Raw genomic sequence first — 72,089 nt, 5'->3', positions numbered from 1 at the left:
AATGTTATAAACCCTTAGAATGAAACCTCAATTAACTCTTACAGGAGGAATGAAGTATGTCATAGCGTTCATGACTATAAATGAGTGACCGTAGGTAATCTCACCTTGCAGCCTCTCACTTAAACAAGAACATTCCTAAGACCTTTAGCTTGGGCACCACTCCAACTGTTTAACCTGCAAAAAACAGAATCGGTAAAACTGTACTTCTACATCACATCTCTGGCCCCTGGATAAGTCACCCACCACTGGTTCTTAAGCTGGCTGATTGTTCCTAGAGTCTCGGCAAATCTACATAACTTGCCACTATGCATTGCTAAGATGGGCATAATAAGTGGGCAATGGAGATGAGCTAATGATTGACTAAAACTTAATCAGGGGTGATAGTTTTGTGTGCCTGTGAATAGTGATAAGCAAATCTGCAGAAATTTGTATTCAGCGGCTAAATCAAATTTGGCAAAGAATTTGGATTCACAACAAATTTATTCAATTTGATGCAAATCAAATTCTCTTTATGCTTTAGCTTTATTTAGACCTGAGAGCATAAAAAGCAAAGTATATAAGAAAATTAATTCTCACCTCGCCGCTCATCTGTCCCACTGTCCAGTCCTCCACTCCATCTGGCTCCTCTGGACAGGGCGCTTTAGCCTGTGTGAGTGCGAAACGCGCGTCGGGGGTCGCCGTCTGGACCTGCTCTTCTGTGCCCCCTTCGGTAAGCTGCCCGCTTTCACCCTATGTACTTTTACTATTGTGTTAGGGATTATTTTAATGGGAGCTGCCTACTGCTACTATTAATAGCGCCTCATAGCACTGAGGTAGGTTTTTTCCTTCATGCATTGGTTACATGCCTTTTTGTTATATTATTCACTTGTATTTGGAGGTATCCTGCTTTGTATACTCACTGCATGATGTGTGCTTTTATGATCGTGGGGCACATCTTGTCATTTTTCTTCCCTGTCCTGGTCAGTCCTGTCTGCGTCTAATGATTTTCTCTGTAACTTTTGCTTTTTGATTTATTATGTGTTTGTGCATGTGTTAATTAATAAATTTTGTATTTTTATATCTACTTTTTGTATCTATTACTCCTTTTTTCTCCCATTTTTTGCATTATGTATGGAGTGGAATTTGTGATTTAATGGCGGTTTATATACTATGGTTACTGCCTTGCTGCTCTCTTAGAGTATTGGACTTCCTTTTTTGTTATAACTTGCCACTATGGCTGACCATATACTTTGGCCATCCTGATTAATTCAACCCACACAGGTACAGTTGGGCAAATGTGTTTGAGGAGAATTAAATTCATGTGAATTTAGTAAAATGGAGGCCATCATTTTGCTGATTTTTAAGGGTTAAAAAAAATTGATCCTCACTTCTCCTGGCCTCTTATTTCATTGATGTATTCCATGATCATCTTCATTCTGTGTCGAGGCTTTCTGGCACAGAGTAGGCCTAGGCCTCTGACATTACAACAGTCACCGCAACATCAAAATAAACACTGCCTGATGCACTGACTAGGCTCAGATGATATACAACATGATGCCGTGACGCACGTCGTGACATCACGACATATGTCATGGCATCAGAGGTCTATTCGTTAGCCCAAGCCCTTGAGGAGCCAGATGGAGTGGAGGACTGGACAGTGGGACAGATGAGCGGCGAGGTGAGAATTAATTTTCTTATATGCTTTGCTTTTTATGTTCTCAAGTCTAATTAAAGCTAAAGCATAAAGAACATTTGATTTGCATCAAATTGATTACATTTGTTGTGAATCCAAATTCTTTGCCAAATTTGATTTAGCTGCTGAATACAAATTTCTGCAGATTTGCTTATCACTATTCACAGGCACACCTCTTATCACACAAAACTATCAGCCCTGGATCAGTTTTAGTCAATCATTAGCTCATCTCCATTGCCCACTTATTATGCCCAACTTAGCAATGCAGCCAAATTACCTTCCATTCCAAGATCCACTCATATGTCACAATTCTATTTATTTTACTCACAGACCTTTCTGTCATGTCTCCCATACTGGTCCACTCCCTCTACAAAAGTAATCTTCCATTTGTCCTCTGCCTTACTATAGAGGGACAAATCTTATTGCCTCTGTCTATATGGGAGAATCTAAAAGACCTAATTTTTTTCTACAGCACCTCCACAGGAGAAATTAAGTATTGCATGAAGCTCATTGAAATCATTGAGCCAGGTCCTCCATCGACAGGAACATTTTATAGTCACTCTCCACTCCTGCTAATTGATAGCACACCCCCTTTGTTAATTCAGAATGCAATTATATTGAACAGTCTTGAAAATGAGCTTCATAGACCAGTCAGTCCTATGTCAAATCCATAGCTGTACTGCAGTTTTTTTAGTATATTTAGTGTGCTTACTGCCACCTTGTGTTTCACCTAGCTTTCTTGATATTGCTCACTGCTATCTTACACCTACACGCTCTTTTTATGTTCAATTATTTTTCTGTTTGCTTTTCTCTATAATTGCAAGAAAAAAAAATGTTTGATTAATTTAATTAAATGTAAAAGATATATTTTTGGGGAGTTTCACTTATTATGGAAAAAATAACTTGATTTAGGTTTTCAACGTAAGAAATTGATAAAACATTCACTGTATCTATTACATACTGTAATAACCCTAGTATAGGAATATTAGATCACACCATCGATCACATATTCTTCTAAATACAGTACGTGATGAAATAAGCTCTTGAACCCAAATCCTATGACCCCCTAAAACTAATTCAGGCTGGAGTGATTAATTTCTGCTTTAAAGAAAACAACCTTATATCTGTCACTGGCAAAACCATAAAAAGCTGAAGAATTATCATTGTCCTTCACCTGCTCAGTTGTCAGCGGTGCGGCGTGCACAACACGGCAGTCAGCATAGCAGGAATGGATTTGGACTCAAATGCTGAATTATGATAGCATCTTTCCATTAAAGGATTTTGAAAACCATAAATAAAGATTAGGTGAGACAAACATATATTTCGCCGTCAAATCCACTGATTACTTTTTTTGTTGGGAGTAATTATATTGTCAGGGGAGCCTCAGGATATTAAAGGCCTAAAGACAAGCTCTGGGACAAGATAATGATAGCAAAGTGTCCATTTGTTTGTAATTCCCAGATCTTTCAAAATTGTTTGACTACAGCTAAATATGGAAGACTGCGGCAGTGGTAAACATTGCTGAAGATTGCAGGAACGGCATGCATTGCTGAATAAAGTCTCAATTTTAGGCACATTCATTGTGAAAATGAAGATTTCTTCTTGTAATGACCAGGCCGAACGTTCCCTGCTATCCACCCCCACATGGTGTCCGCAGCCGAAGGAATTATGACACACACCAGTCTCCGGGATAACAGTGGCTTTTACTTCAGCAGGAACGGGAATTATAACTTGGAACAAATAAGGAACAGTCTCTCATGGGTCATCCACAGCAATTATAGTTCACACTTAGATGCTGAGATGTGATTGGGGTCTGGAGCTTTAAGAGCACTGGACAGTGTCTTTTGGTATTTTACAGAGGGAGGTAGATGCAGCAATTAGAGGTTACAGACCTGTACTTGGGGTTATCTCCACAGTGTGTTACGGCACGTGCACAAGTACTTATAGGTGAATGTAGAAACTGTGGTGAATAATGTCAGAAGTACTTTAGATGTGGTGAATCTTTTCAGCAATTCTTTACATGTGGTGAATCCTGTCAGCAATACTTTAGATGTAGTGAATCCTGTCAGCAATAGAATGATTTCTGTACAGGTTAGAGGGAACTCGGGCTTTTATGCCTGCAGGAGATCTTAAGGTAAAAACCTCCTCCACATGTGTTCTTCTCTCCCTGAAGGCATCCCTCAGACTACCGAACATTCTAGACTTGCCTGGAAAAACAACTCCTCCTATTAACCATGTGACTAGGAGCTGGCCAATAGGAGACCAAATTCACATCTCAGATCCTTACAAATAATAAATCAGTCATTATACACTTTCACCATTAAATGGCGACAGAACACAGCAAAAGAGAAATGCATTGCATCTAAAATGAAGGTGACTAGAAATGGAGAATTACAGCTCACAAATAATACAGAGAGCCAGTTAGAGAGTGAGCAGTAGTGTACAGAAGCTACTCACAATTCAGTATTACTTAAAGGGACAGACACACTCTGGACTGGGTCACTACATTCTAACCATGAAAGATTCCCTTGGAAAATGGTCAAGTTGGGGTAATTGGAGGGGTAAGACGAAAAGCGTAACAGTTGTGGTTGTATCAAGGGGAAAACAGGGTACCCGGAAACTATTGTAATTAAGGCAGGAGTCAGGTGTAAGATTATATACCTGAGAGGACCATGTGTCACGGTTGCAGTAGAACCCCATAAAGGCCCTGTACCGGAAAAGGGAGGGAGTGGCTAGTTTTGGGATAGTCTTTCTCCTGTCCGTGAAGCTGGCACTTGGGATCTCCCAGGCTGCATAATTTGTATTGTGTGATTTGTGGCTGTTGCAGCCCATATCTTATTGAGAAGTAAAATCCTGTTATCTGATTCACAAGTTATAAAAAGTTGTTTTAGTATCATATCGTGGTCAGAGTCGTTCATAGCAGCGCCGTATCCCATTCTCAAATAATGACCGGCGTGCTGTTCGTTATTGTAGCAACTGCGACTGGGACCGTTGATGTAGACGGGTCACCAAATACAGTGCCATTTTCAGTTTTATGAGCGCTCATGAACACACATTCAGTTAAAATGTCCTACCAGATCTCTACATAGCAATAGCTATTTAAGCCACCGGCAGCTCACAATGTCGTGCCTGTCACACACAGCACATCGGTGCCATGCGTTGCCCTGCCTCCTTGTGCCGACTATGGCGGAAGAAGAGGACGCAACTCATTGTGTAGAGGGGGACAAGTAAGAATAATCTTTTATTTTTTTATTTATTTATTAAACTGGTTTAGAGAAAAGCACCAGGACTGGGGACAATTAAAGAAAGAGGTCAGGATGGGGGACATTATTAAAAAAATGCATACTAGGATGAGGTACAATATTAAAGGATTGGGGTCAGATGCTAGACTTTATCAAAGAATTAGGGACAAGAAGGATGATATTATTATAGAATGGGGAACATTATTATAAAATGGAGAACATAATTACAGTGTGGGAACCAGGATTATCAATTTATGGAGCCACTATGGGATGTTCCAAATATTTTGAGGCATAATAGGTGGATGTTACTACTGTATAGGGATATAGGGAGACATCACTACTGGAATACATATTTTTTGTGGATACTGTTACTATGAGGGAAATAGAAAGGTAGGTACTGATGCTATTTAGGGCACCAAGGCAGTTCTATTGCACTATTCTTCTTCATCTGTCACAGTGTAGAAGTGTGGGAAAAAATGTGGAGGGTGCTGTAGAAGTGATCAGTCTTGGATGCTTGTGTGTTTTTTTTCTAGAGACAAGTCCTAGCTGAAAGTAGTCATAGTGGTCTGTGCTGGATGAAGAAGAAAAGTATAAATGAATGAGTTCATTTGGATGCATTATTGGTAAATCACTGGATTTATCTGTCCTATATACACTTATGCGACCACAAAAATCCTGTGTGTAAAAATTATAATTTGCGTTATTATTCTGACTACTATGTGAGGGTAATATGTGTTCCGGTAATGGCGTGCTGGTATTTATCCCTTGTTGGTATATGGTCTTGACAAAGTGGAGTTTGCTCAGTTACCTGATGGTGGTCATACTCGTACATTTTTTGGTGGTAATTGTTTGGCGGTATTTTTTGCAGACCTATTTTCATTGTGAAATTTGACACCCGTACACACCAAGCACTACAGCTGCTTGTTGCCACATTTTGCTTTTCAGATGTCTAATTAGAATTTTCTGATCAGTGCTTTTTGGACAGGAGGGAATAGTTGTGTTAAAAAGCAGCTAAACAGCTTTTTAAAATATTTTTTACATTTTTTTTTTGCACATCTGTTTAGCAGTTAAATTTAGTGGGAAAGGAGGATCATCACCGCGCTGCCGCAAAAGATAAATTCCAGGAATACAAAGGATTCAACGTGGTTTATTCACCGCGTTTCAGGGTTCAGGTGACAACTTCGTCAGGACATACCACATACAACGTACAGAAATCATAGACATACAGGGTTTAAATACATGCTTACGTTTAGAAATGGCGACAATTGATCAGATGACACGCAGTGTCATAGTTCAGGGTCATCAGAGAGTTCACATGTCTAAATCAATATAGTCATAAAAAATACATGTGAATGACTTCTATAATTATTAACTCATTTTAATTCACAGGTTAACGGATAGAAAAGAAAAAAATTATCCACAGAAAAAAAGAAAAAAGCGGATCCCGACCTCCCTTAAAAAGGAAGACGTGGACACGAACCCACAGAGAGAAAGGAATTCAAGTTCAAGGGCGACGACATTAAGTTCAAACCACCATGTGAACTGATAGATCTCCTCAGAGACGTGAATTCTCAACGTTGAACCATCAATTATGATAATAAAAACTATTTTCATTAATAGAAAATATTTGAAACTAAAAATGAATTATGTCTATTTCAGAGGTCCCCAACTCCAGTCCTCAAGGCCCACCAACAGGTCATGTTTTCAGGATTTCCCTTGTATTGTACAGGTAATGCAATTATCACCTGAGCAATACTATGGAAATCCTGAAAACATGATCTGTTGGTGGGCCTTGAGGACTGGAGTTGGGGAACCCTGGTCTAATTAATCAAAAATTGTCATGTGAACACAAATTAAGACCAAGCAGAGATCATAAATGAAATGAATCATAAGTAAAAAAAATATATATATACTATTTGCAGTCGGGACTCCAGAGAGCGAGAGTCTGTCCGAGATGAAAACAGAGATCACAAGTGAAGAAAAAAAATATAATATATCATAAGTGACAAAATAATAACTGTTTACAGTCAGGATTCCAGAGTAGCAAGGACCCACAGAGACAACATGAACACACAGAACAGGACTGACGCCAGATCGTGAATCTGTCCCGGTTGAAAGCACTCCATCATTTTTGGCATGAATGCTGGAGTAGATTTGATCAAAGAAAGCCTTATTAGCAGCATATCTAAATTAATGAATACATTTCAGATATAGCTAATCAAAAATCTTAAAGAGGGGAAAGGGCATATAAAAATGATTTTCCATCACTGATAGTTTTTAGGATTGAACATAATTAAAAATCTGAAATATAGATATGCATATGAAAAAGGTAAATCAACCATTTATACAGGCACTTATTGATTGTAAAAGGAGAGTCAGTTCTTAGAAATAAAGACCGATAGCCACAAAACTTGCCAGGCTGTAGAAAGCCCAGGGGAGCAACACTCTCCCAAACTGTCCAGTTACCATGGAGGAAACCCCGAACCAATTCAAGTTCAAGCCATGAAGGAAATATCAAAAAGGAATTAATAAAAGGAGCCATCAAAGAGATTAAAAAATGAAGCAGAATAATTTTGCTAGCAAACCAACCAAATGAGAGATTTCAATATACCAACTGGCAATGCACAGAATTTTACTCATCAATTAAATAGAGATATGAAAATATAAATATTCTTTAAAGTTTTGTGGCTATTAGTCTTTATTTCTATGAACTGACTCTCCTTTTTATGCGGCAGTAGGCAGAGCGTGGGCGGAGCTTCACGGAGGAAGAAACGAGGAAGTAGGCAGCCATCCGCAGCCATCCGCAGCCCTCCTCAACACAAGTGTGAAACTAACCTCAAACAGGGTATTTTTCACAAAACTCGCTGAAACAAGCCTAAAAACCTTATATCGGTGGCCAAGATTAGTGGCTACGAACCCAGATTACATTAGACATTTGCCACCTTCCTGAATATAGCACAACCAGAAAAATAATCAGATTTCAGCAGTTTAATCCCTGGTCAGTGGGGACTGTGACATCTAATTTGGCTGGGGGGAAGAATCTTCTGTCAATTCATTGATACCCCTGCAACACGACCAAGTGCAAAAATTCTCTGGGTATACTATCTTTGCATGTCTTTTAACCCCTTAAGGACCAGGGGTATTTTGTCTTTCACATTTCCATTTTTTTTCTCCCCTTCTTCCCAGAGCCATAACTTTTTTATTTTTCCTTCAACATGGCCATATGAGGGTTTTTTTTTTTGCATAACAAGTTGTTTGAATGGCAACATTGATTTTACCATATTGTGTACTGGAAAATGGGAAATAAGGCTAGTTTCACACTTGCTTTTTTTTGCAGCGCGTTTTTCCCGCAAAAAAACGCATTGAAAAAACACATACAAAAGCATACAACTGCTGCGTTTTTTTCAAGCATTTTTATGAGCATGCATGAAAAAAACGCAGCGTTTTTATGCGTTTGTATGCGTTTTTAGTGCGTTTTTACCGCGTTTGCGTTTTTTTCCAACATTAGGTGGCCCCTCACACTAACCCAAACCATGACTTTACTAACCCTAACCCTGACCCTAACCCTAACCCTAACCCTGACCCTAACCCTGACCCTAACCCTTAACCAAATCATACTTAACCCTAACCCAAACCCTAAACCCTAACTAACCCTAACCCTAACCCTGACCCTAACCCTAACCCTAACCCTGACCCTAACCCTAACCCTAACCCTGACCCTAACCCTAACCCTAACCCTGACCCTAACCCTTAACCAAATCATACTTAACCCTAACCCAAACCCTAAACCCTAACAAACCCTAACCCTAACCCTAACCCTAACCCTGACCCTAATCCTAACCCTAACCCTGACCCTAACCCTAACCCTGACCCTAACCCTAACCCTAACCCTGACCCTAACCCTTAACAAAACCATACTTAACCCTAACCCTGACCCTAACCCTAACCCTGACCCTAACCCTAACCCTAACCCTGACCCTAACCCTAACCCTAACCCTAACCCTGACCCTAACCCTTAACCAAACCATACTTAACCCTAACCCTGACCCTAACCCTGACCCTAACCCTTAACCAAACCATACTTAACCCTAACCCTGACCCTAACCCTGACCCTAACCCTTAACCAAACCATTCTTAACCCTAACCCTGACCCTAACCCTAACCCTAACCCTGACCCTAACCCTTAACCAAACCATACTTAACCCTAACCCTGACCCAAACCCCAACCCTAACCCTGACCCTGACCCTAACCCTAACCCTAAACCCCCTTAACTAACCCTAACTCTAACCCAAACCCCTAAATTCCATGGTTAACAAAAAAAAACGCATGTGCAAAAAAACGCATACATGAGCATGCCAGTGCGCACATATGTGCATCCATAGGCTATAATGGCCATTTTTAGCGCAAAACGTGCGCATATGTGCGCATGCGCTTTTTTGCAGGGCCAAAAAATGCAACATGCTGCGTCTGGAAAATACAAACGCACACCCCAAAAAAACGCAGTGCATGAAAATCGCATACATGCGCTTACAAGCGCGCAGGTATGCGCACCCATGTTAAATATAGGGGAAAAAACGCATGCGCACATATGCGTTTTTTTCCAGCGCTAAAAAACGCAAATGTGAAACCAGCCAAAGTCCGGTGAAATTGCATAAAAAAGTGCAGTTCCACAATTGTTTTTTGGATTTTTTTTTCACCATGTTTACTAAATTGTAAAACTGCCTGCCATTATGATTCTCCAGGTCATTACAAGTTCACAGACACCAAACATGTATGGGTTCTTTTTTATTTAAGTGGCAAAAAAATAATCCAAAGTTTGTAAAAAAAAAAAAAAAAAGTCACCATTTTCTGAGACCTGTAGTGTCTCCATTTTTCATGATCTGGGGCTGAGTAAGGGCTTATTTTTTGCTTGACGAACTGACGTTTAAAATAATACCATTTTGGTGCACATACGACCTTTTGATCACCTGTCATTACATTTTAATGAAATGTTGCAGCAACCAAAAAAACCTAATTCTGACTTGATTTTTTTTCTTGCTATGCCATTTAGCAATCGGATTAATTATTTTTACATAGTGATATATCATGCAATTCTGAATGCAATGATACCAAATATGTGTATATTTGATTATTTTTATTGCTTTATTTTGAATGGGGTGAATGGGGGGTGATTTAAAATTTTATATTTTTTTATTTTTTTAATATTTTTACATTTTTTTTTACTTTTCACTTGCTTCAATAGTCCTCATGGGAGACTAAAAGCTGTGATCATCCGATCGCTTGTGCTACATAGAGCAGGGCTGCTACCCTGCTCTAGTAGCAGAAATACTCACAATGAGCACTGACCACTGGGTGGTGCTCATAGCTAGAGATGAGCGACTTTGCCTTTTTTTAGGGTCTTGTCGGGTTTCACGAAACCTGACTTTCGCAAAAGTCGGGTCGAACTAAATCGGCCGACTATAGGGAAAAGTCGGAGGCCAACTGAAACACGAAACCCAATGCAAGTCAATGGGGAAGCAAGATCGGCAGGGAGTGGAGGACAGTAAACACACCTACAGTGCCCATTTCAATGCCAAAAACATCAATTCTTATAACTGAAGCCTGTCAACCTTAATTTACTTCATAATAATAGTTACGCATTGAAAACAGGGGGTTATTTGCCTAAAGTTGTGGGGGGGTAGGGCTGGCTCCACGTTTTCATGTTCCCTGGGCCAAAGAGTGTCAGTGCGCCCCTTTAACACATACCACAACTCATGATGCTCCGATACGGCACAGAAATATAGGTATAGTACAATGACACATACTTCACTGCTTACATGACATGACTGATCTATTTTAAATTGTACAATAGCTCAAAAAAAGGACAGTATATTACTCCATGCAGTGTTATGGCCACCACATTGTGCGCCATACAGAATAATGAGCCCCATATATTTCTCCATACAGAATAATTGGTCACATATAATGTTCCATACAGCATATGATGAGCTCCACATAATTCTACAGAATATGATGGTCCTCATGGACGATGCTCCAGTGTGTTATGGGCCCAAATAATGCTCCATATATAATGGGCCCCATTTCTAATGCTCCAGTGTATAATGTGCCCCATAGATGCTGCTCCAGTGTCTGATCTGCCCCATTTAGAATGCTCCAGTATATGATGGGCCTCATGGATGATGCTCCAGTGTCTTATGGGCCCAAATAATGCTCCATATATAATGGGCTCCATGTCTAATGTTCCAGTGTATAATGGGCCCCGTAAATGCTGCTCCAGTGTCTGATGCCCCCCATTTGGAATGCTCCAGTATATAATGGGCCTCATGGATGATGCTCCAGTGTATAATGGGCCCTAATAATGCTCCATATATAATGGGCTCCATTTCTAATGCTCCAGTGTATAATGGGCCCCGTAAATGCTGCTCCAGTGTCTGATGTCCCCTATTTGGAATGTTCCAGTACATGATGGGCCTCATGGATGATGATCCAGTGTATGATGGGCCCTAATAATGCTCCATATATAATGGGCTTCATTTCTAATTCTCCAGTGTATAATGGGCCCCGTAAATGCTGCTCCAGTGTCTGATGTCCCCCATTTGGAATGCTCCAGTATATGATGGGCCTCATGGATGATGCTCCAGTGTATGCTGGGCCCTAAAAATGCTCCATATATAATGGGCTCAATTTCTAATGCTCCAGTGTATTATGGGCTCCATAAATACTGCTCCAGTGTCTGATGTCCCCCATTTGGAATGCTCCAGTATATGATTGGCCTCATGGATGATGCTCCAGTGTATGATGGGCCCTAATAATGCTCCATATATAATGGGCTCAATTTCTAATGCTCCAGTGTATAATGGGCCCCGTAAATGCTGCTCCAGTGTCTGATGTCCCCCATTTGGAATGCTCCAGTTTATGATGGGCCTCATTTTTAATGAACTCAGGCATGGTATGTGAAAAGAGCTCCATGGAGTAATCTGAAGTGTGTGCTGCCGCATCCTTCACTTTTGATGTGGGTGAAGGACACAAGGAATGATGTTGCTCCTGACCAGAAGCCTGCACTGACGACTGAGTGCTTGCATTTTTTGAAACTTCAGAAGAGGAGGTCATAGAGCTGGAGGCTGTTTCAGCAATGTAAGCCAAAAACAGTTCCTGATGCTCCGGCTTTAAAAGCAGTCTACCTACTCCCAGAAAAGGGAGCCTTACAGGCCTTCCGGAGCTACACCATGACGCAGGCTCAACACCTCCTACCTTAGCTGCTATTGTGTTTTTGGCACTACCAGCAGATGCACCACCACCACCACCATCAGTACCAGGTGGCCCCCCACTCCCATGTCCGCATCCTCTTCCACCATACTTCCTCATGTTTTGGAAAATGGACCCAAAATACCAGCAGATATATGGTACTGTATCAGAAGCGTACAGCTCTATAAAGTCTAGGGATAACAGTAAATCTCCGTATATATTTCATGAGTCATACACAGACGCTCACAGGCTCAGTATGGATTACACAATAAAATAGAAAGTTGAAGAAGGGTACAGTATCACCAGATATAAGGTATATACAGTATAGTGTAAATATTCTGAATCTCCGTATATATTTCAGGAGGCAGACACAAATACTCTCAGGCCCAGTAAGGATTACATAAGAATATGAAAAGCTGTAAATGGGTAATGTAACACAAGCGTACAGCTGTATACAGTGTTGGGGTAATCTTAAATCTCCAAATATATTTCCAAAGTAACAGACAGACGTTCACAGGCTCATTATTGATTACACCAGAGTCTAAATAGCAAAAAAGGTTACTGTATCAGAAGCGTACCGCTGTATACAGTGTTGGCCAAATTTGAAATCTATGTATATATTTCCGGAGTCACCCTCAGACGCTCACTCAGTCTGGGTTTGACCATAATAAAAAATGTTGCAAAAAAGGTACTGGATAACAATATAGCAAGTATATAAATCATAGGGTACAATTTAAATCTCCATATACATAGTCCTGTAGTCACTCTCAGATGCTTAATCAGTATGGATTTGACCGTAATACTAAATGTCGAACAAAGGTTCTGTATAACAAGATACAAGCTGTATCTAGTATAGGGTTAAAATTGGTATCTCCGATTCACCGTATATATAGAAGGGGTAAACCACACACGCTCACTCACTATGGATGATACCATAATACAAAATTTTGAACAAAGGTACTGTATCAGCACATACCAGGTGTATCCAGTCTAGGTGTAATTGTAAATTTCCGTCTATACTTCTGGAGTCAGACACAGACACTCACAGGCTCAGTATGTATTACACCAGAATTTAAAAAGTAGAAAAAGGGAAAGGTATTTGAAGCATACACCAGTAAACAGTGTTGTGGTACTTTTAAATCTTCGTATATATTTCATTCTCAGTAAGCCAGTCCAGACTCTCCGCTACTGGAAACTACATGGATACAAGTACAGATGGAAAGTCGAGTGTTTGCAGAAATTTGGGAATTACTCATCGCAGGAAAACCTCCCGGTAGATGTGGTAGAGGCGATGAAGACCCTCAATTACTGTGTCTGTGGAGACAGCAAAAACAGTTCTTTGTGAAGAAAGGATTGCTTTACCGCAGTAGCGTGGATCACATCACCGTTACTTGTCTCCAGCAAATTGTGATCACAGGGAGAGATGTAGACATGGTCCTCACTGCCTATCATGATGTGTCTGGTCATTTTGGAGTGCAAAAGACAGAAGCCACAGGCCGTAGGCGATTCTATTAGATTGGCATGAGAGGAGACATTGAAAAAAGGTGACAGGAATGTCACACGTCTGTGACAATCACAACTGTGAAAGGTGATCATAAAGCACCACTGCATCCGCTTGTAAGTTGACGTCCATCACAAATGGTAGCCATTGATCATCTGAAGGTAGAGGCCAGTAGGACAGGCCATAGCTTAACCATCATTGATCAATACACCAAATTTCTAGTGGCCGTCCCTGTGAAGGATTTAACTGCCCAGACTACACAGCGGTGGAGCAGGGAGAGGTAAGTATTGCAACTTGCAAGTGCTGTGGCCATGACCAAGCAGGGGGGCACACTCGTGGGCGACGGTACTGTCACAGGGCCCCTCATAGTACGCTGGTGTGTCTGACGGCGAGTGGGCCCCCCACCGTCAGAGACACTGTATTGTACTATGAGGGGCCCTGTGCCAGTGCCGTTGGCCATCAGTGGGTCCATCCACCTGTTCAGAGCAACGGCACTTGCCCGGGTGCGCCAGGTGTTGACCTCAGCCATTGAGGGGATGCAGCCCAGTTAGGGAGGTTTAAAAAATGACATATGTTTATGTGTAGGCTGGACATTCAGCAGCTGCAAAAGGCAGAATTGGGCAAGTCCGAGGAAGAGGAGGACAAAAGCGAGGCAGTTTTCTGGCAACCTATGTGTCATCAGGGGAAGGTGGGACAAAATCCTTTGAAACCCATGCATGGTTCTTTTTAATGAAGGTTAGATCATCAACATTTTGGGTGAACAGATGGGTCCTTTTTCTGTCAGGATTGATCCAGCAGCACTGAAGACTCTTTCAGATAACATACTAGCAGCAGGGCAAGCGAGCTCCTGTAAGGCATATTGTGAAAATTCAGGCCAGGTGTCCAGTTTAGAGGCCCAATAGTCAAAGGGGAATGACCTGTGAGGGAGAACATCGATGTGGGAGGAGAATTAGTTTGTAACCATAGTTGACACCTGCTGTCTCCTGTTATTTTTAATCGATGCAGTATTAGCAGTCGTGTGAGCGGTACTTGAGAAATCAGTCCACAACATGGTCATGAAACCCCTGTCTCCAACGCCACTTCGGCTGTGTGCACCACGAACATCTCTTCCATTGTGCCCACTACGGCTCGTGGGAGAACCAGCACCGCTGCTGTGTGCTGGGAATGCCTCAAACAAATGGTTAACCAGAGTTGCTTGTTTGTTAGCCAATATTATCTCTAGGTTCTCCTGTGGCATGATGTTGTGTAATTTGCCTTTATAGCGTGGATCGAGGATGCTGGCCAGCCAGTAGTCGTCATCCTTCATCATTTTGGCAATGCGGGGGTCCCTTTTTAGGATCCGCAAGGCATAATCGCACATGTGGGCCAATGATCCAGGTGTCAATAATGCACACTGCCACTGCTGGGTGGAGGAGCAGTTTCTGGCAAATCCACATCCCTACAGTCACGCACAAACCATGTACCTGAACTTGGAACGCCAACATTTTCTCTTGCCCCCTGAGAAGCATCCTCCTGCCCAAAATAATCATCACCCTTATCCTCCTCTTCCTCTTCTTCCTCCATCTCATCCAGGACAGTTCCCTGACCAGACAATGGCTGACTGTCAGCAAGGCTTCCCTCCTCCTCCTGTTCCTCCTCTGCTGCAGACGCCAGATCCTTAATGTACGTCAAACTTTGCATGAGCAGATGCATAAGTGGGCTGCTCATGCTTATGATGGCATCATCTGCACTTACCAGCCGTGTGCATTCCTCAAAACACTGAAGGACTTTACAGAGGTCTTTCAGCTTTGACCATTGCACACCCGACAATTCCATGTCTTCCCTCAAACTGCCTGCCCGTGTATCCGCCCACAAATGCATTACAGCCTGCCTCTGTTCGCACAGCATCTCAACCATGTGCAGGGTGGAGTTCCACCTTGTTGCAAAGTCTATGATTAGGCAGTGTTTGGGGAGGTGGAGCAATCGCTGCAGCTACTGCAAACGACTGCAGTGAACGGCCGAGCGACAGATGTGTGAGCACAGTCTTCGCACCTTATGGAGCAGTGATGTTAACTCTGGATAATTATTAAGGAAGCACTGCATTAACAGGTTCAAAGTTTGAGCCAGGCAAGGTATGTGTGAGTTTTGCAAGGGCTATGGCTGCCACAAAATTACGGCCGTTATCACTGACTACCTTGCCTGCCTCAAGATGTAGACTGCCCAGCCATGACTCAGTTTGAGCTCGCAAAAAGCTTTGCTTACAACCAAACGGTAGGGCATCATCTCTAATGAGATTAGTTTGGCAATGTAGGCATTCAAACACAGTGTACGTGGATGAGAGGATGAGTACTTTCTTGTCGTACTCAGAGTGTCTGGTAGGGTGAGATGGACTGTAGAGCTGCATATGGGGGAAGTAGCGGTGGACCGGATGGAGTGAGAGGGGGTTGGTGATGGTATTGGTGGTGATGGCCTAGATTCAGTGTTGTGTTGCAAAACCATTGTGATTCCCTGAGTGCTTTGGCCTTGCGACAACACCTCAACATTTAGTGCTGGTGGTGTGCTTAACAGTGGCGGTGGTCTTACAGTGGGGGAAGCGATGGAGCGTTGTTGGCTACCTTCAGTCGGAGCAGGTGCACATGTGCTACCTGAGGTTTTGTAGTCCGTCCACGCTTGCAAGTGCATGTTGGTTAAATGTCTAAGCATGCAACTGGTATTCAAATATCTGAGTTGTTTGTCTCGGCTAAAGGTCCTTCCGCACTTCTTACAGGTAACCTTTGCCTCATCAGTAGGATTTCGGACAAAGAAGTGCCACACTGCACTCTTCCTACTATGGTATACATTTTCTGGCCTAGCACGCTGTGCTAAGTTGACCGTCTGGCCAAGCTGTCCTGCAACTATTTTATTTTTTGGTCCACGTTTTTGGACAGCTACGGGCCAGCCAGATAACCACTGCTGCGATGTCAATGCCTGCTGCGGATCCTTCTTGTTATCTGAACTATTGCCAGCGCCACCCTCCTCCCCCAATGGATGCCAATCCGGGTCAAGAACTGGGTCATCCATCACCTCCTCTTCAAAGTCATCTGCACCTTCCTCTTTACCTTCCTCTGTGTCACCGTGTAAGGTGGTATAGTATGCGGGAAGGGGCACCTGAGTTTCATGAGGCTCAGATTCTGGCTCAGAAAAAGTTCAAAACGAACATAGTTATCAAAAGTGGCCAGGAACCACTTAAACAGCAATAGTAGTTCCTCCACCAATAGTAAGGACCGATCAGTAATAGTGGAGTACTCCCAACAACATGCAAAATTAGAAAGAAATTAGAGTAACCATTATCCACAAGACAAAAGTATGAACAAAATAATAACAAGTCATTATTATCTCATATTAAAAGAGTATCAAACATTTATAAGTATATAAGAGGTGATACAAGAAAAAAGCATTCCAGATGCAGAGCAAGGAATCACCCCTACAAAATAATAAGTATGACAAGAGGCCAAAATAGCCGCATACATAGAAGATATCAATGCACATAGATCACCCATGTGTACTATATTAACATACACGGACTATGTCTCTATGTAGAACAGAGAGGTGCTGCATGCAAAACAATGCCAAGATAAATAACAAAGTGCGGCTCCAAAGAGTAAACTTAATCGTACCGGGATCATACCTAAAGTCCATATTGCCAATGTCACTTACCCATAGTGGGATTGCAGGAGAGGGGAGACACCTCGCTCGACCCCGAAGCGCGTTTCGCCACGGCTTTCTCAAGGGGAAGTGTCTGTCTGGCAATGCCTACCCATATATAACAACAGCATCCCCGGTGTCGGCAATCAGGATGGCGCATGCCAAGTGAGACCGAGCGGTACTCGCGCTATGACCCGCCGCCATCAATGAGTCACACGCATATGCGGTGAAATCATCACTCAGACGTCATCAAAATGCGCGTGACCCATAAAGTGATGGCCGGAGCATCGCGTACCCAAGTCGGACACACCGCGCATGCGCACAAGATCAGCGCCATTTTAAAGGAGACTCACTACAAGCAGCCATGATGGTGGTGTCTAACAAATCGCAGTGCCGCCCTAGATCACATTGGAATATACATTATAGGGAGTATAAACTCAGGTTATATGGACAAATATTTATTTATGTAATTTCATCAAAAATACCCATACCCCCAAAATATAATAACCAAAATAATGTATCCCTAGCCCACACATAGTGCGCAAGCGCACACAATCAGCGCCATTTTAGAGGAGACCTATTACTAACCATCATATTGGTGGTGTTAATTAGCTCATAATATCACACTAAGTTGTAGTGACCCCTCTAGAGGATAGATTTCAAATCTTCAGGGCACCTATTTAATAAAATGCACCCTACATAATGGCATAGTCAGGAAAGATAATTGGTCATAAATATGAATGGCATAAATATCACATATTAATATCATAGGACTAGGACCTCCATATGTACAATAACAGACAGCACTATAAATATATCGAACATCACACAAAATAAATATAAAATATTCTTCCGACTGACATTCATTTAATTAGTGAGTATAAAATTGGTACATTGACCCCAAGAGACCAACAAAATAATGTAAACCACATCCCCACCCACTCAAATACATCTCTTCAATAGATAGAAAGTGACTGGTCGGGTTTGGAGATGTTCCATCCGTCAAGAACTTTAAGTATCCTGGTCATCATTGCTCCATCGGAGTACTTCCAACGTATTGGAGACCAGGCACTGTACCATATCCAACAGAAAGTGACATCCACAGCGGACTGCTGATCCAAAAACCAGCTAGAGAACATATCGAGGAGCCGACCCATATACAGATATGGGTATCAGAAAGAATATAAATGTGTGATAACTAAAAAGACAAACCCAAAAACAAATTAAAATCACAGCAAGACCACCTAGATGCTCCTATCACATGAATATCAGTGGAATAAGAGGAATTAAGACCCAAAATGAATATTACAACATACGCAAAGACACAAAAGAATACCCTAGGCAATCAGGATGCATATCCCACTGATTTAAACCCTTGTTCATAAAAAGGGTGCAAAACTATTGGTTTCATTCAAACCAGCAGGTGCCAAGGTGTCTAATGTCACAATCCATCTACACTCATGTTGTGCAAAGATTTTTTTGACATTACCACCACGAACACCACAGTCAATTTTGTCAATCCCACGAACCAACAGGCCCTTAGAATTGGCATTATGAAACAATTTAAAATGCTTGGGGAGAGTTTTTAGGACGGAGACATCCTGAATATATATATATATATATATATATATATGTGTGGGTAGGCGATGCCAGACAGACACTTCCCCTTGAGAAAGCCGTGGCGAAACGCGCGTCGGGGTCGAGCGAGGTGTCTCCCCTCTCCTGCAATCCCACTATGGGTAAGTGACATTGGCAATATGGACTTTGGGTATGATCCCGGTACAATTAAGTTTACTCTTTGGAGCCGCACTTTGTTATTTATCTTGGCATTGTTTTTGCATGCAGCACCTTTGTGTACTACATAGAGACATAGTCCGGGTATGTTAATATAGTACACATGGGTGATCTATGTGCATTGATATCTTCTATGTATGTGTTTTTTTTGGCCTCTTGTCATACTTATTATTTTGTAGGGGTGATTCCTTGCTCTGTATTTGGAATGCTTTTTCTTGTATCACCTCATATATACTTATAAATGTTTAATACTCTTTTAATATGAGATAATAAAGACTTGTTTTTATTTTTTTCATACTTTTGTCTTGTGGATAATGGTTGCTCTAATTTCTTTCAGATTCTGGCTCAGTAGACTGCTAGGGCAATGTAGTGCTCCGGGTCGATGTACCAGCAGAATCATCTAGCAGTGGCTGTGCATCAGTGCACTCCATGTCAGATTCATCTTGGACTGGGGAATTCAGGATTTGACTGGATAACCCAGGCATGGTATGTGAAAAGAGCTCCTTAGAGTAATCTGAAGTGTGGGCTGTCGCATCCATAACTTTTTTGGGGGGTGAAGGACAAAAGGAAAGGTGTTTTTCCTGACCAGAACCCTGCACTGATGACTCCATGCTTGCAGGTTTCGAGCGTTCAGAAGAGGAGGCAATAGTGCTGGTGGCTGTTTCGGCAATGTACGCCAAAACCTGTTCCTGATGCTCCGGCTTTAAAAGCGGTTTTCCTACTCCAAGAAAAGGGAACCTTACAGGCCTTCTTGGGCCAGATGATGACACAGGCTCAACACCTCCTGCCTTAGCTGCTATTGTGCTTTTGCCTGAACCAGCCGATGTACCACCACCATCAGTACCAGCTGCACCCCCCTGCCCACGCCCGTGGCCTCTTCCACCATACTTCCTCATGTTTGGGAAAATGTGCCAAAAATACCAGCAGAGAGATGGTACTGTATGAGGAGCGTCCAGCTGTGTAAGGTGTATTAAAAAATTAAATCTACGTCTATATTTTGTTAGTCACAGACGCCCTCCCAGTATGTATTTGACCGTGATCCAACAAGCAAATATACGGTACTGTATCAGAAGTGTACAGCTGTATACGTTTTTTGTGTAACTATCTCCGTGTATGTATTTACGGAGTGTCACACACACACACGCTGACTCTGTATAGATGTGACTGTAATGCGAACAGCAGATATACAATACTGTTTGAGAATCGGACAGCTCAATATGGTGTATGGAGAAATGGAAATGTCTGTATATGTATTTACGGAGTGTCACACACACACGCTGACTCTGTATAGATGTGACCGTAATGCGAACAGCAGATATACAATACTGTTTGAGAATCGGACAGCTCTATACGGTGTCTGTATGGAAAATTGTAAATCTCTGCCTATTTTTATACGGAGTGACACACGCTGTCTCTGTATAGTTTTGACCATCATCAAACAGCAGATATACGAAACTGTTTGAAAAGCGGACAGCTCTATACGGTGTAGGTCTGGAAAAATGGAAAATCTCCTCTTTTTTTCCAGAGTCACACACAGATAGCTTGTATTTGTCCATGATACCAGCCGGTACATGGTAGTGTGTGAGGAGCGTACACCACTATACAGTGTATGTATGGAAAATTTTAAATCTCCGTCTATTTTTATACGGAGTGACACACGCTTTCTCTGTATAGTTTTGACCGTAATCAAACGGCAGATATACGAAACTGTTTGAAAAGCGGACAGCTCTATACGGTGTAGGTCTGAAAAAATGGAAAATCTCTTTTTTCCAGAGTCACACATAGAAAGCTTGTATTTGTCCGTGATACCAGCCGGTACACAGTAGTGTGTGAGGAGCGTACACCGCTATATGGTGGGTGAAAAAATGAACGCTGGGTAACTGACCAGAACAAAATAATAAAAGTTGGAGTGCTTTGAAAAAAGCAGTTTGAACAGCATTGTGCACACAGCAATGCAGCTATCAGGTAGCCTTAAAATGCAGCCTAATCACCACCAGCGCTGCTGCACACAACAAAAATCCTCCCCTTTCACTGCACACTAACTGTACAGTGAAAAGCGCTATCAGCAGAAGCATTTTTTTTTCTTCTTCCCTGCCTAATGTTCTCCCTATTCAGAATCAGCAGCAGCACCTCTCCCTATTCTAAGATCGACAGAAGTAAGATGGCGATCGGCAGTCACGGCCTTTTATAGCCACTGTGACACCACACAAAGCCAGCCAATCACTTCAATGCCCTTCTCTAAGATGGTGGTGGCCACTGCCCATGTCATCGCTTTGCCCACAGTGTGCGTCCTCCATCATTGGCTGAGAAAAGGCACTGGAAGCATTATTTGAAACGTGACTTTGGCGCTCGGGTCGGCGACCTCGTGGCCGACCTCACGCTATGGTCGGCTTTCGATCGGCAAAACCCGACTTTAGCTAACTTTTGAATTTGACCGACCCGTTTTGCTCAACTCTACTCATAGCTATCCGACTATGACAACTACAGGGGTCTCCTGCAGACCCCGGGTTGTCTTGCCAACACATTGGCACCCGCGGTCATGTGATATGGGTGCCGATGGGAGTAGGTAATGACGCGCCTCTTGCGCGTGCATGTTAGATGCTGTTGTCATAGCTTGACAGTGGCATTTAATTCCACCCTCGGCTGCTAGAGGCACATGTCAGCTGATCAGATCAGCTGTCATGTACTGGAAAAGGTGTGGGCTCATCGCCGGAGCTCGCACCAAACAGGGGGAGGCTTCCAATGTTGGATATATCTGTCATTGGATGTTAAGGGGTTAAGCTCTGATATAAGAATTGGAAATTGCAAAAATATCATAGAATTGCCATATGCAGTAGATGTATTAAAATGCACTGTACCTGCAGGCATGCAATCGTAGGTAGATTTCACTAGTAACAAGTATAACATTTTGATTATTTTTTTTAGAAATTAAATCTATATAGATAAAATTGAATGTACTGTATGTGTGTATGTATGTGTGTATCACTGCCCAATCACAAAGCATCTTTCATTTCACCAGAGCTGTTTAAAAGAAGCTGATCTTTGATTGGTTGCTATGAGCAACAGTTTTCCCACTCCACGACAACACCTCAGCAGAGACTGACTGGGTGGGAGAAATCTAGCATCCCGGGAAACATAAGCTCCTAGCCATTGTCTGCCCCCCAGAAAGGAGCAGAGCACATGACAGAAATGAATCACCCCCTCCCATGCCCATATACCCATCACATATCCTCCATCCCATAGGCACATCTTCCCTCTTAAAGGGATCTCCGGTATTGAAGTTAGGGCAGATCTCTCAGCTCTCTGATTCTGACTCCAGACTTCTATTAAAGGGATCATTGGTATGGAAGTCAGGGCAAATCTATCCAGCGCTTTGGTTTTGACCCCAGGCCTCTGTTAAAGGGATCCCGGGTATGGGAGTTAGGACCGTTCCATTCAGCGCTGTGGTTCTGACCCCAGGGTCTCTTAAACGTAGCCACGGTATGGAAGTTAGGGCATTTCCACTCAGCATTCTGATTCTGACCCCAGGCCCCTCTTAGAGAGATCCCCGTTACGGAAGTGAGGGCAAATCCACTCTACACTTTGGTACTGATCCCAGGCCTCTTGTGATGAAGGAGCAGCCGCCATCTTAGATATGGGGCCACATGTCTGAGCTTGGCATCCATTTTGGTCAAAGTTCAGGAATTACAGGCAGCTAACATACCCCCAGGTGCTGTGTACTTAGTAAATACAAGCAGGATTTAGTGTTCCAATGCTAAACAGCCAGGGCCATTGGTGTGATAATGAGGATAGGCCCAAAACAGAGCTTCAAAGCTCAGGTACGGAGCCGTGCCAGCAGGGGGCCGGAAAAAAAGCCTAGGGCTTCAATTAGAATGTACCTGCTAGCAGATGCAGGAATATACGTCCTTTGTGTGTCCCAGACGCTTTGGCTCCATCCTAGGAGCATGGATTATGAACTCATCTTTCGAGTTATGGACACATGAAAATATCCGGGTGACCCTGAGGAAATCGTGCATCTGGCAGTGTGACTCCCGAGTCAATTAGAGCACTGATTCCAGAGATATAGAGATTGGCCCTCTACAGTGACCCAATGGGGCCATGTTTGCACTCCATACGACAGGCAAAACAAACCGCATTCACTGGTACCTCTCATGTTCTGATCTGATCATGCTGTAGAAAGTTATCCCCTTTCTTAGATATTGGAAATAAGTTCTGCGGAGAGCTGAAAGGGTGGAGATTATTAGCCCACCCTCTGACACAGGGGGAGGAACCTAGCATGTTTAAGGACTAGCAGCCCCTGGCAGACAATCATTCTTTCACACAGAAGATCCAGATGATGATGATCTAAGAAGGACCTGGGGACAGACCTGCCGAGGGGAGCAGCGGCTCATGCTTTGGGGGTCTGTCCAGCACTTAAGATTCTTGTACCTGTGGACTGCAGAGCTCCCCAGCACCCACATGACCCTACAATCTGGTAAATTGACCTCCAGCTTAATATCTTAAGTATTGTACCCTTATTGTTATATCTTTTCTCTGACTGCAAATTTACTGTATATTTCTGTAATTATCTAGTGCGCCCTTAAGGCAATTAAACTATAAACTTAATCTTGGGCTGATGCTTTTACTCTGATCATGAATCTTAGAACCCCCAGCGGGTAACAGGACCTCCTCCCCGGCGACCATTTGCTCTAGGTGCAGTTCCCTTACTGACCTGTGCGTTCCTCCACACCTCTCTTAAAGGTTTCTCCAGTATGGAAGTTAGAGCAAATCCCTCAGCGCACTGATTCTGACCCCAGGCTTCTATTAAAAGGATCATTGGTATGGAAGTCAAGGCAAATCCATCCAGCGCTTTGGTTCTGACCCCAGGCCTCTCTTAAAGGGATTCCCAGTATGGAAGTTAGGGCAATTCCACTCAGCATTCTGGTTCTGACCTCAGGCTCTCTTAAAAGGGGTCATTGGTATGAAAGTGTTAGGCGTCGGGTTCCTGCCTCTGCACAGGAAGAATCCCAACGCTTGCCTTCTGCGGTCTCCCTTTCCTCTCCGGCCGGAGAGGAGCCTGCTCAGCAAAGACGTCATTCCCGGCATCTTGCTCAGTCTACTACTGTTGGCTTGGTTACTGCTGCCAATTAGGGTTCAGCTGTAGTAACCTGCAATAGCCAGCAGTGAGCAGCTCTTGGGACTAAGTCCTTCTTTCGGCCCACTGAGCATGCCCGTGGGAAGTCCTCTCATTGGAAGTCTGAGGTCACATGCTCAGGTCCTATTGCTGCTCCCATTGGTCCACTAGTAAGGTCCCGGAAGGATGCTGCTATAAAAGAGTCGCATGGCCGCACAGCCATGCGCTAGTATAGACAGTAATTGGTAGTGATGTCTGTGATGATGGATGCTTGTGACCCACTGATTGACTCATTATGTAACCCCTTCCCTTTGATACGCATGTTAGTAGGGTTTAGAGGTCAGAGTCAGCGCCGAGTTGTGGCAGTGCCTAGAGCCGCAGTGCTCCCAGCTCCTCACACATGCTAGCGCCAGAGTGCGCCACTCTACCTAAGGCACTACGCTATCCCAGGTACTGCAGCATCTGTTAGTGCGGTGCCGTGCATGTCCTATGTGCTTTCCAGCTCTGAGTTTAGGCTGGTTAGTGGTGTCCACCAGAGCTGTGCTGTACACACATAGTGTGGTAAGCAATGTTCAGCTGCACCCTGTGACTTCTAAGGGTTCAGGCATTGCTGTTGCGGTGCTGAGCGCTAGTGGGACAAGAGGGGCTCTAACCATGTGTCCTTGGGGCAGAGTCCTGTGTCTTAGCACTAACTCTCTCCTGCCAAGTCCTGTGAGGATAAACAGGCTCTGGCACTTGCTCCAGTGGCTCTGTGAGGTAACAGAGTTCGCTCCTGTACACACCGGTTCAGCGGTTAACACCCTGGTGTTTAGTGCTCCGCCATTACTGAGCAGCAGTTTCCATCTCTGCACGGTGGACCCCGGGTTGCGATCGCACTTCCTTTTATTTTATATTTATTGTGATCCGCAACCCTATCAGGAAGATAAAGTAATTCCACTCAGCGCACTGGTTATGACCCCAGGCCCCACTTAAAGGGATCCCTGGTATGGAAATGAGGGCAAATCCACTCTGCGCTTTGGTACTGACCCCAGGCCTCTCTTAATGGCATCTCCTGTATAGAAGTTAGGGTAAATCTCTCAGCGCTCTGATTCTCACCCCAGGCTTCTATTAAAGGTATCATTAGAATGGAAGTCAGGGCAAATCCACTCAGTGCTTTGGTTCTGACCCCAGGTCTCTCTTAAAGTGATCCCCGGTACGAAAGTTAGGACCGTTCCACTAAGCGCTCTGGTTCTGACCCCAGGCTGTCGGGATGATGTGGGATATTAGGGGTAGTAGTCCATTGGCTCTGGCTGACGGGATGATGTGGGATGTTAGAGGTAGTAGTCTGGTGGCTCTGGCTGACGGGATAATGTGGGATATTAGGGGTAGTAGTTCGACGGCTGTGACGGGATGATGTGGGATATTAGGGGTAGTTTTCCTGTAGCTCTGGCTGATGGGATTATGTGGGATATTATAGTGAATGTGGCTATGCAGATTGGGCGGAGCTGTACTCTCAGCTTTATATATATATACTGTAGATATAATCATTATAATTTTCATAATTTGTTATAACTAACCGTAGTTAGTTACTATGGCCGGGCTCTTCAGCTAGTAAAATAGAAAAAAGACATTTTAAATCACTCCTTCCACTATATATCAAGTAAAAAAAAAGAAATTAAAAATTGCTGTTTTAAACCCACCAAGACAAAAATAGAGATAAAAATCAATGAAATAATTATACATACAGTGGGGGAAATAAGTATTTGCTCCCTTGCTGATTTTGTAAGTTTGCCCACTGTCAAAGACATTAACAGTCTATAATTTTAAGGGTAGGTTAATTTTAACATTGAGAGATAGAATATCAAAAATAAAATTAAAAAAAAAATCACATTGTATAAATTTATTTGCATTTTTTAGTAAGAAATAAGTATTTGATCCCTCTGGCAAATAAGACTTATTACTTGGTGGCAAAACCCTTGTTGGCAAGCACAGCAGTCAGACATTTTTTGTAGTTGATGATAAGGTTTGCGCACATGTCAGGAGGAATTTTGGTCCACTCCTCTTTGCAGATCATCTCTAAATCATTAAAATTTTGAGGTTGTTGCTTGGCAATTCGGACTTTCATCTCTCTCCATATGTTTTCTATGGGATTATGGTCTGGAGACTGGCTAGGCCACTTCATGACTTTAATGTGCTTCTTTTTGAGCCACTCCTTTGTTGCCTTGGCTGTGTGTTTTGGGTCATTGTCTTGCTGGAAGACCCAACCACCACCCATTTTTTTTGTCCTAGAAGGAGGTTGTCACTCAGGATATTACGGTACATGACTCCATTCTCTCAATGATGCGGTGAAGTAGTCCTGTGCCCTTTGCAAAGAAACACCACCAAAACATAATGTTTCCACCTCCATGCTTGACAGTGGAGATGGTGTTCTTTAGGTCATAGGCAGCATTTCTCTTCCTCCAAACACGGCAAGTTGAGTTAATGCCAAAGACCTTCATTTTTGTCTCTTCTGACCACAGCACCTTCTCCCAATCACTCACAGAATCATCCAGGTTTTCACTGGCAAACTTCAGAGGGGCCTGCACATGTGCCATCTTGAGCAGGGGGAACTTGCTGGCACTGAAGGATTTTAAACCTTTTCGGCGGAATGTGTTAGCAATGGTTTTCTTGGTGACTGTGGTTTTAGCTGCCTTGAGATAATTAGCAAGTTGCACCAAGTAGTTTTAGGCTGATCTCTCACCTTCGTCATGATCAAAAAACCCCCACGAGGTGAGATTTTGAAAGGTGCCCCAGATCGATGTCGATTGATAGTCATTTTGTATTTTTTCCATTTTCTTACTATTGCACCAACAGTTGTCTTCTTCTCACCTAGGGTCTTACGTATGGTTTTGTAGCCCATTCCAGCTGTGTGCAGGTCTATAATCTTGTCCCTGACATCCTTATAAAGCTCTATGGTCTTGCCCTTGTTGTAGAGGTTAGAGTCTGACTGATTAATTGAGTCTATGGATAGGAGTCTGTTATAAAGGTAACTATGCAAGACAGCTGTCTTTAAAGCAGATAACAAGTTGATTAGGTGAGTCTAACTGGTCTGTAGGAGCCAGAACTCTTAATGGTTGGTAGGGGATCAAATACTTTTTTCTAACTGTAAAATGCAAATAAATTTACATAATTTATACAAAGTAATTTTCTGGATTTTTTTTATATTCTATCTCTCAATGTTAAAATTAACCTACCCTTAAAATTATAAACTGCTCATGTCTTTGTCAGTGGGCAAACTTACAAAATCAGCAAGGGATCAAATACATATTTCCCCCATTGTATGTCCCTTCAAATGGCACCAATTAAATCTACAGATAACCCTAGAAGAAGTCCTCTGACAGCCTCCAACAGTAAAAATAAAAAAAAGTTATGGCTCTCAGAATATATCAATACAATAAACTAATAAAACATGAAAAAACTATGTGAATTGATATCAATATAATTAAACAGTGAAGATACAAACATTTATTAGTTATATAAGATTATAATTTAAAATTCATTAATCTAGATTACATGTATAGGGATGAGCAAACCCAAACTGTAAAGTTCGGGGTTCGTACTGGACAACTGTGCTGATCTCCGAACACAGATTTCTCCCGGAAGTCTATGTTACTGTTTGGAATTTGGATGCTCGATAAAGCTTGTTCAAAGACTTAAGCGCAGCCAATCGACAAGCTTTCAAGCTGTAGGCACTTCCAGTGCCATCACATCAATGCCAAGTATTAAGTGAGTGGCAGTGTAAAATAAATAAATAATTTAAAATACTGATGTGGGGTCCCCCCCTTTTTAATAACCAGCCAAGGGAATGAAGACAGCTGTGATCTGGTCTTGTTATGCTGGGAAGGGGGCAAGATTCATTTACCTTCTCAGCCTATTAATATCAGCCCCAGCTTTCTGCTTTGCATTTGCTGGTTATTAAAAAATGGTGAACCCTAAAAAAAATTACATGGGGTTCCCCCTATTTTTAATAACCAACTAAGGCAAATCAGACAGCTGGGGGCTGATATTAATAGGAATGCTAGTGGAGGGATGTGCCGGACAATGGCCATTTCTCGATTACTCGCTTCTACGGGTCCAGGAGCGAGTAATCGCAAAACGGCCGTTGTCCGGCACCTCCCTCCCCTAGCATTCCTCTAACATCCTGCATGTCCACATATCTATTTATGGAATTCATGTGAAATAAAGACGCACAGTTTTTCAGCTATATTGGTGAGTGCTGCATATTTCTTCTTTTTTCGCTTCACATTGAAATATTCACGTTTTTTCATGCAAGCATCTCCGTTTTTTGACTGAAATATATACCGCAATACTTCAGATAAATAGCTCCGTCTGTTAATGTGGTGATTTGTGTGCCCTGGTTTGCCGTTCATCTGTTTGCTCTTTGCTGGGCTGATATTAATAGGCAGCTGGGCAGGTCCCTGGATATTGGCCCCTTCCCATCCTAATAAGACCAGCTGACAGGTTTCTGCTTTTTGCTTTCAGAGAATGGGGCTCCATAGACTGGAGCAGCAGCCCCTTGGTCTCACACTGTACTCCGCCTAGTCTCACAGAGTACAGCATGAAAGTGTAAAGTGCATAGGGCAGTAATTATAGTTGAGGGACTGCTTTTCCATGCCCTGGCACCATACAAATAAATCATGTCCCAGTGCATTATACTTGCAGGCCGTAAGCCAGGAAGAGCTGCAAACATCAGGGGACACATTTTAACAAGTTCTACATCAGTCTATAGCACGTAGTATTGGGCACAGCACCCTCCAGTTTTTGTTCCATCAACACAGGACATTTCAAGAATTTGCTTACAATCAGCTTAGAATATTCCTACACAGGTTTTTCCTGTTAGTCCCAGGGATTTCCTGTCCTGTACCACAGCACTCCCGAGATCCATTTTGTTTCCATTTTGCAATTTCCACATCTGGCTTCCTCTGTATGGGAGTGATTAAGGCAAACTCCTCAGTGCCTAGTTCGGGCCACAGGCTTCAGACATTACATAAACATAACAGGAAATTTGGTACGACCTCATGCTGCCAGAAAGATATGTACTTCACTTGCTTGCAGCCCACTGCTGCTTGAACTTGGTCTTGACATGAACCAAACACTTACTCTAACTCACTAAACTAGGAAATGATTCCCTTTTTTACTTGTACTGACCCTCTTCCATCCAGGGCTGGCCCCAAATATTTAACTGTATCCTACACTATTACTATATCTTATACACTAAAAGGGCCAACACTGCCTATCTGCCCTAATGTTGTGATCTAGCACTACCTAAGTACTAGCTTATATTCTATACTTTCACTACCCCTGAGCTCAGTGTACGATAGTTACCTTAGATGTTATCTTGCGGTACCCACACAAAAGCATCAGTACTATGACAATGTATGTTACTTACATTACACTCTGCACATTTTTCACAATAAAATGCACTAAAACAGCATGTCAGTATTCACACATTATTACTAGAGTTGAGCGAAACGGGTCGAAAAATGTCAAAAGTCGCCGACTTTTGGCAAAGTCAGGTTTCATGAAACGAAACCCAACCCTAGGATGAGGTCGGCCACGAGGTCGGCGACTTAAGCGCCAAAGTCGCGTTTCAAAAGTTTGTTTTGCGCTCTTTTTCAGCCAATCAGGATCCACGGACACTGTGGGCAACGTGATGACATAGACAGGGGTCACCACCATCTTTCAGAAGGGCATGCAAGTGATTGGCTTGCTTTGGTGGGCGTCACAGGGGGTATAAAAGGGCTTGCATGCCAACCGCCATGTTACTCATGCTGATCTCAGAATAGGGAGAGCTGCTGCTGATGATGATTTTGTAGGGAGAGCGTTAGGCAGGGAAGAAGACACCAAAAACTGCTTCTGCTGCTAGCGATTTTGTCTGTACAACACACCAGTCACTGTGTGTGCAGTGCAAGTGGAGGCTATATTTTGCTGGATCAGCGGTGTTGGTTGTTAGGCTGCCTTCTAAGGCTTCCTGACGGCTGCATTGCTGTTTACCCACTGCTCTGCAAACTGCTTTTTTAAAAGCAATCCCAATTTTTTTTTTGTCCTGGTGAGGTACTGAACGTGCATTTTTTTCACACCATACAGCGGTGCACACTCCTCACACAGTACCGTGTAACAGCTGTTATCACAGCCACAGTGAAGCTATCTGTGTGTCACTCTGTAAGGATAAGTTGAGGACATGTTCCGTTCTTACAGACCTGCACCTTCTAGTTTTGTCTAGCTTTCAAACAGTTAAATATATTTGCTGTTTGATCACATTCAAAACTATAGAGAGACAGCGTGTGTCAGTCCGTATACTTAAAAAACACAGAGCTTGACAATTTTACGTACACCGGACAGCCGTGTACGTGCACGCTCCTCTCTCAGTACCGTGTAACGGCTGTTATCACGGCCACAGTGAAGCTATCTGTGTGTCGCTCTGTAAGGATAAGTCGAGGACATGTTCCGTTCTTACAGACCTGCACCTTCTAGTTTTGTCTAGTTTTCAAACAGTTAAATATATTTGCTGTTTGATCACATTCAAAACTATAGAGAGACAGCGTGTGTCAGTCCGCATACTTAAAAAACACGGAGCTTGACAATTTTACGTACACCGGACAGCCGTGTACGTGCACGCTCCTCTCTCAGTACCATGTAACGGCTGTTATCACGGCCACAGTGAAGCTATCTGTGTGTCACTCTGTAAGGATAAGTCGAGGACATGTTCCGTTCTTGCAGACCTGCACCTTCTAGTTTTGTCTAGCTTTCAAACAGTTAAATATATTTGCTGTTTGATCACATTCAAAACTATAGAGAGACAGCGTGTGTCAGTCCGCATACTTAAAAAACACGGAGCTTGACAATTTTACGTACACCGGACAGCCGTGTACGTGCACGCTCCTCTCTCAGTACCATGTAACGGCTGTTATCACGGCCACAGTGAAGCTATCTGTGTGTCACTCTGTAAGGATAAGTCGAGGACATGTTCCGTTCTTGCAGACCTGCACCTTCTAGTTTTGTCTAGCTTTCAAACAGTTAAATATATTTGCTGTTTGATCACATTCAAAACTATAGAGAGACAGCGTGTGTCAGTCCGTATACTTAAAAAACACGGAGCTTGACAATTTTACGTACACCGGACAGCCGTGTACATGCACGCTCCTCTCTCAGTACCGTGTAACGGCTGTTATCACGGCCACAGTGAAGCTATCTGTGTGTCACTCTGTAAGGATAAGTCGAGGACATGTTCAGTTCTTGCAGACCTGCTGTTATGAATGAGTCACCGTAGGAGGCAAAAGCAGAAATACAAGCTAAGTCCAGAAAACCAGAGAAGTTGGCAACTATCAGATTGCAGACCCCTGAACCTATCAACACAACTAGCAGTAGCCGTGGTGGGTTCCTACGATGCCCTAGACCCCTCGATCACAGCCGGAGAATTACATAGGCCTAAAGAAAGAAAGGGGAAATCTAAACTGCCCCAGAGCAGACCCCAAAGCAATAGGCAGCCCCCAACATATAATGACGGTGAAGCAAGATGAAAATACTAACACAGACAGAAAGATAGACTGAGCAAAGACGGGGCCCAAAACTACCTAGATAGGAAAGGACAGGAAGGCTGCTGTCTGCAATCTGCCAAAACCCTATCAAAGACATAAGCCAGCAAGCTGATATGAAAAAGGCCCTGAAGCAGCTAGGCTTCAAAAATTAAATCAGCACTTAGGTATTTTCAGAAGACAGAGCTAAATGAATTCAGCACACCCCAGCAGGGAATGGCAGAAATCCAGAAAAACAAAGCAAAACAAAGTCAAAGCACCAAAGAAAAAGGCCGAGCAGCAAACTTAGCTTTAGAGAAGCAGGAATTCAGACTGGTCTCCAAGGATCCCACAGAGAAATCACCCGCAGGGCAGAAGGGCATCGGCAGCCTTTTATCCAGTCAGTAACTCCACTCAGCCAGTCATCATCATCAGCCTCAGGTGTTTGATAATCAGGCTCACTACCTTTCTTTACCAGAAGAGGGAGTTCCTCGGGCCTCAGTAATGAAGGGGAAAATGAACTCACAACAGTACCTCCCCCTTAAGGAGGGGTCACCGAACCCTCAACTACGCCACCAGGGCGATCAGGGTGAGCCCGATGAAAGGCACGCACCAATCTTTTGGCATGAATATCAGAGGCAGAGACCCAGGAATTATCCTCCTGACCATAACCCTTCCACTTAACCAAATACTGGAGTCTCCGTCTAGCCAGACGGGAATCCAGTACTTTCTCTACCTCATATTCCATGTTACCTTCAACCAATACAGGGTTTGGAGGTGCCACCCCTGGAACAACAGGTTCAACAAACCTCTTCAACAAAGATTTATGGAACACATTATGGATTTTAAATGTGACAGGAAGAGCCAAACGAAAAGAGACCGGATTAATAATCTCCACAATCTTGTAAGGTCCAATAAATCTAGGCTTAAACTTAGGAGAAGCCACCTTCATAGCAATATTTTTTGATGATAACCACACCATATCACCAACCTTAAACTAGGGACCAATGGTCCTATGTCGGTTGGAAAACCGCTGGGCCTTTTCCTGGGAGAGAGATAACTTATCCACCACTTGGTCCCAGATCTGGTGCATTCTCTCCACCACAGTGTCAACACCTGGGCAGGCAGAGGGCTCCATCTGCCCTGAAGAAAATCGAGGATGAAACCCAAAGTTACAAAAAAAGGTGATATCAAAGTGGCAGAACTAGCTCTATTATTTAAAGCAAATTCAGCCAAGGGCAAAAATGAAACCCAATCATCCTGATCAGCAGAAATAAAACATCTCAAATATGACTCCAAGGTCTGGTTTGTTCTCTCTGTCTGCCCATTGGTCTGAGGGTGAAAAGCAGAGGAGAAGGACAACTGAATTCCCAGCCTGGAACAGAAAGTTCTCCAAAATCTAGACACAAACTGGACTCCTCTGTCAGATAAAATGTTCTCATGACTCCCGTGCAAACGAACCACCTGTTGTAAAAACAAGGACACCAACTCAGAGGAAGACGGCAACTTAGGGAGTGGTACAAGATGAACCATCTTAGAGAACCTATCACAAATCACCCAAATAACAGTCATCTTCTGAGAGACAGGCATATCAGAGATGAAATCCATTGAAATATGGGTCCATGGCCTCTTGGGGACAGGCAAAGGCATCAACAACCCACTAGAGCGAGAACACGATTTAGACCGGGAGCACGTCCCACAGGACTGCACAAAATTCCTGACATCACGAGACAAGGAGGGCCACCAAAAAAACCGACTCACCAGATCTCTAGTACCAAAAATACCTGGATGACCAGCCAAAGCAGAGCAATGAACTTCAGACATCACTCTCTTCTTCCACTGGTCAGGAACATACAACTTTCCCCTGGGACAACGCTCAGGTTTGTCCTCCTGGAACATTTCCAGAGCACGTCTCAAATCGGGCGAGATGGCAGAAAGAACTACCCCATCGCCTAAGATGGTAGCAGGCTTGGTCACTACAGGGGAATCAGCAAAGAAGCTCCTAGAGAGGGCGTCTGCCTTGACATTCTTTGTTCCAGGAAGAAAAGAAACCACAAAATCAAAACGTGTAAAAAACAAGGCCCACCTAGCCTGTCTAGGGTTCAAGCGCTTAGCCGACTCTAGGTAAATCAAATTCTTGTGGTCAGTGAGGACCACGACTTGATGCTTAGCTCCCTCCAACCAATGTCTCCACTCCTCAAATGCCCATTTTATGGCCAACAGTTCCCTATTCCCCACATCATAGTTACGTTCAGATGGAGAGAACTTTCGGGAAAGGAAAGCACAGGGATTCATTTTAGAAGTTAAAGGATCCTTTTGGGACAAAACAGCTCCTGCACCAATCTCAGAAGCATCCACCTCTACTTGGAATGGAAGTGAGACATCAGGTTGCCGCAAAACCGGGGCGGAGGTGAATCTTCGCTTCAGCTCCTGAAAGGAAGAAACAGCCTCCGGAGACCAATTTAACACATCAGCACCCTTTTTAGTCAAATCAGTCAATGGCTTGGCAATACTAGAAAATTTTGCTATAAATTTCCGATAAAAATTAGCAAAACCCAAAAACGTCTGGAGGGCCTTCAAAGAAGTGGGCTGAACCCAATCGTGAATGGCCTGTACCTTGGCCGGGTCCATTTCAATAGTTGACGGGGACAAAATAAATCCCAAAAAAGAAATCCTCTGTACTCCAAAAAGGCATTTAGATCCTTTAACACACAGGGATAGATAATCAAAAATTTATCGACAAAATCTCGGAAAATATCGTTCATGAAGCACTGGAAGACAGAAGGGGCATTAGTGAGCCCAAAAGGCATCACCAGGTACTCAAAATGTCCCTCCGGAGTATTAAACGCCGTCTTCCATTCATCCCCATGCTTAATGCGAATAAGATTATACGCCCCCCTGAGGTCAAGCTTGGTAAACCAGCAAGCACCTTTAACTCTGGAAAATAGATCAGAAATCAGGGGTAACGGATACTGAGATTTAACAGTAATTTTGTTGAGGGCACGATAATCAATACAAGGTCTTAATGATCCATCCTTTTTGGCTACAAAAAAAAACCCGGCACCTAAGGGTGACGAGAATGGTCTAATATGACCCTTCTCCAACGCCTCCTTAATATAGGATCGCATAGCCTCGTGCTCGGGTACAGATAAATTGAAGAGCCGACCCTTGGGAAATTTACACCCCGGGCTCAGTTCAATTGCACAGTCATAACTCCTGTGAGGAGGCAGAGACGCAGACTCATTATCACTAGATACATCATAAAAGTCCGCCAAATAATCAGGAACATCATGCGACTGAGGAGAGGTGGAAAACACCGGAGCCTCACTAAAGGCACACCGACAACCCCAACTCACCACAGACACAGATTTCCAATCCAACACTGGATTATGAATCTGTAACCAGGGAAACCCCAGAACAATAGTATCATGCAGATTATGCAACAGCAAAAATCTGCAATTTTCTTGATGGTCTGGGGCGACCCGCATGACCACCTGGGTCCAAAACTGGGGTTTATTTTTAGCCAAAGGAGTAGCATCAATCCCCCTCAAAGGGATAGGCGTCTGCAGAGGTGTCATCGGAAATCCACAACGTTTAGCAAAATCCAAGTCCATTAGGTTTAGGGCTGCTCCAGAATCCACAAAAGCCTTGGCGGAAAATGTGGACAGGGAGCAGATCAGAGTAATAGCCAGAAGAAACTTAGGTTGAACACCCCCAACAGAAAACGTGTGTGCAAAGCGTTTCTCTCCTTTAGGACAGGCAGAAATAATATGCGAGGCATCTCCACAGAAAAAACACAACTTATTACACCTTCTGAACTCCTGACGCTGCTCTCTGGAAAAAACTCTATCACATTGCATAGGTTCAGACATTTGTTCAACAGGTGGCAACACCTCTCGTGCAGCTTTGCGTTCACGCAAACGCCGATCAACCTGAATGGCTAATGACTAGTGTTGAGCATTCCGATACCGCAAGTATCGGGTATCGGCCGATATTAGCTGTATCGGAATTCCGATACTTAGTTCCAATACTTTTTTCATATCGAATATCGGAATCGGAAGTTCCCATAATGCTAGGAGCCCGCTCGATTTGATTCAGCCAATGGGGATCCTCAGAAGTGTGGGCATATCCTGTTAGGCATGTAGGCATGTTAACTACTGGCATGGCTGTGATTGGCTGCTGAAATGATGTCATGATGCACTATAAAAAGCGCTGCAGCTGCCATTTCTGGTCACTCTGCTGTGAATTCAGTTAGGGACAGGCTGCTGTTGAAGACTGTGAGGGACAGTTAGAAATAGCGATTCTAAAAACAATATTGTGCTTTATCCAGGCTACATAAACCACCACTGTAGCTTGCTTTTCCCTAGCAGCGCTGTTTTCACAGCTGTCTGCAAGGGCTGTGTGAGTGCAGACCCACGCTGTGTAGTGTGTCCTGCAGGCACGTCTGCTTGTAGGCCGGCCAGCGTGTGTCTCTGCCTCATACACATTTTTCTTTTATTGCTGCTTTTTTTTTCTCCTGTATAGCGTGCTTCCATACGTATCCATATACGTTGGTTGCAAACACTAAAGGAGTGGACAGCGGAGCCTTTCAGCAGCCTTTCAGTGCTATAGCCCATTTCTCTGCACTGTTTTTGGCTGTCTGATAGGTCTCTCTGTGTGTGAGTGCAGCTCACGTTGCAGTGTCTTCTACAGCCACCGCTAGCTGTAGTCCGCTCAGCGTGCGTCACTGCCTCATACATAGTCCTTTTTTTGCAGCAAATTTAGCCAGATTTTTGCTCCTATATTAGTGTGCTTCCAACCGCATCCATTGTCATTGGTTGGTTGCAAACACTATATAGGATTAGATAGAGGAGCCTTTTTGCTGGCTTGTGCCCTTCAGGGCCAGCCAGGCTAGTATCACCCTATTTTTTGGAGCCTCATCAATTGCATTGTAGGTTAGCTTCCTGCATTGTAATCGCTCCAAAAAGTTTGTGATACTATAGTTTTCAAACTTTGGTCACATCCTTTCCTTTCCCCCCACCCAAAAAAAAAAAGGAAATAAAGTTCACCAAACACTCCACTTTACAGTTGTCTAGGCCACATTAGATCATATTAAAGTGTAGTACACACACTCTTAGCCAAATTAGTGTTTCTTATACTGGTTAGCAGGTGTTCAGGAATAACAACACTAAGCCACCCCTTTTTTACTTTTCTGCCTATCTTTATCAGTCTACCAAGATGAAGAATGCAGGGAGTAAGGCACGTGGTCGTGGCCGTGGAGTTTCAGCAGGGAGAGGACGGGGGGATTCAGCAGGGAGAGGACGTGGGGATTCGGTATCTGCTGCGGCCACCAGTGACCCGGCATCCCCCACTTTTACCAGGCAACAGTCCTTCATGCGCAGCTTTGTAGGACCTCGCCGTACCCCACTGCTGCGTGACGAACAAATTGAAGCCGTTGTCGGATGGATGGCAGCTAACGCATCCACTTCAATGACTTCCGCATCCTCCCAAGGCCAGAGCACTGAAGAGCAACCATCTGTCTCTTCACCACCTGCCAAATTGCCCAGGCAGTCTGAGAGCCCTGGACAGGAGCCATCTCAATCTTTACTTCTGTTCTCAGAATCTGTTGGCTTGGAAAGAGGTGGCCAGCCAAGCAGCATTCTAGAGCGTGAAGAAGAGGGAGTATGCAGTGATGCGCAACTGCTTTGTCCCTCTGAATCTGAAGAGGCGGGTGGGCCAGTGCCTATGGTCAGCACACCTCAGTATGCATCAGATGATGATGAGACTCAGTTGCCAATTTCTGGTGCGTACGGTGCTGGCGAGACAACCCAGGACCAGCCGGTGCTTGAAGAGGGGAGTGGAGATGATGAGGTCCTTGACCCATCATGGCGTCAGCCACAGGAAGGTGGTGGGAGCAGCTCTGAGGAAGAGATTCCCCGAACGGCCAAAAGAGGAGGGAGAGGGTGGGGGCAGACTTGGTTGCCTGTAGCCTCCACTTTGGCACCCGTGAGGAGCAATCCTCTTCCAAAACACAAAACGGGCGCTCCCAGGACTTGCAGTGCGTGGTCTTTTTTTGACACAGTTGAAGATGACATTTGCTTTGTCAAATGCAAGCTGTGTCATCAGAAAGTGAAACGAGGGAAAAATGTGAGCAACCTCAATACCACAAATATGTGGAAACATGTGCGTACCAAGCACGAGGTGGAGTTACACAGACACACTGAAGATGTAGGCCAACCTTCAGGAGCACCTACCACCTCTTCAGCTCGTGTTGGGGCCTCTTCCTCCAGCTCACACACAGCTGGTTCGGCTTCCTCACTGGAACGCCATGGAAGAACCACTGCCACTGTTGTCCAGAGACCCAGTGAAATTCCACCCACTGAACCACGTTCGCAGTCATCAGCACCCTCCCAGGCCACTCACCAGCAATCAGTAGCACAGGCATGGGAGAAAAAGCGGCCATACTCAGCAAACCATCCCCGAGCACTGGCTCTGAATGCCGGCATTGCCAAACTACTGGCCCTTGAGATGCTGTCATTCAGGCTGGTGGAGACTGACACATTCCGGAACTTTATGTAATTGGCAGTTCCACAATACAATGTGCCCAGCCGCTTTTATTTCAGCAGGCAAGCTGTCCCTGCCCTGCAAAAGCATGTGGAGGGAAAAATTAAAAATGCGCTACTAAATGCCGTCAGTAGCAAGGTCCACCTGACCACCAATGCGTGGACCAGTAGCCATGGACAGGGACGATACCTTTCCCTCACTGCCCATTGGGTCAATGTTGTGGAGCCGGGTACAGATCTGGAGAGTGGCTCTGTACGTATTCTGCCAACTCCAAGGATTGCAGGAATGCAGTCTGTACATATTGAGTCCTCCTCCTACTCTAGTTCCTCGGAATCACCACTGAGTGAGCCTGTTAGGCCAGATATGAGCACAGGTGTGGCCAAACGTCAACAGGCCGTCCTTAAATTAATTTCTTTGGGGAATCGGAGCCACACAGCACAGGAGCTCTGGAATGCCATCAAGCAGGAGAGCGATGTGTGGTTTGTGCCAGCGAATCTCCAGCCAGGTTTGGTAGTGAGTGACAATGGCCGAAATCTAGTGGCAGCTCTGGGCCTAGGCAACCTCACTCACATACCATGTCTGGCACACGTGCTCAATTTGGTCGTGCAGAGCTTTCTGAGGGACTATCCGGATCTTGATGCACTGCTGCACAAGGTTCGCCTAGAGTGTGCTCACTTGCGGCGTTCCAGCATGGCAAGATCGCGCATTGCATCTCTGCAATGCCGATTCCGCCTGCCAGAACATCGCATCATATGTGACCTCCCCACCAGGTGGAATTCAACGTTACATATGTTGGAGCGGTTGTGTGAGCAGCAGGCAGCAGTAATGGAGTACCAGCTGCATCAGGCGCAAACAAGTCGCACTGTGTGCCGGACACACTTCACCACCACTGAGTGGGCCACTATGAGGGACATCTGCCAAGTTTTGCGTGCCTTCGATGACTCCACACGGATGGCCAGTGCAGATGATGCACTAATCAGCATGACTGTCCCCCTCATCTGTCTGCTTCAAAAAACCTTACAAGCACTAAGTGAGGAGGTTTTTGAAGAGGTCGAGGATGAGCAGTCAGAAATGCCATCTGCTTCTGGCAAGTCTGCGCAACGTGCTTCCACACAAAGGCCCAGGCAGGGGACACTTAGTGAGGAGGATGACGAGGAGTCAATGGAGGAGGAGGAACACATCTCTCCAGAGGAGGGAGGTACACAAGGCTCTAGTAGTCAGTATGTACAGCGAGGGTGGGGTGATGCTGAGCAGGCAGAGATGCTGCCTCAAGCTGGGGACAGCGTTTCCGGTCCAGTTGGCAGTCTGCAGCACATGGTTGATTTCATGCTGCAGTGCTTGTTAAATGACCGCCGCATCGCCAACATTCTCCACACGGCTGATTATTGGGTGTACACCCTCCTAGATCCTCGCTACTGGGACAACTTACAAAGCCTCATACCACAGTTGAACCGGGAGCGAAAAATGCGGGAGTACCAAGAAACACTTGTGCAGGCCATCATGTTCTCCATTCCCCCCACAAGTGTTGCTGGTAGTGCTTTTCAAAGCAGCCATGTGGGTAGAGGCAGTGGAGGAAGCTCTGCACAAAGAGGTAGCAGAGGCAGTGCCGCAGGACAAGGCAAGGCCAGTATGGCCCAAATGTGGAAAAGTTTTGTGGGACCGCCACAAACGGCTACACCATCACAGACGGCTCCAGTCAGCAGGAGGCAACGTTTCCGTCAGATGGTGACAGACTACTTGTCGTGCCCTGTTAGTGTTCTCCCAGACGGCTCTTCCCCGTTCAAGTATTGGGTCTCTAAGCTGGATACATGGCCAGAGCTTAGCCAGTATGCATTGGAGGTGCTGGCTTGCCCTGCTGCCAGTGTATTATCGGAACGTGTCTTTAGTGCTGCAGGTGGTGTGGTAACAGACCGTCGCACGCGACTATCCGCCGATAATATTGACCGGCTTACTTTTGTGAAAATGAACAAGGCCTGGATCTCACCTGAATTTGCCAGTCCTCTTCCAGAATAAATAATTGGCTGGCAACAGGATCCAGGTCTCCAGTTGTGTTCATGTTTCTATGACCTGAACTTTATTTCCTGGGCTACAGCAACACTCGTTGTTGCTCAGAAGTGCTGTCCGCACAGACAAAACACTCGCTCATGTGTAAGTGGGGTTCGGTAACGTCAGCTGATCCCCTGCTGTGTGTACGGCAAACTCTCCTGCTGCCTACAACTTCTGACTACCTCTGATTTAATATGTTCTCTGATTTGCCCTCTGTCTCCACTCTGTTTTGAGTATTTCCTCCGGCCTACAACACCGCCTGTTTCTGCTCTCAAGTGCCGTCTGCACAATCCACACTTGTTCCTGTGGTACCTGGGTCCTGTAACATCTGCTCATCTCCAGAGTTGAGCACGGCAATGTCTCCTGCTTTGTCTACATTCCCACTACTTGTAGTGGAAATGTGGACAGAGCAGGAGACATTGCATGACTCACCTCTAGGGAGAAGCTGCTGTTACAGAACCCCAGTAACACAGGAACAAGTGTGGGTTGTGCAGACGGCATTTCAGAGCAGCAACTGGCGTGGTTGGAAGCCAGCGGAAATACTCGAAACAGAGTGAAGACAGAGGCCTAATTGGATTACGTTGACAGTTAGTAGTAGTTTAGAAACAATCGCAAACTGCCACCAAGTAGGCCTCGGCCTACTACCTGATTTTCCCTTGGCTCCGACACCGCCAGTTGGTGCTCAGAAGTGCTGTCCACACAGACAAAACACTCGCTCATGTGTAAGTGGGGTTCGGTAACGTCAGCTGATGCCCTGCTGTGTGTATGGCAAAGTGTCCTGCTCCCTCCACAGTCAAACAACCTCAGATTTACACCTGGCTCCAAGTAGGCCTCGGCCTACTACCTCATTTTCCCTGGGCTCCGACAACGCCAGTTGGTGCTCGGAAGTGCTGTCCGCACAGACAAAACACTCGCTCATGTGTAAGTGGGGTTCGGTAACGTCAGCTGATCCCCTGCTGTGTGTACGGCAAACTCTCCTGCTGCCTACAACTTCTGACTACCTCTGATTTAATATGTTCTCTGATTTGCCCTCTGTCTCCACTCTGTTTTGAGTATTTCCTCCGGCCTACAACACCGCCTGTTTCTGCTCTTTAGTGCCGTCTGCACAATCCACACTTGATCCTGTGGTACCTGGGTCCTGTAACATCTGCTCATCTCCAGAGTTGAGCACGGCAATGTCTCCTGCTTTGTCTACATTCCCACTACTTGTAGTGGAAATGTGGACAGAGCAGGAGACATTGCCTGACTCACCTCTAGGGAGAAGCTGCTGTTACAGAACCCCAGTAACACAGGAACAAGTGTGGGTTGTGCAGACGGCATTTCAGAGCAGCAACTGGCATGGTTGGAAGCCAGAGGAAATACTCGAAACAGAGTGAAGACAGAGGCCTAATTGGAGTACGTTGACAGTTAGTAGTAGTCTAGAAACAATCGCAAACTGCCACCAAGTAGGCCTCGGCCTACTACCTGATTTTCCCTGGGCTCCGACACCGCCAGTTGGTGCTCAGAAGTGCTGTCCGCACAGACAAAACACTCGCTCATGTGTAAGTGGGGTTCGGTAACGTCAGCTGATCCCCTGCTGTGTGTATGGCAAAGTGTCCTGCTCCCTCCACAGTCAAACAACCTCAGATTTACACCTGGCTCCAAGTAGGCCTCGGCCTACTACCTCATTTTCCCTGGGCTCCGACAATGCCAGTTGGTGCTCGGAAGTGCTGTCCGCACAGACAAAACACTCGCTCATGTGTAAGTGGGGTTCGGTAACGTCAGCTGATCCCCTGCTGTGTGTACGGCAAACTCTCCTACTGCCTACAACTTCTGACTACCTCTGATTTAATATGTTCTCTGATTTGCCCTCTGTCTCCACTCTGTTTTGAGTATTTCCTCCGGCCTACAACACCGCCTGTTTCTGCTCTTAAGTGCCGTCTGCACAATCCACACTTGATCCTGTGGTACCTGGGTCCTGTAACATCTGCTCATCTCCAGAGTTGAGCACGGCAATGTCTCCTGCTTTGTCTACATTCCCACTACTTGTAGTGGAAATGTGGACACAGCAGGAGACATTGCCTGACTCACCTCTAGGGAGAAGCTGCTGTTACAGAACCCCAGTAACACAGGAACAAGTGTGGGTTGTGCAGACGGCATTTCAGAGCAGCAACTGGCGTGGTTGGAAGCCAGCGGAAATACTCGAAACAGAGTGAAGACAGAGGCCTAATTGGATTACGTTGACAGTTAGTAGTAGTATAGAAACAATGCAAACGTCAGCTGATCCCCTGCTGTGTGGAGGGCAAAGTGTCCTGCTCCCTCCAAAGTCAAAATACCTCAGCTTTACACCTGGCTCCTAGTAGGCCTCGGCCTGCACCATGATTGTCCCTGGGTTCCAACAACGCTAGTTGGTGCTCGGAAGTGCTGTCCACACAGAAAAACACACTCGTTCATGTGAAAGTGGGGTTCGGTAACGTCAGCTGATCCCCTGCTGTGTGGAGGGCAAAGTGTCCTGCTCCCTCCAAAGTCAAAATACCTCAGCTTTACACCTGGCTCCTAGTAGGCCTCGGCCTGCACCATGATTGTCCCTGGGCTCCAACACCGCCAGTTGGTGCTCGGAAGTGCTGTCCACACAGAAAAACACACTCGTTCATGTGAAAGTGGGGTTCAGTAACGTCAGCTGCTCCCCTGCTGTGTGGAGGGCAAACTGCTGCTGCCTCCAAATTGTAACTACTTCAGATTTAAACATTCTCTGATTTGGCCTCTGTCTCCACTTTGTCTCTAGTATTTCCCCTGACCTCCAACACCGCCAGTTCCTGCTCACAGTTGCCGTCCACGCATTCCACACGTGTTGCTGTGTTACTGGGGTTCTGTAACGTCAGCAGATCCCCCAATATGTGTCCGCCACTGTCTCCTGCGCTGTCCACCTTCCCACTGCAAGCGGTGGGAATGTGGACAGAGCAGGAGACAGTGGCAGACACACATCAGGGGATCTGCTGACATTACAGAATCCCAGTAACACAGCAACACGTGTGGATTGGGCAGATGGCTGCTGTACGCATAAACTGGCGGTGTTGGTGGTCACGTGAAATCCTGGAAACAGAGTGGAGACAGATGCCTAATTGGAGCACGTTGACAGTCTGTTGTAGCCTACAAACAATCTAAAACTACCACCAAGTAGGCCTCGGCCTACACCATGATTATCCCTGGGCTCCAACAACGCCAGTTGGTGCTCGGCAGTGTCTTTGGCACGGGGACTCCCTGTTGCCCAGCCTGGTTCCAGCACGCCTGCTGTTTCCGGGTAGTGTCAAGGTCACTATGCCACTAATCCGTTGTCCTATCGTCTTGCGGCCGGGTTAGCCGACTCTACGGTGCCTGCAGTTTAGGTGACTCCTATGTGGGCTGCGGGAGCTGGCACTGAAGGCTGGATCCGTAGTGCCAATGGGACATGGACCCCCTGTAGGACTGTGGGTTTCGGTAACTGCGGCCGGCTTGCGGCCTGGCTACTTTGCTTTCAATGGGTACCTTCTGCTACCCACCCGGGTTCCAGCACTGTCTGCTGGTTCTCGCCAGAGCCTTTGGCCTAGGTGCCTCCATCTCAGTATCCGAGGTCCAGCACCGTCAGCTGGTCCTTGGTGGTGCTTTCTAGCACAGGTACCTCCTGCCTAGTAACCGTCGTCCAGCACTGTCAGCTGTTCCTCGGTAGTGCCATTGGCTCTTGTAGCTTTTGCTACCCATCTGGGTTCCAGCACCGTCACCTGGTTCTCGGCAGCATCTTTGGAACGGGGACTCCCTGTTGCCCAGCCTGGTTCCAGCACGCCTGCTGTTTCCGGGTAGTGTCAAGGTCACTATGCCACCAATCCGTTGTCCTGTCGTCTTGCGGCCGGGTTAGCCGACTCTACGGTGCCTGCAGTTTAGGTGACTCCTATGTGGGCTGCGGAAACTGGCACTGAAGGCTGGATCCGTAGTGCCAATGGGACATGGACCCCCTGTAGGACTGTGGGTTTCGGTAACTGCGGCCGGCATGCGGCCTGGCTACTTTGCTTTCAATGGGTACCTTCTGCTACCCACCCGGGTTCCAGCACTGTCTGCTGGTTCTCGCCAGAGCCTTTGGCCTAGGTGCCTCCATCTCGGTATTCGAAGTCCAGCACCGTCAGCTGGTCCTCGGTGGTGCTTTTAAGCACAGGTACCTTCTGCTTAGTAACCGTGGTTCAGCACCGTCAGTTGGTCCTCGGTAGTGCCATTGGCTTTTGTTCCTTCTGCTACCCATCCGGGTGCCAGCACTGTCTGCTGGTTCTCGCCACAGCCTTTGGCCTAGGTGCCTCCATCTCGATATCCGAGGTCCAGCACCTTCAGCTGGTCCTCGGTAGTGCTTTTTAGCACAGGTACCTTCTGCTTAGTAACCGTGGTCCAGCACCGTCAGTTGGTCCTCGGTAGTGCCATTGGCTCTTGTTCCTTCTGCTACCCATCCGGGTGCCAGCACTGTCTGCTGGTTCTCGCCACAGCCTTTGGCCTAGGTGCCTCCATCTCGGTATCCGAGGTCCAGCACCGTCAGCTGGTCCTCGGTAGTGCTTTTTAGCACAGGTACCTTCTGCTTAGTAACCGTGGTCCAGCACCGTCAGTTGGTCCTCGGTAGTGCCATTGGCTCTTGTTCCTTCTGCTACCCATCCGGGTGCCAGCACTGTCTGCTGGTTCTCGCCACAGCCTTTGGCCTAGGTGCCTCCATCTCGGTATCCGAGGTCCAGCACCGTCAGCTGGTCGTTGGTAGTGCTTTTTAGCACAGGTACCTTCTGCTTAGTAACCGTGGTCCAGCACCGTCAGTTGGTCCTCGGTAGTGCCATTGGCTCTTTTTCCTTCTGCTACCCATCCGGGTGCCAGCACTGTCTGCTGGTTCTCGCCAGTTTCTCAGCCTTCTTGTACCTTCTGCTACATTTCCAAGATCAAGCGTTTTGAAATTGTCTTTGGTAATCCTTATTGATCTCCATGACGATGACCCTGATGATGACGACCCTGAAGACCACACCAAAGAAGACCAGAAATATGACCCTAAATAATAAGACCAAGAGGACAAAGAACATGAAGACAACCACCAAGATACAGAACAAAAGACAGAAGAACAAGAAGCAGAAGAAGCAAAAGCAGAAGAACAGAAAGCAGAAGAACATGAAGCATAAGACAAAAAATCAGCATAGAAGAAATCAAAATTATAAGCAGAAGAAGACTAAGCAGTAAATGGGGGTGAGTCCATTCCTCCTCGTGGTGCCCCTGGAAAATGCCTGCTGCTGCAGGCCAAGCTGAACGCGGACAAATCCTGTTGTAAATCTTTTGTGACAGGCAGAATGTAAGGTGTAATCTTATAACTTTTATAGATAAGTACTACAGGAATGCCTGTCACCATAAGAAAATGAAGAAAAAGAAGAATAGGAAGAAGATGAAGAAATAGCATATGAAAATTAATAATAGCTGAATAAGAAGAATATGAAGAATGGAAAAAAAAATTAATGGGAAGAAGGTGAAGAAGAAGAAGATGAATAAGGTGAAGAAAAAGTTGATGAAAAAAATGCTACTGCTGCGGATCATGAAGGAGAAAGTGTGGGAGAAGTACAAAAGAAGGTGAAGAGCATACATATAACATACATATAACATACATATCTGACAAAATATAAAAAAGGTTAACATAGTCAATATCCTTTTAACTCCGAACGTCTTGAAAAAAAAAATTGGAATTAATGCTATGCCATGTGATTTGAATAAACCACTATGCTTTTAATGTCTCCTCCACCTCCCACAATACATTCTACATGATTCTTATTTGTTTTCAATTATGTAGAATTAGCCAACAAGGAAATAAAGGCCTTTTTTTAATTCCGATACCGGAAGTCCCATTGACTTGAATGGGACTTCTGGTATCGGAATCGGCGATACCCGATATTTTTTTCGTATCGAGCGATACCATCCGATACGATATTTTTGGGTATCGAACGGTATCGCTCAACACTACTAATGACATAGAATCGTCAAGACCAGAGGGAACAGGAAATCCCACCATAGTATCTTTTACGGCTTCTGACAACCCCTTCCGAAAGAGAGCAGCCAAGGCATTATCATTCCAGGTAGTAAGTACTGCCCACTTTCGGAATTTTTGACAGTACAATTCTGCAGAATCACGACCCTGGCTCAATGCCAGTAGGGTCTTTTCAGCCTGATCAATGGCATTAGGTTCGTCATACAACAACCCCAAAGCTTGAAAGAATGCGTTCACATTAGTCAGAATAGGATCATCTGGTTTCAAAGAAAACGCCCAATCCTGGGGATCGCCACGCAGCAAAGAGATGACAATTTTAACCTGCTGCGCGGAGCTCCCTGTCGAGTTAGGCTTCAAGGCAAAAAATAATTTACAATTATTTTTGAAATTCAAAAATTTAGACCGATCCCCAAAAAATACATCAGGTGTAGGAATCTTTGGTTCAGCAGCATGTGAATGAGCAAGGTAGGCGGAAATTTCCCGCACTTCCGCAGCGAGCTGCTCCACACGATCAGACAATTGCTTTATCTCCATTGAGAGAAAAAAAAAAAATACCCCCTACGGCCTCAGAGATATAGAGGAAAAAATATACACACTTTTTTTTTTTTTTTTTTACAATTCTTTCCTGCTATGAGTACCCTAGGATCTGCGGTATGGCGGGTGATTCTGTTATGAATGAGTCAACGTAGGAGGCAAAAGCAGAAATACAAGCTAAGTCCAGAAAACCAAAGAAGTTGGCAACTATCAGATTGCAGACCCCTGAACCTATCAACACAACTAGCAGTAGCCGTGGGGGGTTCCTACGATGCCCTAGACCCCTCGATCACAGCCGGAGAATTACATAGGCCTAAAGAAAGAAAGGGGAAATCTAAACTGCCCCAGAGCAGACCCCAAAGCAATAGGCAGCCCCCAACATATAATGACGATGAAGCAAGATGAAAATACTAACACAGACAGAAAGATAGACTGAGCAAAGACGGGGCCCAAAACTACCTAGATAGGAAAGGACAGGAAGGCTGCTGTCTGCAATCTGCCAAAACCCTATCAAAGACATAAGCCAACAAGCTGATATGAAAAAGGCCCTGAAGCAGCTAGGCTTCAAAAACTAAATCAGCACTCAGGTATTTTCAGAAGACAGAGCTAAATGAATTCAGCACACCCCAGCAGGGAATGGAAGAAATCCAGAAAAACAAAGCAAAACAAAGTCAAAGCACCAAAGAAAAAGGCCGAGCAGCAAACTTAGCTTTAGAGGAGCAGGAATTCAGACTGGTCTCCAAGGATCCCACAGAGAAATCAACCGCAGGGCAGAAGGGTGTCGGCAGCATTATATCCAGTCAGTAACTCCACTCAGCCAGTCATCATCATCAGCCTCAGGTGTTTGATAATCAGGCTCACTACCTTTCTTTACCAGAAGAGGGAGTTCCTCGGGCCTCAGTAATGAAGGGGAAAATGAACTCACAACACCTGCACCTTCTAGTTTTGTCTAGCTTTCAAATAGTTAAATATATTTGCTGTTTGATCACATTCAAAACTATAGAGACAGCGTGTGTCAGTCCGTATACTTAAAAAACACGGAGCTTCACAATTTTACGTACACCGGACAGCCGTGTACGTGCACGCTCCTCTCTCAGTACGTGTAATGGCTGTTATCATGGCCACAGTGAAGCTATCTGTGTGTCGCTCTGTAAGGATAAGTCGAGGACATGTTCCGTTCTTACAGACCTGCACCTTCTAGTTTTGTCTATTTTTCACACAGTTAAATATATTTGCTGTTTGATCACATTCAAAACTATAGAGAGACAGCGTTTGTCAGTCCGCATACTTAAAAAACACGGAGCTTGACAATTTTACATACACCGGACAGCCGTGTACGTGCACGCTCCTCTATCAGTACCGTGTAACGGCTGTTATCACGGCCACAGTGAAGCTATCTGTGTGTCACTCTGTAAGGATAAGTCGAGGACATGTTCCGTTCTTACAGACCTGCACCTTCTTGTTTTGTCTAGCTTTTAAACAGTTAAATATATTTGCTGTTTGATCACATTCAAAACTATAGAGAGACAGCGTGTGTCAGTCCGTATACTTTAAAAACACGGAGCTTGACAATTTTACGTACACCGGACAGCCATGTACGTGCACGCTCCTCTCTCAGTACCGTGTAACGGCTGTTATCACGGCCACAGTGAAGCTATCTGTGTGTCGCTCTGTAAGGTTAAGTCGAGGACATGTTCCGTTCTTACAGACCTGCACCTTCTAGTTTTGTCTAGCTTTCAAACAGTTAAATATATTTGCTGTTTGATCACATTCAAAACTATAGAGAGACAGCGTGTGTCAGTCCGTATACTTAAAAAACACGGAGCTTGACAATTTTACGTACACCGGACAGCCGTGTACGTTCACGCTCCTCTCTCAGTACCGTGTAACGGCTGTTATCACGGCCACAGTGAACCTATCTGTGTGTCGCTCTGTAAGGATAAGCCGAGGACTTGTTCCGTTCTTACAGACCTACACTCTAGGGAGATTCCTATTCTGCCCAATTCTATATACAACTTGTTGTTTGTCATACACTAGCCAATTTCTGCCTGTGACATAGCGCTGTGATATTCACTGGGCCTCACACAATCCAAAAGTGTCCAGTGTCCACAAGTGTATGCTGAAATTCAAAATCTCCGTTATCCTCTAGTGACATTTTTCACACCTGCGACATCAAGCCTGTGACATAGCGCTGTGATATTCAGTGGGCCTCACACAATCCAAAAGTGTCCAGTGTCCACAAGTGTGTGCAGAAACTCAAAATCTCCGTTATCCTCTAGTGACATTTTTCACACCTGCGACATCGAGCCTGTGACATAGCGCTGTGATATTCAATGGGCCTCACACAATCCAAAAGTGTCCAGTGTCCACAAGTGTGTGCAGAAATTCAAAATCTCCGTTATCCTCTAGTGACATTTTTCACACCTGCGACATCGAGCCTGTGACATAGCGCTGTGATATTCAGTGGGCCTCACACAATCCAGAAGTGTCCAGTGTCCACAAGTGTGTGCAGAAATTCAAAATCTCCATTATCCTCTAGTGACATTTTTCACACCTGCGACATCGAGCCTGTGACATAGCGCTGTGATATTCAGTGGGCCTCACACAATCCAAAAGTGTCCAGTGTCCACAAGTGTGTGCAGAAGTTCAAAATCTCCGTTATCCTCTAGTGACATTTTTCACACCTGCAACATCGAGCCTGTGACATAGCGCTGTGGTATTCAGTGGGCCTCACACAATCCAAAAGTGTCCAGTGTCCACAAGTGTGTGCAGAAATTCAAAATCTCTGTTATCCTCTAGTGACATTTTTCACACCTGCGACATCGAGCCTGTGACATAGTGCTGTGATATTCAGTGGGCCTCACACAATCCAAAAGTGTCCAGTGTCCACAAGTGTGTGCAGAAATTCAAAATCTCCCCTGTCCTATAGACACCTTGTACCTTGTTTTACATTACTATATAGTTTGTTGGATTTTGTCTACATTTCTACCAAAAATGAGGAAGGCTGGTGTAAGAGGCCGTGGAATTGGGCGGGGGTTGGCAGCTGGTAATGATGGTGTTGATGGTGGATCTGATGGTAGTGGCAAAAGCAAAATAGGACCGAATGCAGGAGGTGTTGAGCCTGCGTCATCGTCTGGCTCCACAAGGCCTCGAAGGCTTAGTTTTCTAGGAGTTGGCAAACCGCTTTTAAAGCCAGAGCTTCAGGAAAAAGTTTTGTCTTACATTGCTGACTCAGCCTCCAGCTCTATCGCCTCTTCTTCTGAAGTTGTAAAAAATAAAAGCACTGAGTCGTCATTGGAGGCTCATGTTCATGAACCACACCTTTCCTTGTGTCCTTCACACCACTCAAGATTGAAGGATGACGCAGGCCAGAGTTGCTGGACAGCTTGCCCAGAGGGTCAAAATATCACAGCGTGCTAGGCCGCAAAATGTCTGCCAAAGTAGGAAGAGTGCAGTGTGGCACTTTTTTTGAACAAAATCCTCATGATCAGGCCAAGGTTATCGGTAAGAAGTGCGCAAAGACCTTTAGCCGAGGGAAAAATCTGAAAAATTTGAATACCAGTTGCATGCTTAGACATTTAACCAGCATGCACTTGCAAGCGTGGACACAACACCAAACCTCAAGTGCCACATGTGCAACTGATCACAAAGAAGGTAGTCAGCAACGCTACATTGTTTCCCCCACTGTAAGCCCACCGGTTAGCACAGCAGCAAATGTTGAGGTGTCGTTGCAAGGCCACAGCAGTCAGGGAATCCCACTGTTATATCAATGAAAGACTGAATCTAGGCCATCAGAAAGAACACCAACTCCATCACCATCATCAACCCTCTCTCAGTCCGCCCTGTCCACCGCTAGTTCCACCATATGCAGCTCTCAAGTCCAGCTCACCCTCCCAGACACTATGAGTAGGTCAAGAAAGTACTCAGTCTCTCATCCGCGTACATTGGGTTTGAACGCCCACATTGCCAAACTAATCTCGTTAGAGATGATGCCCTATCGGTTGGTGGAAAGTGCAGCTTTCCGCAAACTCATGGCCTATGCAGTACCACGCTATGACCTACCCAGTCACCACTTCTTCTCTCGCAAAGCCATCCCAGCCCTCCACCCTCATGTGAAAGACCGCATTGTCCATGCACTCAAGCAGTCAGTGAGTGGAAAGGTGCACCTCACAACTGATGCATGGTCCAGTCGGCATGGCCAGGGCCGTTACGTGTCCATCACTGTGCACTGGGTTAATGTGGTGGATGCAGGGTCCACAGGGGACAGCGGTGGTGGGACAGTGCTGCCTAGCCCATGGTATAGGAAACAGTTGGCTGTAGGCGTTCGACCCTCCTCCTCCTCCTCCAGAAGCGAAAGCTCGTCCACAGAGCGCAGTTGTACGAGCACTCCATCTGCAGCTGCCACTGTTGCACACGAGGTGTCCCCCTATCGAGCAGCTAGTGGAAAGTGTCAGCAGGCTGTGTTGCATTTGATGTATTTGGGTGACAGACACACTGCCGAGGTGCTGGCCGAGTACTTTCAGCGACAAACTGAGTCATGGCTGGTTATTTGTATCGAATTGGTACGAACTGGTTTGTTAAAACTTAGCTTTTAATCATCCTTTAATAAAACAAATAATATCTAGAAAAGTGCCATACATAGTGCTCGTGCATACGTGCAAATAAAATATAAAACTATTCAATGCCGCCTGAAAATAGCCTATTCAGGACAATATAGCAATTGTAATATCATACTTGATTCCAGCAGCCACAGATATCGTTGAATTTCATAGCGATACCCGAATTCTGCTCACTATGAGGGGGCTCCACACGTCAGCATATCATGAGCCGCTGGGTAGCTTGTTTCCCTCTATACATCTCCCAACGCGTTTCATCTACCACAAATTCATCAGGGGAGCAGTGGCATCCAGTCAGGTGGCATTGCGCGCCATATCGCGTTCTAATTACCTTTTATATGTGTTCAGAAGTCCCGCGGTCTATCCCTATTTCCGGACGCCGGAATTCGGGAATCGCTATGAAATACAACGATATCTGAGATAAGTACAATGTTTATTTCATACACCAGGAAGGAGTTATGTGGGCAGTGATATAAAAGGGTAATCCTATACACTGTGCTCCGAGGGTGTTTAATATTTGTACAGTGACTCACTCAATGATATATTTAATGTGCTTTTTGGACATATATAGCGCATAGGGAACAGTTTTACCCTAAAATGACAGTTTCTATGTACAGCTATAGGCTGTCTCTGTGATATATGGGTATAGGGACTGAGGCCCAACATGCATGCTACATTTTGAGGTGTGGCTGCTGGAATCAAGTATGATATTACAATTGCTATATTGTCCTGAATAGGCTATTTTCAGGCGGCATTGAATAGTTTTATATTTTATTTGCACGTATGCACGAGCACTATGTATGGCACTTTTCTAGATATTATTTGTTTTATTAAAGGATGATTAAAAGCTAAGTTTTAACAAACCAGTTCATACCAATTCGCTACAAATAATACATTTCGTTATTGGTAAATATACCCCTGCTATAATTTCTGAGTCATGGCTGGGCAGTGTACATCTTGAGGCAGGCAAGGTAGTTAGTGATAACGGTCGTAATTTTGTGGCAGCCATAGCCCTTTCAAAACTCAGCCACATACCTTGCTTGGCTCAGACCTTGAACCTGGTGGTGCAGTGCTTCCTCAATAATTATCCAGCGTTAACAGCCCTGCTCCAGAAGGTGCGAAGACTGTGCGCGAACATCCGCCGGTCGCCTGTACACTCCATTCGTATGCAGAAGCTGCAGCGATTGCTCCACCTTCCCAACCACTGCCTCATTATCGACATTGCAACAAGGTGGAACTCCACCCTGCACATGGTGGAGCGGCTGTGCGAGCAGAGGCAGGCCATAATGCATTTGTGGGAGGATACACGGCCAGGCACTTTGAGAGCAGACATGGAGTTTACAGGTGTGCAGTGGTCGAAGCTGAAAGACCTCTGTAAAGTCCTTCAGTGTTTTGAGGAATGCACACGGCTGGTAAGCGCAGACGACGCCATCCTAAGCATGAGCATCCCACTTATGCGTCTGCTCATGCAAACTTTGACGCACCTTAAGGAGCAGGCGTCTGCAGCCAATGTTGACGAGGAGGAAGAGGTGGAGGGAATCCTTGATGACATTCAGCCATTGTCTGCTCAGGGACCTCTCCTGGACGAGGTGGAGGAAGAAGAGGAGGAGGATGATGATGGGGATGATTACTTAGGGGAGGAGGATGCATCTCATGGGGCAAGTGAAAATGTTGGCGTGGCAAGGTCTGGTACAGGGTTTGTGCGTGACTGGAGGGATGTGGATTTGCCAGAAAGTGCTCCTCCACCCAGCACTCGCAGTGCATCATTGACACCGGGAACATTGGCCCACATGTCAGATTATGCCTTGCAGATCCTAAAAAGGGACTGTAATGTATAATAATTAGATCTGTCTCTTTAAGCAAGCCAAACTTATGGGACTTGGGGGGTGGAGACAAGAGGGATGAGAAGGGAAGTTTCACTTTCACTTCTGTGTAGCATGGGAATGCAACTGTTATGCTGTGTGCTGGAGGACGAAGAATAAAACATATCTAAAGTTTAATACCTTGAATTCTTCATAACGTGTGGATATTACAACTGGCGACGAGGATGGGATATAATCACCTACTGCTGTGAGTACGGACTATATTTTACCGCTTCACACGCCAGCACCACTGAGAGACTCTATCATGGCTGACTACTTGCACACATTCCCACAATTTGATATGACTGATGTCATTAATCTCTCCCATAACTGGAGAAAATGGCTAAACAGATTTGAGAATTTCCTAGAAGCCATGGACATAAAGGAGGAGAAAAGAAAGAGAGCATTGCTCCTGCATTATGCAGGCACAGGAGTCTATGACATATACAGTACTTTACCTGCAGCAGAAACAGACACATACAACAACTGCACTAAAGCTCTCACTGGCTACTTCAACCCCAAACAGAACATCAGATATGAAAGATATAAATTCAGGATTGCCAAGCAGCTTCCAGAAGAGTCCATAGACACTTATGTCACATGACTGAAAGAGTTAGCACATGGATGTGCCTTTACAGATGTAGATGATGAAATCCTAACTCAAATAATTGTCACCTGCTCGTCTAATAACCTAAGGCGTAAGGCTCTGCAGCAGGATATCTCTCTACATGATTTGCTCAAAATGGCCCGTGCTATAGAAATAGCAGATCATCAGGCTACCGTAATGGAGAATGGGGATAAATTACATGTGCATAATCTCAAACAGAAAAATTTGCCAGACAAACAAGCCCAGAAACAGAAGAAATGTTATAGATGTGGACAGGATTTCCCTCACCACCAGAACAAATGTCCAGCTATGGGACAAACCTGCAGTAAATGTGGAAAAGGGAATCATTTTGCAGCTGTTTGCAAATCAGCACACTACAAGCCTCCGCTGCCTATGACAAAATCTGCAGATGTAAAAGTAATAAATCAGGACACAGAAGAAATGTCTGCGACTGAGAACTATGTGTTCACTACCTCTGTCACTGGTTCAGTACAGTCTCCCTGTGTTACACTCTCAGTCTGCAACACTGACATTACCTTTACAATAGATACAGGAGCTTCAGTGGATATCATAGATGGCACTACATATGAACAATTGAAAACAAGGCCAGTCTTACAACAAATGCAGACTAAAATCTTTCCTTATGGATCTAAAACACCTCTAGCTATAATGGGACAATTTGATGCTGAAATTAGATATAAAGAAAACAGGCAGACAACCACTTTCCACACATTACAAGGATCGGGAGGCTGTCTTCTCAGCTATCACACTGCCTTGGAGCTAGGGCTCATCCAGATTATTCATACCATAACTGACCCTGCGGATATGGATGTACAAACTATGGTGAACAGTTTTCCCTCCCTATTTAGTGGTTTTGGAAAACTAAAGGACTCTCAAGTACACCTTCATGTGGATGACAATGTTCGTCCAGTAGCCCAGCCTCACAGGCGTATTCCACTTCACCTGAGACAGAAGGTAGAAAAGGAACTCCAATTGCTCATGGATGAGGACGTTATTGAAACTGTTACTGGTCCCACTCCGTGGGTATCTCCACTTGTGGTAGTTCCAAAACCAAAGACTCCTGATCAAGTGTGACTGTGTGTTGACATGCGCCTGCCCAACACCGCTATCCAGAGGGAAAGACATATCTCACCTACGATTGATGACATCATTCATTTATTAAATGGACCCACCGTCTTCTCAAAGCTCGACCTCAATAAGGGATATCATCAATTAGAACTGAGTCCAGAGTCCCGATACTTGACCACATTTTCCACCCATGTGGGCCTGAGAGGATACAAAAGATTGACTTTTGGAGTCTGCTCAGCAGCAGAAATTTTTCAGGATGCAATAAGGAGTGTCATTCAACACATCCCAAATGCCTTTAATTACAGTGATGACATATTGGTTTTTGGTAAAACTCAAGCTGAGCATAATCGTGCTCTATATGCTATCTTTGAATGTCTGCTTTCTGCTGGACTCACTTTAAACAAAGAGAAGTGCGAGTTTGACAAGGGTTCATTAGAATTCTATGGTCACATCTTCTCGGCAAAAGGAGTACAACCAGACCCCAAGAAAGTGGAAGCTATCAGAACAGCCTCAATTCCACAGGATGCCAGTGAAGTGTGTTCTTTCCTTGGAATGGCAAGTTACTGTGCTAGATATATTCCGAATTTTTCAACAATCAGCAATCCACTATGGGAACTTAAAAAACAAAGTTGTATTTTTCAATGATCCCAAGACTGTCAGACCTCCTTTGAAACAATTAAAAATGAACTCTGCTCGACAACTACTATGGCTTATTTTGATCCAGCTCTTCGAACTGAACTGATTGTGGACGCCAGTCCCGTGGGACTGGGTGCTATTCTAGCGCAGTACAAGGATAACAATCAAAATCCTCACATCATTTCTTATGCAAGTAAGAGTTTAACAAACACTGAAAGAAAATATTCTCAACCTGAAAAAGAAAGCATGGCAGTTGTCTGGGGATGTGAACACTTTCACTTATTTCTCTATGGAGCTCCCTTCACCATTGTCACAGATCATCAAGCACTTCTTACAATTTTTGGAAATCCCAGAGCTAAAATGCCTGCACGAATTGAACGATGGGGCCTACGTCTACAGGACTACAACTATAACATTGTTCACAAACCTGGAAAATACAGCAATCCGGCTGATTATCTTTCAAGACATCCTACTAATGATGATATACCTGTGCATTCCTCCATTGAAGAATACCTACGTTTTGTTACAGATCATGCCGTGCCAAAAGCACTTTCTCTTGATCAATTTATAAATGAAACAACAAAAGACAAGACACTCTATGCCCTAATGCAAATCATCCAAAATCGAAGGTGGCATGAAATTCAAAAGGAAAAATTTCCTGATTCTGAGATTGATCTGAAAGAGTTAAAACTATTCTCAAACGTACGTGAGGAATTATCAGTCACTGAAGAACACCTCATTCTTCGAGGTACCAAACTAGTTGTACCTAAGACTTTGTGTAACTTAGTCATACAGATAGCACATGAAGGTCATTTAGGAATTGTTGGCACAAAGAAGTTACTCAGAGAAAAAGTGTGGTTCCCAAATATGGATCACTTGGTGGAAGAAAAGATTAGACGCTGTTCTACTTGTCAATTAATCACTCCATCATCAACCTTAGAGCCATTACAAATGTCTCCGTTACCCACTGCTGTCTGGGAGGAAGTGGCAGTCGATATATATGGACCATTGCCAAATGGCCAATACATTCTCGTAACAATTGATGAATATTCTCGATACCCTGTCATTTCATTTATCTCTTCAACATCTGCTAATAATGTTATACCAGAGCTGGATGACATTTTCTCGGCATATGGTATTCCAAGAGTGGTCAAAACAGACAATGGACCTCCATTCAATGGACATGTGTTTACCCAATTTTCTGAATACTTGGGATTCAATCACAGGAAAATCACACCTTGCTGGCCGCAAGCTAATGGAATTGTGGAATGTTTTATGCGCACTCTGGGGAAACATATCAAGGCAGCGAGTCTGGAGCACATCCCACTGAAACAGTCATTATACAAATTCATGCGTAATTACCGCAATACGCCACACTCCACTACTAATGCTGCTCCAGCTCATTTAATGTTCAGCAGAACCCTGCGTATACGTCTCCCTGATGTGACCAGCCATCCCCGACCGAGTGACTCCTCAGTGAGATCCACAGATTTCTCCAACAAACAAGCCATGAAACATTATGCAGACAGAAGGCGAAGGACACAGTCAAGTGCCATCGAAAGAGGGGATATCGTGGTGGTACGTCAAAGACCAACCAACAAGACCTCACCTGTATATGGTCCTGCAAAATATTATGTTACTAAAAGGAAAGACAGCATGATCACAGCTGAACGTGATGGACACTCCAAAACGCGAAATTCTTCATATTTTAAAGTCATACCGCAGAATGATGACAATGAACTCTCTTTGGTGGAAGATTTGGTATCCGATGGTGGAGAGGACCAACAAGAGGTAGCTGGTCCATCAATAATGAACCCTCTCAATGAGCCCAGACGTTATCCTACACGAGAGAGAAGAGCTCCATCGAGGCTTATTGAAGAAGTGTAATTACAGTTTTGTTTTGTTTTGTTTTTTTGTTTGTTTTCTCTGGTTTTGGAATTGAACAAATAAGACAAAACGGACATATGATTTCTTTGGAGGTAGCGACCATGCTATTTTAGAATTTTGGATAACTAGAGGTGGAAGACCTGTGAAGACTCAGACGTCAAGGTTAGATTTCAGAAAGGCAGATTTTAAGGGATTCAGAAAGAGAATTGGAGGGATCCAATGGCTGGATATCCTTAAAGACAAAAATGTCCAGGAAGGATGGGAAATCTTGAAAAATGAAATTCTCAAAGCACAGTTGTTAACAATTCCGAAAAGAGGGAAGAATAGGAAGCATTTAAGGAAACCAGGATGGATGAACACAGAACTTAAGCACATGCTAAAAAGGAAGAAAAAAATGTTTATAAAATGGAAAGAGGGAAGCATATCTAAAGAAGAATATAATGCTGTCTGCAGAACCTGCAGGGCACAAATCAGATTATCTAAAGCTGAAAATGAATTGAGGCTTGCAAGATATGTCAAAAGCAATAATAAAGGATTTTGGGGATATGTCAAAAGTAAAAGAAAAGTCAAAGATGCTATAGGATTTTTACAGGATGAAAATGATGAAATGGTAAGACAGGATGTTGAGAAGGCTGAACTTTTAAATTCCTATTTTGCATCTGTTTTCTCTCAGAAAGGAAATGTAACATCAACTGTTATTCACTGTCCTATTAAGGGAATAGAAGAATCCAGGATATCTATAAACAGAAAGATAGTGAGGAAACACTTAGCTAACCTAAATGAATTCAAGTCTCCAGGTCCAGATGAATTACACCCCAGAGTACTGAAGGAGATAGCAGAAGAAATTTTTGAACCCCTCTCCATAATCTTTGAAAATTCTTGGAGAACAGGAGAAGTTCCAGAAGATTGGAGAAGAGCAAATGTTGCTCCTATCTTCAAAAAGGGGAAGAAGGTGGACCCAGGCAACTATAGGCCGGTGAGTCTGACTTCTATACCAGGAAAGATCTTTGAACAAATTATTAAACAACATGTATGTCAATACCTGGATAAGAATGAAGTGATTAAACAGAGACAGCATGGGTTTGTAACTAATAAGTCATGTCAGACTAACTTAATTTCCTTCTATGACGGTATCACTGATTGGGTGGATCAAGGAAATGCTGTAGATAAAGTATATCTTGACTTCAGCAAAGCATTTGACAAAGTCTCTCATACAATCCTTATTGAAAAAATGACTAAGTATGGAATGGACAAGGCAACTGTTAGGTGGATTCATAACTGGCTTAGTGATCGGACCCAAAGAGTGGTCGTAAATGGCTGCACATCCAGTTGGAAGAATGTCTCAAGTGGGGTACCACAGGGCTCTGTCCTGGGCCCTGTATTGTTCAACATCTTTATCAACGATTTAGAAGAAGGAATTGAGGGTAAAATGATTAAATTTGCTGATGACACAAAGCTAGGAGGGATAGCTAATACTAGAGAAGAGAGAGAGAGGATTCAAAAAGATGTAAATAAACTGGAGAAGTGGGCAGCAACTAACAGAATGGTTTTTAACAGGGAGAAATGCAAAGTACTACATCTGGGCAATAAAAATGAAAAAAGCATATATAGAATGGGAGGAATAGGGCTAAGTGACAGCACATGTGAAAAAGACTTGGGTATACTAATAGATCACAGACTGAATATGAGTCAACAGTGTGATGCAGCAGCAAAAAAGGCAAATGCAATTCTAGGATGTATTAACAGAAGCATACAGTCTAGATCACGTGAAGTCATTATTGCCCTCTACTCCTCTTTGGTCAGACCTCATCTGGAATATTGTGTACAGTTTTGGGCACCACGTTTTAAAAAAGACATCAACAAACTGGAGCAAGTTCAGAAAAGAGCGACCAGAATGGTGACCGGTCTACAAACCCTGTCTTATGAGGAAAGGTTGCAGGATTTGGGAATGTTTAGTTTGCAAAAGAGAAGACTGAGAGGAGACTTAATAGCTGTCTACAAATATCTAAAGGGCTGTCACATTGTAGAAGGATCAACTTTATTCTCATTTGCACAAGGAAAGACTAGAAGCAATGGGATGAAACTGAATGGGAGGAGACACAGATTAGATATTAGAAAAAACTTTTTGACAGTTAGAGTCATCAATGAGTGGAACAGGCTACCACGAGAGGTGGTGAGTTCTCCTTCAATGGAAGTCTTCAAACAGAGGCTGGACAGACATCTGACTGGGATGATTTAGCGAATCCTGCTTTGAGCAGGGGGTTGGACCAGATGGCCCAGGAGGTCCCTTCCAACTCTACGATTCTATGATTCTATGATTCATGTTGTTGCATTTATCAGTAATATGGGTTATTAATAGAAAAAAAAAAAAAAAAGGGGGGATGATGTAATGTATAATAATTAGATCAGTCTCTTTAAGCAAGCCAGACTTATGGGACTTGGGGGGTGGAGACAAGAGGGATGAGAAGGGAAGTTTCAGTTTCACTTCTGTGTAGCATGGGAATGCAACTGTTATGCTGTGTGCTGGAGGACGAAGAATAAAACATATCTAAAGTTTAATACCTTGAATTCTTCATAACGTGTGGATATTACAGGGACCCACGCATTGCCAAAATGATGAACGATGACGACTACTGGTTGGCCAGCATCCTAGATCCACGCTATAAAGGCAAATTACAAAACATCATGCCACAGGAGAACCTTGACCTAATATTGGCTAATAAACAAGCAACTCTGGTTAACCGGTTGGTTGAGGCATTCCCAGCACACAGCAGCGGTGTTGGTTCTCACACGAGCCGTACGGGCCGGGGGCAGCTTGGCAGAGGTGTTCATGGTGCACACAGCAGAAGTGGTGTTGGAGACAGGGGTTTCATGACAATGTTGTGGACTGATTTTTCACAGACCGCTCACACAACTGGTAATACTGCATCGATGGAAAGTGACAGGAGACAGCAGTTGTCAACTATGGTTAACAACTACTTTTCCTCCCATATCGATGTTCTCCCGCACAGGTCATTCCCCTTTGACTATTGGGCCGCTAAACTGGACACCTGGCCTGAATTGGCACAATATGCCTTACAGGAGCTCGCTTGCCCAGCTGCAAGTGTGCTATCGGAAAGAGTCTTCAGTGCAGCTGGATCAATCCTGACAGAAAAAAGGACCCGTCTGTCAACCCAAAATGTGGATGATCTAACCTTCATTAAAATGAACCATGCATGGGTTTCCAAGGATTTTGTCCCACCTTCCCTTGATGACACATAGGTTGCCAGAAAAATGGCTTGCTTTGGTCCTCCTCCTATTGTGCAAACTTGACCTATTTCGCCTTTTGCAGCAGCTGAATGACCCACATCTACATATGCCACTTTGTAAACCTCCCTAAGTGGGCGGCCCCCCCCATGGCCGGGGTCACCAACTAGCGCATAAAAACGTGCGAGTGCCGTTGCCCTGGACAGGTGGGTAGGCCGACTCTTGGGCGCGGGCACTGGCATAGGGTCCCTCATAGTGCAATCAAGTGTCTCTGACAGTGGGGGTGCACACCCGCCGTCAGACACACCGCCGCACTATGAGGGGCCCAGTGCCAGTACCAACGCCCACGAGTGTACCCCCCTTGCTTGGGCAGGGCCCCAGCATTTGCAATATTTACCTCTCCCTGTTCCTGTGTAGTCTGGACTGTCAAATCCTTCACTGGGACTGCCACTACAAATTGATTGAACTGAAAGATGATGGTTAAGATGTAGCTATGCCCTTTCCTGCTGGCTGGGCTCTAGCTCCAGATGATCAGTGGCTTCCATTTCTTATGGACGTCGACTCACAATTACATGCAGTGGTGGTTTATCATCAGCTTTCAGTTTTCCTACTCACAAGCGTGTGACATTCCGGCGCACATTTCAAAATGTGCCCTCTCATGCCAATCAAATAGAATCGCCTGCGGCCTGTGGCTTCTGTCTTTTGCACTCCAAAGTTACGTGACAGATCATGATAGCCAGTGAGCACCATGTTTACATCGCTCCCTGTGATAAAAATTGGATTGAGATGAGTAACAGTGATGGAATCAACGGAAGTGCGATACAGCAAGACTTTATTCACAAAAAAATGTTTTCACCGCCTCAACACACAAATTAATTGAGGGTCAGCATCGCCTATGAGAATTGTGACGGAAGTTTTTCACGTGAATAATTCCTAGATTTCTGCAATCAATAGCCTTTATGTCACTAATTGTGTGCATCTCATTTCCTATTGCGGAGAGGCTGGACTGTATTACTGAGACAGAAATATATATGAAGATTTAAAAATAACACCAAAAGTATATAGTTGTGTACGCCTCAAATGCATTTCCTTTTTTCCACTTTTTAGATTGCTGTGTAATCCATACTGAGAACACGGAGATTTTACATGTTTAAACTATGCTATATATACCTGCTATCCAGTGATAAAGTACCCTTTCTCAACTTTGTACAATCTGGTCAAATCCATACTGGGCCTGAGAACATCTGAGTCTGCCTCTTGATCTATAGACATATATTTTTAATGTTTAACTAGGCTACATATATACGTGTTATCCGGTGAAACTGTACCCTTTATCAACTTTCTACAATGTTGTTGAATCCATACTGGGCCTGAGAACGGCTGCCGAGCTGTTAAGCAAGCTACAGCACCTGTGGTTTGGACACGTAATTTTTTCAGGAATGACCTAACTCCGGAATTGCGGTTGACCTGAACTTACTGGGAAATCATCGTTCGCGGGGAATAATCTGAATCCCAGATCCCCATCACTAACGGAGTTCAGCAGGTTATCTGCACCTGTAAGCGACAAAAGCTGGTCCTTTCAGTGTAGCGTGCATGCAGCCCCGGACATGTACTGGAATGCTAGACCTGTTATTGCTCGACCTCACGTGCCACAGCCTCGCGTATCCCTCTAGTAAGCTTAACGCGTACCGCGGGGCCATGCCGGAGTATCGGTCGTTAACGGAATAAAGCTGAGAAATCGCTAGCACAACTACAAACGGACATACCACACCACACACAGAATCGACAAAGCTTGCAATCTGTCCATCTTTTCTGTAGCTTGTATGGTAGTGGTTTCCCTTGTGCAGTCCAATTTAGGCCACAGGCTCCACTCCTGGTGGTGCCCTTTTGGACATTCCTTTAAGGTTCAGCTTTGCAATCATACTGCCCCCGGAAACCAAAAACTTTGCCTTCAGGGACGCTGTTTGGAGGTTCGTGGGAATAACGCCGCCCGATCAGCAGTCGGCATATGGGTCGCCCTACCAGGGCTGTGGGGTACTCGGTACCGGGCCGGTGTCAGTGGGATGTGTCACAGCAGCGGTTACCCGGACGGTGGCCCTGGGCGCCCATGTAAATGGCGTGGTATAATGGTAAAGAGTTTATATAGATAGTTTGACGCCACCTGTGGTGTTTGGCAACATAGATGTTAGGCCGACGCTGCATGCCGATCCTCTGGGACTGATGGTGTTGGGCAGCAAAGATGGTGAAGCTCCCCACAGGTGGAGCTGGAGTCCCAGGGAAGTGTAGATGTAGTGATGGGGGAAAGGCACAGGCAGTGTAGGTGCTGGTACCCAGATGTAGCAGTGCTGGAATAACTGTAGGACACCAGAGCGTGCAGTTCCAAAGCTTTACTCACAGTCTGCAGGTTACACAGATGCCTGCCTCCGTGCTGTGTCCACCGGGTCAGGACCTCTGCCAACCTCCGGGACCAGAATGGAAAGCTCCCTTCCAACACTCCGCCAACATGTACCTTCCTGAACGTCTCCTTTCTAGCGCTTGTGGGGGAAGCACTCACAGGACCGTGGTTCACTGAAACGCCTCCTGTCTAACAGAAGTTGCTCAGACTTTACTTGTATGGCAGACAGCTGTAGCCTTTTCCTTCTGCCTCACACACGTCGATGCTGGGGCCTCCGAGCCTTAGTTGGGTACAGAGCATTTATAACTGCTACTTCCCCCGGTTTCTGCTGCAGGAACGTCAGTGTCCCTACAAACTCGGAGACCGGAATCCGGACCATGCGCTCCAGCTAGGAGTGAGCCTTAACTCTGCTCATCCTCCAGCTCCCCTTCTCACATCCACACACTTCCCCTTCCCTGCACAGAGTGCCCTAACTTACCTCCTCCCGACCACAGAGAGCAGCTCCACAGCAGTCAGGTTCAGAGGTTTCCCTGCTGACCTGGAGTGGGAAATGTGTTGTGTGTTGGTTTCACTGCTAGAGAGATCCTTCGTTGCTCCCAAGCTTGACAACACACTCCCTAGGAGGAAGGCAATGCCACAATGGCGACCGTCCTCTTGGGGACGCCACAAGTGCACTGAGGCCCAGCCACTGCTGGATGATGCTGCTGGTACATTGACCCAGACCACTACATTCCCCTTGCACTCTACACTGCCAGAATTTGACCCAGAGGAAACTCAGGTTCCCCCTCCCGCATACTATGCCACCTTACACGGTGACAAAGAGGAAGGTGCAGATGAAAGTGCAGGTTCCTTGAGCAGGTGGGGGGGCATACTCATGGGCGATGGCACTGGCACAGGGCACCGCATAGTGCGCAAAAGTGTCTCTGCCGGTGGGAGGGCCTAAACAGCCAAGTGCAGTGAGATGGAAGATGGGGATGACAAGGAGTTCAGAGTAGTGCAGGGATTCCCTAGCAAGGAGACTTATGTAATTGTTTTCAATGTTGAGACAGCAATTTTTGGGGAGCACTATACTCTGGTGAATGATATATGGGGCCCACCATACACTGGAGCATTCCAAAGGTGGACATCAGACACTGGAGCAGCATTTACAAGGCCCATTATACACTAGAGCAGTAGAAATGGAGCCTATTATATATGGAGCATTATTTGGGCCCATAAGACAGTGGAGCTTCATCCATTGGGACCAACATATACTGTAGCATTATGTGGAGCTCATCATATACGGTTTGAAACATTATATGGGAATAATGATTCCGTAGGAGAAATATATGGGCCTCATTACTCTGTATAGCGCACTAAGCGCTGGCCATAATACTGTATGGAGTTATATACTGTCGGTTTTTGGAGGTATTGGAGAATTTAAAATGGATATCAGTCATGAGATGTAAGAAGTGAAGTATTTTTCATTGTACTATACTGCTATTTCTCTGCCGTATCGGAGCATCATGAGTTGTAGCATGTGTTAAAGGGGCGCTCTTTGGCCCTGGGCCCACGAAAACCTGGAGCCAGCCCTCCCCCCCACAACTGTAGCCAAATAACCCGCATTTTTCAGTGCGTAACTAGTATTATGAAGTTAATTAAGGTTGACAAGCTTCAGTAACAAGAATTTATGCTTTTGGCATTCAAATGGGCACAGTCGGTGTGTTTCCTGTCCTCCTCTCACTGCCGACTTTAATTCTCCATTGACTTACATTGGGTTTCGTGTTTCGGGACGACCCCGACTTTTCCCTATAGTCGGCCGATTTTGCTCGACCCGACTTTTGGAAAAGTCGGGTTTCATGAGACGAAACTCGATCCTAAAAAACCAAAAGTCGCTCAACACTAATTATTACATAATTTGATGTCTTCAGGGGCAGGTACCTCCCCAATTTAAGCATCGCTGTCCTGGGGCAGCACCATAATTTACCGGAAGATCTTAAATGTAATGGAAATGATCGTTGTGATTACGTGAGTCTACAATGTGGTGTGGGCCTACCCAGGGACAACTGAGTAACAAAGCTGAGGACCCTTTCTACTTTGGACTAAAGTTTGGCTGAACCCAATGAACCTGAACCTCCACAGGTCTGCTATATAAGAATGAATTTAAAATGCTGCTTCAGACAGAGAATTAAAAACATGGAAACTGTGTCACCCTCCTTACCGCCGGTTAGTTATTTATTGATCATAATCCCAATAATCCAGTCAAGCAATATTTTTCTGTTTTCGTAAAATGTATACAATTAAGGTTTGGATCATATGGGATAGAAATAGACTGTAGATCAATTATTTCATTGATTTAGAGTCTTTGCAGACTTTCTTAAGTTAATTAGTGAAGATAGATTTCGGCTGTATTGTGAATTATTAATATTTATTTACATAATCAATCTAGTTTATTATCCCACATTACTGAACATATCTGTAAAATCTCATGTAAGTGGGTTTATTGTCTTTTCCCTTAGGGATGCTGTCTAGGACTAGAAAATATTTTCCACAGCCACAGACTTTCTCTGATATTGCAACTACGCCACATTCATGGGGAGTGGAAAATACAAGATATAAACCATATACAAATCTTGGCTAATATATACTGTAGACAGTGTAAATGTAGACAAGACAATGATACATTGCCAGGTTTATCATGCTAGATGATAAATTTGTGCATTGTATCACAATTTTGTTTGTCTTTACACCACTTCTTGGTTGGCTTACTTTTAGCAGACTTTTAGACACAATTGTCAGATCGTAAAACGTGCCATTAGTATTAAATCACTCTCCAATTTCTTTAAGCTACACCGCCTTGTTGAGTGTAAAAAGTGCTTAAAGAAATATTATCCTCCTAATATGTTGCAGTCATCATTTTATATAGCACTGTGTACTTACAATTGCTCATTTTACCTTTCTACCCAGCTATTTGCTTTCTTTTCTCTGCTCTATGTTGAAACAGGAAGTCTCTTATCCCTACATTTATCATTCCCCTTTTCCAACTTCTCACTCATCTGCTCCCTCCTTCTCCTCACCAGGGACTTGTTATGATTAATAAGGGGAAAATATACCTTGTTTTTCTACTTAGTGTTTAGCAGGATTCAGCTAGTCAGTTAATCACGAGATGTCATATACCTCAAGGAAAAGAGAAGAATTAGCTGGATAGAAGGGCAAAATGAACAATTGCAAGTATACTATGCTATATAATCTGATTGTTTCAGTATATTAAGAGGATACAAATTTTGATGGGAGGAGGAGTACATCTTTAAAGCACTTAATAAATGAGGCGCAGATTTGGACTACAATTCTGGCTCGATTTGAATTGTAAAACTGCCACATTGAACAATTGCCTCCAAGGTCTTATAAGGGTAAATGTATTATAAATAGTGTTGACCATTCCGATACTGCAATATCTGGTGTTGGCCGATATTCACTGTATCGGAATACCGGAATTGGAAGTTTCCATAATGCAATGAGCCAGTTTGATTTTATTCAGCCAATGAGGATCCTAAGAAGTGTGTGCACATCCTGTTAGAGCATGTTAGGCATGTAACTACTGACATGGCTGTGATTGGCTGCTGAAATGATGTCATGATGCACTATAAAAGCCGCCGCCGCCATTTTGGGTTCACTCTGCTGTGAATTCAGTTAGGAATAGGACGCTGCTGTTCTGAGGGACAGTGTGACCTAGCGATTTGCTATATTGTGCTTTACCCAGGCTACTTTATCAACCGCTGTAGCTTTCTTTTGCCTTGCAGCGCTGTTCACGGCTGTCTGTGAGGTCTCTGTGTGTGAGTGCAGCTCACACTGTAGTGTGTTCTGCAGCCACCTACGGTTGCGTCAGCGTGTGTCACTGCCTCATACACTGTCCTTTTTTGCATTAGGCTACTTTCACAGATCAGGTTTTCGGCGTCAGGCGCGTTCCGGCGTCGTGCCGGAGCGCCGGATCCGGCAAATATTTCGTAAAACCAGATGTGACGGATCCGTTTTTCTGCCGGATCCGTCTTGTTCTTGACAGACAAAACCGGATCCGTCTCATCCGGTTAATCCGGTTTTTGTTCCGTTTTTCGACGGATTACGCCGGATCCGGTTTTTAAAATCGCCCCTTGTGGCCTTCCGAACGGGATTGGCTACTGAAAAACTATATATAGCGTGTTCCTACAGCCCTTCTTTGACAGGTTGTAGAGGAGAAAGTGCAGGTTGGAGAGAAGAGCAAGTTACTGGCGAAGATGGATGTTGTGATTGGAAATATTTTGAAGAATTTGGCGGATTTTACAGTGGAGGCAAATCATTTGAGGGTGATTGTTCTGGAGAAGGAGAGAGCGAGACAGCAGCGCATCAGGCATCGTAGACGACGTTTGTGGATCCACCCCATCACAGCCAAGAGAATGACGCGTGGGGTCTATTCTACACTCTGCATGGACCTTAGACGAAACCCGGATAAATTTTTGGGATATGTTCGGATGAAAATGGAGAATTTTGATTACTTGGTGGAGCGCATTGCACACCTCATAAGAAAAGCGGACACCTATTGCCGCTTCTCTGTTTCACCCGCAGAGCGTCTGATGGTGACTTTAAGGTAAGCCACATTTATTGGATATGCTCGCATCAGAGCACACTTTCACTGCAATCTTGTTGGTGGTAGTTTGTATCTCCAAGTGTTATAGCTGAGTTTTGGTATGTTTATGCTGTGATTTTAAACTAATTGATTGTTTTTTAATTCCCCACAGATTTCTTGCAACTGGAGAATCCCTTTCGTCACTGCATTTCCAGTACAGACTCGGGATTTCCACCATATCTGGAATAGTGAAGTACACATGCCGTGCACTGTGGGACTCCTTAGCTGAAGAGTTTTTACCAGAGCCCACAACAGAGAGGTGGCTTGAAATTTCAGAAAAGTTTCAACAGATATGTCAGTTTCCGAACTGCTTGGGCGCTGTGGACGGTAAATATATCCGCATTGTAAAGCCAGCCGGATCGGGATCGGAATATTTCAATTGCAAGAAATATTTTTCAATTGTCCTCATGGCCATCGCTGACGCGGAATACAAATTTATTGCTGTTGATATTGGGGCCTATGGCCGCTCCAATGACTCTCAAGTTTTCAAACTGTCTGCCATGGGGCGTAAACTGTATGGAAACACCTTCCCGTTCCCACCCCTAGACCGCTGCCGCAAACATCTGGTCCACCTATGCCATTTGTCTGTGTAGGGGATGAAGCCTTCCAGCTGTCAGAACACCTTTTGAAACCGTACTCTAGCAGAGGATTGACAAGAACAAAACGCATTTTTAATTAACGCCTCACAAGAGCAAGAAGAATGGTTGAATGTACCTTTGGTATTCTGACAGCCAAATGGCGGGTCCTATTGACTGCGATCAACCTCAAGACAGAAACTGTGGACGAGGTGATCAAAGCTTGCGTGGTACTCCACAATTTTGTTATCTGCAAGGAACCCATTTCCATTGAGGACACCTCTGAAGAAACCACCTTGCAAGATTACTATGACATTACCACTAGAAGTTCTGTGACGGTTTCAGTAATGAGGGACAATTTTGCACTATACTTTATGTCACCTCAAGGCAGAGTACACTGGCAGGATGACAGAGCGTGAAAGATTTGTGCCCTTAACCAAACTTGTGTACCTTCTGTACCAACAGTATATACCTTTGCCAACCAAAGTTGGCTATCTTGTCATGGTCTTACAATTTTTACCTTTAGGCCACAGGTGTGTACCTGGTTGTGTTTTATGCAAAGTATTTCACCTTGTAACAAAAGTTGTGTACATTGTTAGGAAATCACCAACAATAAACACAACTTTTTAGGTGAAATACTTTGCTTCAAACACAACCAGGAACACAACTGTGGCAAAAAGCTAAAATTTACCCACAGTTATATACCTGGTTTTGAATACCTTTTTACCTTTGAAATACCCTGTATTTAACCTTTTTTTTAAACATAGTTTGCCGCAGAAAGAAATGACAGACAACCATTGTGAAACAATAATTTAACTTTTATTTAAAATATTTTTTTTTTGTAAAATGTTTTTAATGTGCAAAAAACTTTTTTAATAAAGGTTTTAAAACCAATAGGCATTTTTATTAAAAAACACATTATAAATCTGTGTAGTGTGGGGTGGAAATACTGCTGGAGGGGCTGCGGGACACTTCAACACTGGGAGTGTGGAGAGAGGACTGGGATCGTGGTGGGGAAGGAACAGATAGAGGTGAAGGTGTGGAAAAAGCTACAGAATGGGTGGACATGTGGGAGGCAGAAGAGGTGGTGGGCGGTGGAGTGGAGGGTTGGGCAGGGACTGTAGGAGCAGATGATGTTGATGGCAAGTTGTATGGGGAAGGAGTTTGGTACGGGGATGGAGTTTGGTATGGGGCAGGTTGCTGGAAGTGGGGAGATGTCTGGTACTGGGGAGGTTGCTGGTACTGGGGAGGTTGCTGGTACTGGGGAGGTTGCTGGTACTGGGGAGGTGGCTGGTGCTGGGGAGGTGGATGGTATGTAATAGGAGGGGGAGGATGGAAAGTGGCTGGAGGGGGTGCAGGTGGTGGAACTACTGGGGTGGGAGGAGGAGGTTGGGAGGTAACGTGCTGGAGAGCACCGTGGCATGAATGCATTACATGCATCTGCTGGGTAGGAGAGAGCGTTTCCATGCGCTCCACAACAGACCTGAAAAAGGTGTGGTTTGGCGAAGATCTTGCTTCTGAATGCATGGTTTGCAGAAGTGTCTTCACGTCCAGAATGCTGGAGTTGATCTGCTGAAAGCCTGCGGAGATTTGCTCTGACAAGACTTTTAGACAGTTCTGGAAAGATGCATTCAGATGCAAGAACTCTGGCGCATAAGTCTTTTCCTGACCCCTCTGCCGCTGCCGCCCAGTACCCGCAGGTGTACTAGAGGTGGCAGGGGCAGAAGGGTGGGGTAAAGGGAAAGCGATCTCCTCACCAGCAGCTTCATGTAATGTAGGCAGCCACAATGCTCCTGTGCTGGTGGATGGGACAGATGGGTCGAATGTGTGGGAAGGCTGGGAAGGTGCAGATGTACCGGGGCGGTCGAAGTGTCCCTCGGTGCCGGTCTCCTCAGGGATCGCCTCAGAAGGGTCCAATCGTGCAGGCTCCCGAGTGCTGCTCACCGTGCTGTGGAATAAAGAGAAAAAAAACAATTAAAATAGTGACATGGTATGGCCCTGGCTGAAAAAAAATTGTTACATCTAAACATTTTTTTTCACATGTGGTGTGTAATATTTACCTTCTGGTGACCATTGTTTCCCGGAGGAACGACAGGGCTTGTGCGTACTTGTACTTGCTCCTGCGTCCTCCAGATCCACTCGGGGCCCACATCTCTTTATTGAACTCCTTCTTGAAACGATCCCTCACAGACCGCCACCGCTTCACAATTCTGTCCCCTGAAACGAGAAAGGAGTGGTTAGTATACAACATCAGTGTTTCCCAAACTCCAGTCCTCATGGTCCCCAGGGGCCATGTTTTCAGGATTTCCATAGTAAATGGAAATCCTGAACACATGATCCGTGGGGACCACGAGGACTGGAGTTCGGGAAACACTGGTTTACATCAAGCAACTGGTACTGTATATACTTACACTCTTTAATCTGGGCCCGAGCATCGAGGTCCTCCCAGCGGTCCACAAGGAGCGAACAGATTTCCTCCCAGAGTCGTCGGGTAACGATCAGGTCAGCATGGCGGTGGTCAGCCATATTCCATAGCGGCTCCCTTTCTCTGACGAGATCGATGAGGTGGTCCACATCAATCCCTCCATCCTCACCGTCAGAGTCGGGAGCACGCTGTGAAGGTTGTTAAAGAAAAAGACAAAAATAACATAATTAGCCTCCACAAAAGAAATGAAATAAAAAGTGCAAAAAAACAAAGCAAAAATATTATACTTACACGCTGGTGACCGCCGCATCGCTGTCGCCGACGACCCTGGGAGGCACTGCGAGGACCTCTTGGCCGAGCACCAGATTGGGAAGACTAGAGAAGAAAAGAAAAAATTTTATGTCTTTGGATGTAGGCATTTGTTTGCTGTGTGTGGTCTGCAGAACATTGTTTTCTATGTGTTGTGTGTAGTGTGATGTTGTGTTTCTGCGTTTGATGCAAAAAACTTACCAATTGTGAGCCCACTCCAGGTGTCTGTCCACCCCTTCCTTCTTCTTCTGGGAGCTCCTCTTCAGCTTGTGATTCCTGTTTTGAAATAAAAGGCAATGGATAGACATATATTACAGAGATGATGGATTTTGGAAATAAAAACTTACCGTCAAACGCTGACGATGCGAGGGAGGGCTCCCAGAAGAAGATGTGCTGTCTTCCTGCTGGCCAGACTCCATGCCTGTGGGTGGTGTTACTGCTGCTGCCAGTGCTGCCACTGTTGCTGCTGCTGCATCTCTTGGGCGGCTGTTGAATAAAGAGAAACAAAGGGCCAATGAATATCTTGATATTCCATGGCCCTAGTTTGGAGGAATGGGGGATTTGATAATTACCATCTCTCATCTGCTGCTGGACTCCCCTCCCGTTGTTCAGCATGCTGCTCCATTTGGGGTGGTGGTGGTGCTGATGGTGCTGCTGCAGTGGTCTCCTGCCTTCTCCTGCGCCTGGTTCCTGTCTTGGGTGGCATGTTGGGTGTGGCTGAGGGTCCCACTGTCATGCTTTTATATATGTGTCTTGTGGGCAGAGCTACTGAGCATGCTCAGACCAAAAAAACCGGATCCGGCCACCGGATCCGGCGCATTGCGGTGCTCATAGGCTTACATTGTGTGAAAAAGCCGGACACGCCAGATTTTTCGCCGGAGACAAAAAACGTTACAGTAGCCGTTTTTTCCAG

The sequence above is a fragment of the Dendrobates tinctorius genome, unplaced genomic scaffold (genome assembly GCF_039654945.1).
Source record: "Dendrobates tinctorius isolate UK_male_01 unplaced genomic scaffold, ASM3965494v1 ptg000272l, whole genome shotgun sequence".
Classification (NCBI taxonomy): domain Eukaryota; kingdom Metazoa; phylum Chordata; class Amphibia; order Anura; family Dendrobatidae; genus Dendrobates; species Dendrobates tinctorius.
This window is presented reverse-complemented; position numbering follows the sequence as displayed.